General features: G+C 36.4%; 2 protein-coding genes across 2 annotated transcripts; one reads left to right on the top strand and one right to left on the bottom strand.

The window, feature by feature from the left end:
- Positions 1 to 43,659: 43,659 nt before the first annotated feature.
- LOC132272383 (desmethyl-deoxy-podophyllotoxin synthase-like) lies at positions 43,660 to 48,215 on the top strand. The gene is made up of 4 exons (XM_059773542.1): positions 43,660 to 43,733; positions 47,033 to 47,279; positions 47,696 to 47,797; positions 47,928 to 48,215. The coding sequence occupies exons 1-4, from the start codon at positions 43,660 to 43,662 to the stop codon at positions 48,213 to 48,215; spliced, it is 711 nt and encodes a 236-aa protein (XP_059629525.1).
- Positions 48,216 to 51,051: 2,836 nt separating this feature from the next.
- LOC132272382 (uncharacterized mitochondrial protein AtMg00810-like) lies at positions 51,052 to 51,901 on the bottom strand. The gene is made up of 2 exons (XM_059773541.1): positions 51,253 to 51,901; positions 51,052 to 51,143 (listed from the first exon to the last, which is right to left on the bottom strand). The coding sequence occupies exons 1-2, from the start codon at positions 51,899 to 51,901 to the stop codon at positions 51,052 to 51,054; spliced, it is 741 nt and encodes a 246-aa protein (XP_059629524.1).
- Positions 51,902 to 72,089: the final 20,188 nt, after the last annotated feature.

Raw genomic sequence — 72,089 nt, 5'->3', positions numbered from 1 at the left:
AACCCAACTTAATACTGGAAAATACAATTTTCAAGGCTTAAATGAACTTTTTTGGAAAAGCACAAAGAAGAAACCCCACTTAAAATCACGTTTTATAACTGACCATGATGGAAGGAAAATTTATTTTTGATATGAAAACCGCAAAATGCCCTTATGCTCAATTTTGACAAAAAAACTAGAAATACAACTTTGCTTCAAGTGTTCAAATGGTCAAATATGAACTTATGTGCTAAAATGATTTTGCACACAAGTGTAATAAGTGTTTTAAAACATGTGACAAATGATCCGTGACCCCCAAATATGCCCAATGCAAAATATAACATGCTTGAACTCCAGAATCATGAAGAATGCCCTTTCTAAACAAATTAAGAAGTCAAACACCATAGATGCATTCAAAGATCCATTTAGCCCTAGGCCATACATCATATATAATAAAAGGACACTAGGGAAGGTGATAAAATGCAATTCCCACCATCCACATTCAAATTGACATGCTAAAGATTCGTATTTTCCAATTTTCTCATATTTAAGCATATAACCAAGTAGTATAAAAGTAAAGCATGAAGTTCTTGACCCTTGGCCTCATCATATACATGTCAAATAAGTATCAAAGGATGTGTTAAGACACTTATTACATATCCCAAAAATAAATTACAAGTCTTGACATAATAACCCAAAGTAAAGCAAAATCATGCTAGTAAGTGTACGAATGGTAAAACTCCAATCTCATCAAGCCACAAGCAAGCTCAAGGATGTTGTACATCCCTAAGGCATGGTTCTTTACCTAAAAAATGTCCTAGCAATGAGGGTGAGTAAATAAGTTTACTCGTAGGAAATGAACATGCGTATAACTTAAAGTTTTGCAAGTCTTTACAAGTTGATATAAATCAATTCATGTGGTTCATGCCACCTAACGTCTATGTCCAAAGTGAGACTAAGGGATCATCTTAAGCTACATTAGAACATCCACATTATAAACCACAATGTAAAAGCAATTAAACAATATTGTAACATCAAATGCCAAATAACAAGATATAAATTCATATAATACATAACTTAGAATTTAAATGCGAAACCAAACAAGTGGAAGGACTAGGACATGCGGTCACGAGACTGAGCAAGCTATTCTGAGTAATTACGAGCCTCAAGGAGCTACCTAGTGTGCACTTGTGACGAAGAGAGACCGTGTCCTCATACTAGAGCCGAACTATAGCCATCACATAAACTTACGTCCCTACAAGCCTTCTAAAATCAACAAATTGTGCACAACAAGTATATACACATATATTAAATGCACTTAATCAAATACCATACCCAATCAAATTGTGAAAACACACAAGACATGCCCTAGGTCCTCAACTACCATGGCATGTAACATAATAGGCATTGAAAACGTAAAAGGTGTCAACAATTCATTATTTCATCAAATGAAAGCTAATAAAACAAAAATTAATAAATTCCTCTAGATTGCAAAACATCATCAAATGACATGAAATTAACACATAATAAGCAATATATCATGAAGAATTCAAATATCAAGTCAAAAGTCTAATTAAGCCACTAAAACACTTAATTAATTTTTAATTAACTTAATTAATTAAAAATCTCTAATATTCAAAAGTCATCCAAAAATTTCAAAAATAATATATGATGAACTACAAGTCATAGGCTCTCCAAATATCATATTCTTACTTAAATCTAAGCATGCTTCAACAATGAAATTAAATCATCATTTAATTAAAATAAAAACAATTCCTAGATCTAAACTTTAGACATGAAAATAAGTTATATAAACCTCAAAAACATGTAAAAAACTAAGATTATAAACATAAAACACCCCCTACCTCACTTGAGATGAAAATCTCAAGTCCCACCAAAATGAAACTCCACAAAATGAGGTGAAACTTCGGGGTTATGACGGGGACAACAAAGAGAGCAAGAATCCTCAAGAAACAAGACCCAAATCCAAGCTTGAACTTCCAGCCCAAAAATCAAAGTGATGCAAATCAAAAACTGATCGGATAGAAATGACTGCATCGGCGAGGAGATCAAAAAAGTATAAATCACGAAGATGAAAATCCAAGAGGAAATAGATGAAAAGAGGAGAGAGAAGGTGGTAGCCTCCAAGCTCTAGAATGGCGGCTGCTGTTGCTACTTTAAGAAATGAACTGATAAAGATGCTTTCTCTGTCATCCACCTAACCTAAATAGATCAAAAAGGTGTCCCGAACAATTCGAACGGGCCTCGTCCGGGTCCAAAAAGTGAAATTAGTGAAGACGAGCTCAATGTAGATGGTCCATGAATAAAAAAGTTTCAAAATGAAATTCTAAGGTCAACGGAAGAAACGGGGTCAAAAATCGAGTCCCAAGCGAGGAGATATGCCCCGGACAAGATTGACGACTAACTGGGTTCGAAAATTCAAAATAAATTAAATAAAAATTCAAAAAATATTCTGGAAGTGACAAAGACCATAAAAAGTGAAAATAAACCCCTCATGAAAGTTTAAACCCAAAATGATAAACTTTTCTAAAAACTTTCCATAATTACACAAATGCCCTTCACTAGATAACTCAAAAAGTGAATTTCTCAAAAAGCCCAAAATGCGATACTAATCAAAAGATACATTTAAAATAACCTTAAATACAAAATTTTATCAAAAGATAATTACGAAAAATACCTCAAGTAAAGAAAACAATTTTCAAGAATCTTTGCATTTATACCCCTACAGGCAAAAGTAAACATCTAACATGCTTTTCTATAAAAGTAAAAATGTAGGTCACATAAAATTAAAGTAAAATGAATACACGCAAGGTAAGAATCAAATCTGTGCATGACCCAATAGGTTACACAAAATGAAAAGATAGTGAAAAAGTGACTGGAAAAGAAAACTCAAAAAAAAATTGGGAAGGAAAATGACAGGGTCATTATAGCTCGGCCGCTACTATCTTACTTCCTCTCTCTGGCAGAGGACATGTACAGACCTCCCCACTTCTGAGAAGAGATGGAAAGAAAGAATGATTACTGTTAAAGGGAATTGGTTTGTGTCTCAGTTGAATAAATGAGACGACCCTGGATTTTTCAACCCAGTGTATCCTGTGATGACCCAAAACGGATCCAAAATGCGGAAACAAAAGATAGAACAATGGTCTCTAGGGATACAACACTCCTCTAAGACACCAATGTGACCCTCAATGAGGTCACGAAACCCAAAGGAAGAAAATGCGGAAGCAACATTTCAAAAACGGAAAAGAATGAACCTAGGGGCAAAATGGTCATTTCACTCTGAAATGGGTGCCACCGTGCACACCATTGGAAAGACAACAAAAAATTAATAATGATAGACTCAAGAATCACTTGATTTGGAGTCCGAACGACAAAGATATCAAGTTTTGAAGTCGAAGGAAGGGATACCCTATCCCGGTTCGAACCAAAAACAGACACTATCTTACTAAAACTTGAATAACTTGAGCCACAAGAAGAATCTGAAGCTCTAATTAGCACTATTGGAAAGCTTATTTCGACATGATCAATTTAGACTCAAGAACGGACCAATTCGGAGTTAAAACGAAGAAGTTATGATGATTTGAAGTCAGAGGTGCAGTGCTGAACCAAGACACACACACCTATGAACAGTACTTCGAGCGCTCGAACAAGGACTTTGAGCGCTTGAAAATTGCCCTAAGAAATCTGCCCAAAGTTCGAGCACTCAAACTCCCCATTGAGAGTGCTCGAACTCCTGTAGGCTGCTCCTGAAATGCTGACTTGAAATGCAATTTTGAGGACTTTCTAGGCCTTTCTGAGAAAAACACAAAGAAGAAACTACCCTCAAAATCATGTTTTCTAGCCAACCATGCCAAAACAAAACTTTATTTTTCAAGCAAAAACCCCTAAATGCCCTTCTAGGCTGAAACGAATATGCACGCAAACGTAATAAGTGATTTTGAGCGCGCGGGAATGGTCCGCGGCTCCCGGAAACGACCGATGCAAACATAGTGAGACAATAACTTAACATTTTTCAATATTTCATAATATATCATGAAGTCAAAACTACATAGAATACAAATACATGTCATTGGCCTCCGGCCTCATCTTATATATGTCAAATACATTGTAAGGAGTGCACTCATGTACACATTACATGTTTAAATTCAAATACACATATTTTGACATATAAGGCTACAAATGGCTTTTCAAGCCAACCTTTACAAGAAATGAAAATCTTCAAGTCCACCAATCATCCAAGCATGACGAGAATCACAACCTTGATTCTTGGACCTGAAATATGCCCAAGTATCATAGAGGTGAGTAATATAAAGCTACTCGTAGGAAATGAGCATGCATCGACCTACGTTTCACGAGTTTGCATGATTTAATTATTGTGGTTCATTCCACCTAACGTCTATGTCAAAGGTGGGACTCAAGGAGCATCCTAGCTACTTAGGATTATTTCTAGCATCAATCACCTCATTCATGCAATTTTAGTAACATAGGGTCATGCTTACACAAAGCAACAACATAGGAGCATGCTTACACAAAGCAACAACATATAGATTCTCAAGGTAATCAACTTGAAGTCTAAAATGCAACATCAATTAAATATAACAATTTAGCATAATTAGAATATCTAATACCACACATTAAGACATAGGTTCTCTAGGTTATCAACTAGAAATCTAAGAGTGTGAAATCAACTAAATATATCAATTTAGTATGGATGTACTTAACAACATTAAAATGATTCATTAAAATCATAAACATAGATGTACTTAACATCATCAAAATCGCCAATAACCAAAACCACAAGTTACAATATAAACATGATTGTTAACTTGGAATTGAATGCGAAAACAAATAGTGGAAGACTTTGACATCTAAGCTCGGAATTCTGCCGAGACCTCAATGGTTATTCTGGGCACTAACCCGCAGGGAAGGCCACCCTAAGTGCGCACTATCTCAATGACTTAGAGGACTCACGTCCCTGTACTAGAGCCAAACCCTAGCCATCTCAACTCAATAATGTTCCAAGATTCCAAAATTAAACCAAATAAGTTCACAACTTATACATAACTTATATAATGCATGAAAACACCTTCCATGCACAAGTAGGTTGAAACCACACAATCCATGCCTTAGAGTTTCAATTCTAAAATGACATACATAATGTCAATTACAAAGTGTGCAATTCACTACACATGGCATCAATATATTCTATAAAGAAAACATGTTCTCATGAATATAAATATAACAACAAAGTTGTCCAATGCTCAAAACATAATCAAGTGAATACATAACAAGTTCAAGTCCATGATTTGAATATAGAAACAACTTCTAAAATACCAATAGATCCATGGAGCCATTAGATAGAATTTAATTAAACAAGGTGATTAAATTCTCTAGATTTCAAATAACCTCAAATTAATATATGCTAAGCAACATATCATGGTCTTTACATATATCAAATCAAAAGTGCAAGATAAGCAAGATATCATCAAATAGAATTTAATTAATTTAAATCAATTAAATCTCTAGATTTCAAAAGTTGTCCAAATGATCTCAAATTAATTTATATCAAGCACTAAGTCATGGTTATACCATATATCTAGTCTAAGATGGATTACAAGCAAAACACAATTTACTAGAATTTAAACCAAATTAAATCCATTTAATCTCTAGATTTGAAAACTCATCTAAATCAACCCAAATTAATATATATCAAAGATCAACTCATGGCCATGCCATTTACCAAGTCTAAAATGAGTTATAAGCAAACTACCATTAATCATAATTTCTCAAATTAATACACTACATGCATACAAGTTGTATAAGCATAAAAAACATGCAAGACAACAAACATATAACCCTATAACATTCCCTACCTCACTAGAGAAATGTCTCTTTAGAATCCAAGGCAAAATCAACACAAAATGGCAAACCCTTCTAGGGTTATGAAGAGGAAGATGAGGGGAACAAAATGTATTCCCAAGTTCAAGCTTGGAAATCAATGGAAGGCTCTCAAAAATCAAGGTCAAAGCTTAAGGCTTTAGGCTCCATCCATGGAGGCTAGGGTTTTCTTTACAAGAGAGGAAGGAAATAAAAAATGATGAAGATGAAATGTGAGTGGAGGGGATAGAGATCCTCCACTCACTATGTGCTCTTACACTACCTCTCACACACACACTAATGCAAGATCAAATTGTAAGCCTACACTTGTCACAAATCCAAGGCTCTACCCTAGGCTAAATCTCAAGCCTACACTTATCAACCATCCAAGCCAACAAATGCACCAATCCTAGGCTAACAAGTGGTTAAATCTCCACCCTCCACATGTCCTCATCCTAGGCCTCAAAGTGTTTCCACACACATGACAACAAGTGGACCAATGAGAGTGTGACACTTGTCACACTTTCCGGAAATTGCAAAAAAATCCTTTTTGAAAATATCTTCCAAATAAAATTGCAAAATGGTCCCTAAGACGAAAAATAATTACTTTACAATAATTACACAAAAACCCCTAAAGTTTAGAAAATTACAAAAAAGTCATGCATCTATACCCTTTACAAGAAAAGTAAGCACTTAGCATGCTTTTCTACAAAAGTGAAAATACACATAGTATGGAATTTAAATATCGTGGATGCATGCAAAACCGGAATCAAATCCGAACACGAAAAGTAAGGTTATGCTAACAAAGTGACAATCGAGAAAAAGACGAAAGTGAATAGTGTCATAAAAGTGAAATGTGAAAATGACTCGGTCCTCAAAGGAAGTTGTCAATCCACCAAAAAGAGTCTTAGAAACCATTACCGAGTACTCAAGATGACACTAAGTGACAAGAAACTGAACTCAGAAAGGAAAAGATCAACGGAAAAAAAATATCCATGAAAATCCGAGAAAAGGAAAGGAATGAAAATGACTGGGTCATTACAATAAACTCCCCATCCCTCGCAAATTTGGGATATTAGGTATAGAAAATTTACCTTCCCTTCATAAAAAATGCTCCGGCTACTTCCCATGTCAAGTTTTACTTTTTTGTCATACTTATGAATTTTTTGGTGTTTTCTCAGTAATGTTCCCTTCTTCTATAGCCAAGAAAAGACTTGTTTTCCTCGAGAGACAAGTTTGGAATGACCCTTCTTTAGTAGAAGACCTTCTTTCCAATCTCAGGGAACTTACTTCCAATGCTTCATCTGCTGATCTCATGGACTTGTCCCTCCCTTCCTTCAACAGTTTTCCTTTTACTGATGAGGAAAAGAAGAGGGCGGAAGCTGTTAAGAGGAAAGCAGCAGAAGATCAGCCCCTTGCAGTCATTCGCTCGACTGAGCATAAAAAGGAAGCTGAGGAACCTCCTTTGAAGAAGAAACCCAAGCTAAACCCCTTTTCCACAAGCAAGGGCAAGGGCATTTGCCTCTCCAAGAGTAAAGGAAAAAAAGTTGATGAAGCTGATCCTGAGGAAGAAGTTAGTGCTTTTGTCTTGGCAGAAACTGGAGAAGCTTGGAGGCCCACTTTTTCTAGAGCTGATAAATCAGTTCTCCATTCTGGGGATTCTATAGTCACTGATCCCTCTACTGCCTTGGTAGTTGCTTGTGGGATGTGGTTGCCCAAGGATGAGGAGATTATAAACAACATGGGGTTAGAACAACTTCTTCCTTCTGCCCCTGTTCGTGCCATGGAGGTTCATTTTTTCATTTTTTCTACTATTACCGTATTTTCCCCTTTTACTTTACCCATTCCCTTATTGATTATGTTAAGCATATACCATACCATGGCCCTATGTGCGATTGCTGAAGCTTAGTCAATTTCCATTCAGAAGCTAGAAAAAGACTTGGTTGCTGCTGAGAAGAAGTTCTCCCATGCGCTCATAGATGTAAAGATGACTTATGATGCGAGGGACATATACAAGGGTCGCCTTGCCACCGTTTAAGCTAAGCTAAAGGATCCGGAATCTGAAAACCTTTGCTGGAGGGATGCAGTTAACACTTGCACTACTGTTGGAAAACAAATGCAGGAACGTTATTCCTCCTTGGTGCATTTGTCCAGCATAAAAGCCTTCGGGTTTGGCTTCGCTTAAGGTTCAGGCAATAAATCTAAGGACCCGGATGCTTTTGATGCAGATATAGAGGTGTCCTTCCCTTATGCTGAGGGTCCGAAGGCCCAAGAAGCTAAGGTTCTATTCACTGAGATGGTGAAGTCCAACCAATGGGATCCTCTAGCTTCAAACTCAGTTCCTCCAGCTTCAATTTCTAGCCCGAATATGGTTGATGCTTTTGACTCTACTCCTTTTGATCCCAAAAAGAAGTAATTTATGTAATATTTGTTTCGAACTGATGTTTTTTGTGTTGTAAACAATGGCTACTATAACTTTCTTTATTTAGCATGCTTATTCCAAAGAATTTCCGTACTTTTGAATATTTCAATGTTGTATTTTTTTCTGAGCAATCTTCCATGCCTTTGAGGAGGATTTGATTTCTTCAGGGGCTTTCGGACTTAATATGGTCTGAGGACACAAAAATGATAGGAAACAAGAAGAGAGTTCCCGTGATATCTAGGTTATTAACTGGAGATTGTGGTATCACTCGGTGACTTATCTATCAAGGGAACCCTTCTTCTTATGTATTAGCTTAGAATATGTGTATATCAAAACCTCATTGTTCTTGTAGTTTTTCGATGTGGGATAACTTGTCTAAAAGATTTTAAGCAAGTTGGACTAACTTCATAATTGATATCTTCTAAATCCGAAGACTCTCCAAAAGATAGGCTCAAGAAATAGTTTCCCCTGATATGTAGGTCTCTGATTGATTGATTTCACTTGAAGATCCATTTATCAGGAGGCACCTTCCTTGGCGATCAACAGTTATGGGATGCAGCCATACATAGCACTCCTTTTTCTTATTTGTTTCCGATGTGGGATAACTTTTTATGGGCTTAGCACTATTAGGCTACATATTAGGGCCCAATGGTAAGACATTCATAAAGAGTACTTGCCCCCATTTGGGTTTAGACTTATTGGTCTATCTTCAGACTTTGAGATCCAAGGTGTTAGGTTCCTCGATAGCTGTATAGGCTTTAGAGGAAAATTCTGATGTCTTCGGACGCCTGAGGTCTAAAACTCGTTGTCCTTCAGCTATGTGCCTTAGAGGAATTCAGCGATACTTTTGGACACTTGAGGTCCGAAGCATGTTGTTCCTCAACTATTTGCCTTAGAGGAATTCAGTGATACTTTTAGACACTTGAGGTCTGAAGCGTACTATTCCTCGACTATGTGCCTTAGAGGAATTCAGCGATGTTTTTAGACACTTGAGGTTCGAAGCGTGTGTTCCTCGGCTATATGCCTTAGAGGAATTCAGCGATGCTTTCAGACACTTGAGGTCCAAAGCGTGTTGCTCATCAGCTATGTGCCTTAGAGGAATGCAGCGATTCTTTCGGACACTTAAGGTCCGAAGCGTGTTGTTCCTCGGCTATGTACCTTAAAGGAATTCTGTGATGCTTTCGAACACTTGAGGTCCGAAGCGTGTTAAAGAGAGAGAGGCCATGAAAAAGAGTCACTAAGACTATGCAACTTTCCATATATGTGATTGGAAGTCTATTTGTCTCAGAGCTGCATTTTACGGCACTTATCTATAGTGTGGTATGGGTATATTAACTACACTTTTTTTTATCCCTAATCGATGTCGGACAAAACAGAATTAAATTGTGGGCCAGGAAGTCTGGGCTTAAATAACAGAGAGTAAACAACAAGAGTAAATTAAGAAACCAAGAAAACAAGTAACAGAGACCGGCTAGTCTTTCAAACCCGTAGTGAGAAGTCTGTTTGTCTCAGAGACTCGTTTTTAGGTGTTTAATTGTATGGGCAAACAACTATATTAATCACATTGGGTTTCTATGTTTAGTCGATGTGGGACTAAAATTTTTGTATGGGCCAAATATCTTGGGCTGTGAAAAAAGAGTAAATTTTTGCAAATAGTGCCCGCTAGTACTAGGGCTTAGGGTCAATCCTTGCTGGGCCGTTTGTGCCACCAGTAGGCCCACTTTGCAATATGTTTGCATACTTAAGTGTGTCTTTATTTAAACAACTTTGTTAATTTACTTTTTATCGATGTGGGACAATTTACACATCCCTTTGTAGAATAAATACTGTTTATTTTTCTTTTCTTTTCGTAATATCTCATAATATCTATTAGGGTATTAATCTTGCCCCCTTTTATGAAAGAAAAAAAAGAATTGTATTAAAATAAATAGTATCCCACATCGAATAAAAAATGAAAAATAAAACAATATACTTGTGTGGGTTAACTACTCTCACATCGTAATGGAGATCGTCAGGTACATGGGATCATGATCCAGTTATGTATCCGACATTCTCCATCTTTTGGACAATCACTACATCATCCATTATAAAAGAAGATACAAAAAGATGTAGCAAACCAAGAGTTTTATTAAGTGGGCCATAGGTGACCATATTCGTAGAAAGAAAAACAGAAGAAGTCAACTTTCTATTGATAGTACCTTTTGAGGTGTATTGCATTCCATGGGTGTGCAATCACTCGCCCATCAACTTCAGTTAGCCTGTAAACACCTTTCCCCACCACTTTTGTAACTCGGTAGGGTCCAGTCCAATTGTGTTACAATTTCTTGACGTGTGCCATCTCCTGATTTAGCACCCAATCTCCTATTATGAAGCTTTGGAATCTAACTCGCTTATTGTAATTGTTTCGTAACTGCTGTTGGCACGAAGTGAGTCGAATTGCCACAACGTTCCTCTTTTCTTCCAAGAGGTCTAGACTGTGCTCAAGCTGCTCATCATTACCCCCTTCGAGGAACAGATGGGTCCAAAGAGTTAGGATGATCTATAAGCCATTGCAAAGGGACTCTCCCCTGTTGGCCTTCGCGGAGTGGTTCGATAAGCCCAAAGCACGTTGGGAAGATTTTCGTACCATTTAGACTTGAAGGTCTCTAGTTTCTTCTTCAGATAGTCGAAGATGGTCCGATTAGTTATCTCAGCCTGGCCATTCCCCTGCGGATGGGTCACTACAACTAACTTTTGTCTGATTCCATGCTCGGCAAAGAACTTTCTTATGCTCCTATTGTCCAAGTTCATTTCATTGTCCATCATGATGACCTTTGGTACTCCAAATCGACAGATTATGTTATTTCACAAAAAGCTTTTTACTTGTTCGTGAGTCACACTTGAATAAGCCTCTGCCTCTACCCATTTTGTGAAATAATTTGTAGCCAATAACACGTATTCCTTTTGCTCTAGAGCTTTGGGTAGAGGACCTACCATATCTATCCCCTACTGAGTAAATGGCCATGGATTTGCCATTATATGCAAATCCTCAACCGGTTGATGCTTCATTTGTGACGGCCCTAGTTTTTTAAGCCAGTGTGTCCTATGATGAACCGAAGATTGACCCGATAACGGATCCGAATGCGGGAACAAAAACAGAAAGCAAGACTCTAAGAAGTCAAAGTGACCTTTCATGAGGTCGTGGAACTCAATGAGAACTAACGCGGAAGCAAAAGATTGAAATTATGACAAATAAACCCCAAGGGTTAAAATGGTAATTTTTTAAAATATAAATTTGGGTGCCACCAAGCACACCACTAGAAATACAACGAAAAACTAATCATGATGGCCTCAAGAATCACATGATTCGGAGTTCGGACGAAGAAGAAATGGCATGACGAAGAAAAACGAGCACTTAAGGCTAAAAGGGTAAACTGGTAATTTTCTAAGAAGATTCGGGTGCAACTGAGCACACCGTTAGAAAGATAGCAAAAAATTAATCAAGTTCAAAAAAAATTCACTCGATTTGGAGTCTGGACAAAGGAGAATGAGTGAAAACAAGAACGATGTTGCGGCGGCCTGACAAAGGCCATGACAGCTACTGTTGCTGTCAGCCCACTACTGCTGCAACTGAGAGCAAAAACGGGCATCGAAACGGACTTTTTTGCAAAAACACGAAACCCCCCCCCCCCCCCCAAATCAAGTTTTCTACCCGACTACGTGGACGAAAACAAAATAAACCGTGCTGTAAAATTCCCAGAATGCCCCTAGATAAATCAGGTCAAATGGATCAAAATCTTTTCGAGCTGCTGCCAAAGGAAAGGAAATGGGGCATCGGGAGGTTTTGAAATTTCTTAAATTGAAAATACAACCTTAAAATACACCCACAAGACCGCCGAAAGTTTCAGATCGGTCGACACATTTTTCAAAAAAAAGTCGATGAATAGTACCAAGTACTAAAATCTCAAGTTTTAAAGAAAATGGCATAAACCAAAAAAAAATGAACTTTGCGTGGGATTTCCGAGACCAAGATGAAATTTTCTGGAAAAACACGAAGAAGAAACCGCCATTAAAATCACGTTTGCTAAGTGACCATATCAAGGCCGGAATTTATTTTTAAAAAAGAAATCTCTAAAATGCCTTCAAATCAGATTGTGCAGAAAAGTGTCAAAAGAAATCATTAGAGTACTCATTTAGTGGAAAATGATTCTAAACTTGAAAATGATTATGCACGCAAACGTAAATAGTGATTTTGAGTGCACGAGAATGGTCTATGGCTCCCAAAAATGGCCGATGCAAAATACGACCCCCCGACGGCAAAAAATGACTAAAATGAACTAGAAATGAAAATTTTGAAAACCAAAATTAACATATGATTTCAAATTACCATTTGTCCCTTGGCCACACTTCATACATGATTAATGAGACCCTATAAAAGAATAAAAATGGAATTCCCATACACGATGCAAACATGGTGAGGCAATGACTTGCCATTTTTCAATATTTTCATAATAAACCTTGAAAGTGAAAATGCATAGAATACAAATTTGATGTCATGGCCTATGGCCTCATCTCATACATGTCAAATACATTGTAAACAGCGTACTTATATACACATTACATATATTGAATTAAAGATACAAGTTTTAATATACAGAGCTACAAAATAACATTTCATGCTAACATTTGAATGAAATAGAAATTTAAAAGCTACAAGTCATCTAAGGAATGATGAGCATCACGAACCAAGCCTTCGTACCTGAGACAAATCCCCAGTAACTTCGAGGTGAGTAACATAAAGTTACTCATAGAAAATGAGCATGCATCGACCTAGCATTTTACAAATTATCACCTTAAGGTGAAACAAGTCAAAGGGGCTCATGCCACCTAACGTCTATGTCAAGATGAGACTCAAGGAGCATCCTGATGAGATGGTCGTTCCTACATGCCAAATTGACCTAGTGAATGTGCGATTCAAGAAAAGCCTTTTGGGTCAAGTTTAAATTTATAAAAGCCACTACCAACACTACTACTAACGTAGATAGGGTGAGTAGGGATCGTCCCAAGGGATTGGAGTCGTACTTGGTTGTGGAATCGCAATTAGGGCTAGTAGGTCAAGTGATCAAACAAATGGTTGGTTGGTTGCTTAAACTAGAGAGTAAATTAAACTAAATAATTGAATGCAAATAAGAGTAAGTAAGAAAGAGAGAAATCTTGGGGTTTAGAGGTCACCACCAAGCAATGCTTTTCTACACTCTTAACAAATGACTAATGAGGGTAATGTGTGTTGCAATATTGATGTGTGTGTGTGTGTTTGGTTGATTCAATTAGCAACGGTGACCAATTAAGCATACATTATCTAATCAACATGTGAAAAGCACAATATATCTAGCAATTAAGTATATATTGTCTAAATAGCATGTGAAAAGGACAACGTATCCAGCAAGTCATTAATCGTTTCATTAAGCTCACAAACCAAATACACCACAAGGTTAGAAACATATGCTACTTGCATTCAAAAGTATGGAACATCAAACAACAAATATGAATTATCCTCCCATCTAAAACCTATGCTACCACTACACTACAATTAAGCTAATGACATGAAATTAAACTAATTAAGCTAAGGGAGAGGCACAATCCATCAAGAAATGAGCATGGACCATCTAGAAAATCACAAGAGCATTCTTTTAAGCATAATATTTTGACAATATCTAGATCTATAGCATTAATACACATAGACATGCATCAATAACACAAGAAATAGAGACAAACACATGAACATCTATTCTAACATACATAGACATGTGGATAGAATGAAATGATCAATTGGAAGCATTAAACCACATAAATCATTGAATAAACAAGATCTATATATATAAAAGTGTCAAAACATGTATTACAACACTAATCCCTCAATAATACACAAAATCAAGATGTAGAAAACATGCTTGGGGCTAACTTTAGCCCCAAGAGGATGTTTAGCCACTCATAATAGTGCTTCTCCAACCTTCAAGGGCTAACTCCGTGGTAGAGATTTGCTCCTTGGTTGATGAAGAATCTCCAATGGTGTCTCTAGCCTCCTCCTCCTCTAAGCTTGCTCTCTAAGAGATGATATGATATGATATTGGTACCCCCTTATAAAAAGCAATCCTTATCCTTATATAGGTAGGTCAAATGACACCCAAAAATGAGTTGGGGTCGTGCACACAATATTCCCTAATGATTGGATAAATGACAACTTTCAATGAGCTAGAAATTTAACTTTTTCGCACTAGAGGAAGTTCAATCAATCGAACCTTGGACTTGGATCGATCGAACATTACTGAGATCCATTGAACTTAGGCTGGATCAATCTTCATTGGTAGCGCTTTTTGGATAAAGACAAATCTGAGATATTTGGAAGATATATTTGGGAAAAGGACAAAAGTGGTTGGTAGGGTGGTAGAACTAGATAAGATCAATCATTTGGATAAGGACAAAGCAGTTCGATCGATCGAAGAATGGTGTTGGATTGATCAAACTTTTGAGATCTCTGAAAATGTTATTAGGGCTCTGATCCATCTTGAAGTGCTGAGATTGATCATGTTGGATCGATCGAACTTTGATCTGAGATCGATCGAAGATGTTGATTTCCACCTTTTTCTTCCTTTTGCTTCCACTTGGCTCCTTTCTTTGATTTATCCTAGAATTGCTTCATTTCTGCTCTTATTTGGCTGAGTTAGCTTATTTTCGGGATAAGTGCCTGAAAATGGAAATAATACGAAATCAATCTAAAACGGTAAAGTAAGATAGATAAAGGTACTAGAATGCCTAAGCTTAAGGGGTTTAAATACGTACTTTTCAGCACTCATCACACCCCCAAACTTAAATATTGCTAGTCCCTAGCAATGAACTAAAAAGTAAAGGAATGAAATGAACAACTATACAAGTATGAATCTAGAAAAATATAAATGGATAACGCCACTTTTGTAGGGAACACGATTGCACTTAGCATATGCAACAAGCCTTTTAAACCCCTAGGTTACCCCTAGTGGATGAGTGAAGTCTCGTGAGGGTTTCCAGAAATGATACCCACAAACATGAAGCTCATTCTTTCAAAAGAGGTACTAATATTGCTAACAAGCATTGGGAGAAAACTACCTCAAGTATGCAATTTTTCAAACATTTCCAAGCAATCTCCCAAAATCTCAACATCAAGCAAGCAAATATGGTCCTCCACACATCAAGAAAATGATCATGCAAATCAAAACAACTCTAGAATCCTTTTGAGTGGACCGGCTTCAAATATATTACTATCTAAGCCAACTAAAGAATTAATCACATCCTTACCCTCAAATTAGCACACAAAACTAGTACCGATCATCAAGACAAAAAGTTGACCTTTTATTAAAGCTTCATTCATCTAGGTACGCTTATTCTTTTCACTCAAATTTTTTTTTTTTTTAATTTTTTTTTAATTTTTTTTTAATAGGATCAAAGATGGAAGCATAGTGCAATGTGTTGATCTATTAAGCTTTCTAGTGATTCTTGAGGTCGAGCGTTAGGTCAATGACTCCCAAAGCAGACGGCTTTAGAGCATTAGGCATTCAGATACCCCTACGGACTTACAAGCTCAAATCAACTAGGCTACAAATCAAGACAACCCCTATCTAATCATTTCCCACTTCTCACCTTTTGGGAGAAGTCCTCACTTTTTATTGCTTTTGCTTTTGCTCTTTTATTTATTTATTTTTTTTTTATTTTTATTTTTTTTTAAGCAAGTTCAATTATTAACCTAGAGTTTGGGCCCTCCACCTTTCGGCGCTAGAAGTTCAATGCTTGATGAGGCTAGAATCCCGGCTACTTAGTGAAAATGGGTTGTTATCCACTTTTATCAAGAGTGAAAGCTTTCAATGCACTACTAGCTCAAATGGGATATAACCAATTCAATAATCAACAAAGCATGTACCCCACAAATGAATGCTAGTGTGCACCGGTACTAGTGTAAAATCCTAGAATGAATCTCAAAACAATCACAAAATCAGGATGATGTGGACCACAAGTGCAAGCAAGATATCAATCTTTCGAAAAATTTACTCCTAAATGGCATCCATAAGGCATACAAGGAGTATTGGACTCTCAAGTCAAGCAATTTTTAAATTTTAAGCAATATAGTCCTCAAAAGATCAAAATCATAGCTACATATGGACTAGTCATAGAAATATCCCTCAAATACACAAGTCATGCTCAAAATCTTGAAATTTAAAGCTAACACTGCAAAGCACTATTCCCCCCAAACTTAAATGGCACAATGTCCTCAATGTGCAAGAGAACAAAGGAAAGAGTATACCAGTGCAACTAAGGTATAGAATGATCAGACCTGAAGTATCCGAAATGGGTGGCATGGCCCCCCCAAACTTGGGATGAACTGTGGTCCTAAAAATTGGCACTTGGATAGACTCATCAGATAACAAAATGGGATAATTAGTGCATAGTGGATATGCAAGTGTAAATGGGATAAACAGATAAAGAGATGAGAGAGGTATAAGGGTGGTCCTGAAAATCGGGTAGCACTTTGTCACTGAAATCACTGTGATGCACCGGATGGAGTTAAAATGACAGATGTATCAATAAAAGCATACGACATCCATCATAGATAAAAATAACAATAAAGTGCAATACATCCAGTGTCAAAATCGACAGACCCGGCTGCAAAAATAATAGTATCACAAGTGTAATAGACACACAACATAGATAGAGAGCATAAAAAGATAAAGAGACTAGGAGTCTCAGGCAGATGGAACTCCACGGATCTCCCTGGCTAAGTCATCAATGGCAGTCAAGATCTTCGTACGGAGGCGAGCAATGTCAGCTCTAATGGCAGCTAGCATATTTAGACGAAGGGTAGCAATGTCAGCTCTAAGGGCAACCAGCATATCCTCCAAACTCTGAAGTTGCTTCTCTAAGTGACATATCTGATCATGAGCCTTAGGTGTGGCTGAAGTAGAAGAACTGTCATTCTTAGTCATGGTCTGCAAAAAAGAAATCTTGCAATGGGAGTTAGCGCTAGAATAAATAATTGAAAGCACAATAGAAAAATGTATGTCAAATAAGATAGACAAAACATATATGACATGAATCTATGCAAGTGATAGGATGTGAAGCATGCTAAGCAATGTAAGTATGAAATGCATCCAATGTCGAATATCACAGGCACTAGGCATAAATATGATAGCATGAAGTGAATATAAAATGAATGAAGTGTGTTTGTGAGATCAATTACAAAGGTTGGATCGATCAAAAGTAAGTGAGATCGATCTCACAACTTCGATCAATTTGAGACACAAGTTTGATTGATCGAACTGTGTTCTGTGAAAAACGAGAAGTCACAGATTTGTGACTATGGGAGCACGGGACCCACATGAATCATGTTCATGGGCCCATCAACACAACAAACATCAATCCCAATCACCTAGAATGGCTCACACTCCCAAAAATCAAAGTAACTCATTACAATGGACATGGCATGAAGACGAATATAGACATATATACATGAAAAGCTTAAAACTTTATTTATGGCCAACAATCATCATGAATATTAGAACGAATCAAACACTTAAAACATACTCTTAACAAATCGAGGTGTGAAATCAATAATAGGATCTCGGATCTTACCTTAAATCAAAGAGAGGAAAAATGAAATGTGAAGAGGAAGAAGATCCGAGAAGAGGGAAAGATCGACACCTGGTTCACTCCGGAGATCTCGCCGGAGATGGAGGAAATAGGTGAGGTTACAGCGGCATAGGAACTAAGGTTTGGAAATGAGGGAGAATGAGATCTTATCCTCGGTTCTATTTAAAAACTATGCTCATAAGTTCGATTGATCGAACTAGAATCACAGATCGATCGAACGTTGAATGATCTCTTCACAAAGTATTTTTGGAATTTTTTTTTTTAATAAACAATAAATAAAAAAAAAATATTTTTGTATTTTTGAGAAATAAAATAAGACAAAATAAAATAAAATAAAATGAGAATAAAATAAAAATATTTTTTTGAATTTTAAAAATTGAAAAAGTCAAACAATGAAATGGAGAACTGAGATTGATCTGAACAAAATGTTTGATCGATCAGACAGAGGGCAAAAATATGCAGGTTTTTGGTTCAAAAATTTTGGCTAAGTGTTGGAACTTGAAGATCGATCGAACATCGGAGTTGGATCAATTGAAGAACTTCCGATCGATCTTGAGATGTTTCGATCGATGAGACTGAGAGGTGAAATATGCAGGTTGATGCAAGCTCAAAATTTTTCTAAGTGTTGGATCATGAGATCGATCAAACTTTGAAGTTGGATCAATCGAAGGTCTCTTGATTGATCTAAGAATAAGTTCAAACGATGGGACAGAGAGGTGATTTGGATGTAGGTGGATGCAGGTAGAAATTTTTTCTAAGTGTTGGATGCAGGTGGAAGTTCGATCGATCGAACTCTCATTTGAGATCGATCAAACTTATGCAAAATGCACAATCACAACACAAAATTTCATGCAATCCTAATCACAGTTCCTATCAATGCATATAAACGAAAAACAAGTATGTAAACTTCGCAAGAAATGAAATTTAAGATAGAAATGAGGGAGGAATACGGTTTTGACACCCTACGAAATGTTTTTGCTAGTCTTTATCGTCTCTAGCAAGACATTGGGCTCTTTTAGCCCGGATCAAAGATCTTGTAATGCATCCCCTCCTTATTGGGGTGATAGATGCTTTGAACTCCACCCAACAAATGGTTCTTTGAAGAACTTGTTAGATTAAGCTCAAACAAAACTTCTGATCCCTTGTCAATGCATTCTTCTATATGTTCATACACTGGGTCAACTAGATGTGCAGCTTCCAAATGTCTTTGAAAGACTTGACCCTCGATGTAAGGTTTTAACCTCTGTCTATTAACCTTAAAAATGTTTCCCTTCTTCAAATTTTTGATTTCAACCACCCCATGAGGTGCAACAGAGATGATTTCATAAGGACCCTCCTATTTGGTTCTCAATTTCCCAGGAAAGAGTTTCAGTCTAGAGTTGAAAAGCCAGGCTTTTTGACCGGGTTCCAAAGACTTTTTCACAATATGCTTATCATGAAAGGCTTTGGTACTTTCTTTGTAGAGTTTGGCATTATCATAAGCATTGTGTCTCAATTCTTCTAACTCACTCAATTGAAGTAGCCTATTCTCTCTTGCTTTATCAAGGTCAAAATTGAGCTTTTTAACTGCCCATAAGGCTTTATGCTCTAGCTCAACTGGAAGATGGCAAGGCTTTTCATATACAAGCCTATAAGGAGACATGCCAATGGGAGTCTTATATGCAGTCCGATAAGCCCACAAAGCATCAATTAGCTTCCTTGACCAATCCTTCTGGGTGGTATTAACCGTTTTCTCAAGAATATGCTTAATTTCCCGGTTAGACACTTCAATTTGCCTACTTGTTTGAGGATGATAAGGAGTGACAACCTTATGAGTGACGGAGTACTTAAGAAATAAGTGCCTCAAGAATTGATTGCAAAAATGTTTTCCTCCATCACTTATTATAGCCCTTAGCACACCAAAACAAGCAAAGATATTGGATTTAATGAATTGAATGACCACGGAGTGGTCATTTGTTTTGATAGCACATGCTTCCACCCACTTGGAAACATAATCAACGGCAAGAAGAATGTATTGAAAACTATAGGACATAGGAAATGGACCCATAAAATCAATGCCCCATATATCAAAGATCTCGACAACAAGTATATTGGTCAAGGGCATCATATCTCTTCTAGATATTGTCTCCATCTTTTGACATCTCTCACATGATTTGCAAAAATTGTAGGCATCTCTATGAATAGTGGGCCAAAAGAGCCCACTTTGAAAAACCTTCAAGGCGGTCTTCTTTGCACTAAAATGCCCACCACATGCAAAAGTCTGACAAAACACTAGGACACTTGGAATTTCACTCTTCGGAATGCATCTCCTCACAATTTGATCCGGACAATATCGGTATAAGACAGGGTCTTCCCAATAGTAATTCCGGATGTTGGCAAAGAAATGATTCTTTTCGTTCTTCGACTAAGAAGTTGGTAGCTTGCCTACTGCCAAATAATTCACAATGTCGGGAAACCAAGGCATTTTTCCATTTGAAATTTGAAAGAGTTGTTCATCCGGAAAAGAGTCACAAATTACTAGACTAGGGAAAGGCTCTATCGATAACCTAGAAAGATGATCAGCAATCACATTTTCGGTGCCTTTCTTGTCCTTAATTTCAAAATTGAATTCCTGAATAAACAAAATCCATCTAATTAGCCTAGGTTTTGTTTCCCTTTTTGTCAATAGATGTCTCAAGGCGGCATGATCAGAATAAACAACAACCTTGGACCCTAAGAGATAGGTGATGAGCGCTGAAAAGTGCAATTTTAAACCCTTAAGCTTGAGTGTTCTAGGATCTTTATCTATCTTATTTGTCCGTTTTAGTACTTATTTGTGTTTTTGTCTATCTTAGGTCAACAATGTTAAAATAGGCTAAAAATGGATTCTTAAGGCCTTTTTGGAGTCAAACTAAGTCTTAGTGATGATCCGGAGTAAGAAGAGGCTGATTTGGAGCAAAAGGAGGCTAATGCTGAAAAACTGCTAAGTTGGATCGATCCAACTTTTTCTCTGATCGATCCAACTTCTCTGATCGATCCAACTTTTTCTCTGATCGATCGAATATTGCTGGCAGTGAGTTGTCATATTCCGTGTGTGCCCAAAAGTCCACCTACCACATAGTACGGGATTAGATATTTTTGGGGCTATATTCTTGACTTAGTGACTAAGAAAAGGACCTTCTATATAAAGGGAAGTGACCCATTTGTAAAGGAGCTTTTTATCATTTTTATTTGTACATTGTAATTTATTTTTCTCTCTCTAGTAAAGTTAGAGATTAGGGTTAGAAGAAAAGAGGGAAGTGGAGGCACATCTCAAGACCCATCTCTAGCTCCACTCTCTCTCCATGTCTAGAGCTTCAAAGAAGAAGAAGAAGAAGAGGAAGAAGAAGATGGAGCCATGTTTGGAGCTTGATTCTACGACCACATCCACCTCCTCCATGATTGGCTAGATCTATACTTAGGTCTTGGATGAGCCTTAAGTCTTATGTAATCTAAACCCTTGTATTTCTATTTTTGGGGATTTATATATATATTGTTATGATTAGTACTCTAGCCTTGTGAATTTCATGAATCTTGGTATATTTCTATGATTTCTATGGTTTAATTATTCCTATTAATTCTCTAGTTTATTTACATATCTATATGTGATTAAATTAGGAATTATTTCTTACATGATTCATATGGATTAATTCTTTCTATTGATTATCTAGTTGATTACATGTTGTCTTATGTGTGATTATTTGGGAATTAATTTCCACATTAGTTTTTCTATATTAATTGCATGTCTATGTGTGGTTGATTGCAAATCTAGTGATGGCTAAGCATGGGTTTCATTGAATGGGTTTGTGAATTAATTTGATGGTTTATACTTAGGCTTGATGGGTTGTTCTACAATTTAATTCATACTTGTAGGTAGGTAGACAATCTATCCTTGCTTAGATATTCCATGGCTTATTATTGTAAATTCCATGATTCTCTTGATTGATGTGTGCTACAATTGTTACTACTTAGATGAGTCATGCTTAAAATTGATTGGTTGTACTACACTTAGTTTAGGTAGACAATTCATACATAAATTAGATGGTCCATGCTTAATATTGCAAATTCCATGATTCTCTAGATTGATGTGTGCTATAATTATTGCTACTTAGATGGGTCATGCTTAAAATTGATGGGTTGTGCTACACTTAGTTTTGGAAGACAATTCATACATAAATTAGATGGTCCATGCTTAATATTGCAATTGGTAGTCGCATTTTGTTCACAACAATGTATTCCCCATTAATGGAAAGCAAGTGGTTAATTACATGAGCTTAGTGGTGATTCCAACACCCTAAGACCTTTCTTCATATCTCTTAAATCCCTATCTCTAACTAGTTTACTTTACTTACAATTTAATTTCATTGCACCTTAGTTTAATCAAACCAATCTCTCTCTTTGCAATCTTGTGATACGTTAGAGTTGAAGTTAAATTCCAACACGTATAATCCCTTGGGACGATCCCTACTCACTCTTGCTACTTTAGTAGTAGTGTTGGTAGTGGTTTTTATAAATTTAAACTTAACCCAAAAGGCTTTTCTTGAACCGTACATTCACTACATCAATTTTGGCATATAAGGAATGGCCGTCGCCAAATTTTGGCGCCGTTGCCGGGGATTAACGGTTTTTTTGGAATTAAACTAGACAATAATGTTCATTTGATTGCTTCTATTGTTATTTTATTTTCCATTGTATATTCTTTTCTCTTGTTCTCATTATTATTTGTTCAATTAGGTACTTGACTACAAGGAAGGCAAACTTTGAAACTTGAAGCAATAATTGGAGCTTAAAGCTAATATTAAAATTTGAAGTTGCTTAAGGACCGTTGTGAGCAATTCTTGGAACTCTTGTATTTTAATTGTTTCACTTCTTTGCATGCTTGTGATAGCCCTTGTTGAGGCTTATTTTATTGTTTTATTTTAAGTCCAAGCATAGGCCCTTGTTGAGGCCAATATTTTCTTGCATTTAGATTTTAATTGTGAATGGAGGAATTGTTTGATCCAAGTTTGGGGGAAAATTATATCCTTTCACCTTATGCTTCTCCATTATATTTTAATCCTTATGAGATTGAGTCCAATTCATTTTATGCATCATCTTATTATGGACTTGATCACTCATTTAATCCTTCTTATGACTATTGCCCTCCCCTACTATTTTATGATGAACCAACTCCACCACCTTCTAGGTATTCACCCGGATTTGAAGAAAAAGTATTAGCTTTACTTGATGTGCATATTTCACAAACTCCACTTATTAATTCTCATACTCAAACTTTAGCCAATCTTGAAGCTTAAGTTGAGCAAATTGCAAGTACTCTTTCTCATCAAGAGGAGGAGGAAGAGGCAAATGAAAAAATGGCAAGAACTTCAATGTATATAGATGAGGATGTTGAGAATGAAAAGGATGAAACAAGTGAGGTAATGCCTAGCACTCTATCTTATGTAGAGGAGGAAGTGGCAAGTGAGTTAGTGGCTAATCCAATAGAGCATAACATGATTAATGAGGACTTTCCTTGTTTTGATTATGATTTTATCTTGGACATTGCTACTTTAGAGAGTGAGGAGATGTTGACCACACTTGAGGTAGGAGAGAAAAAGGAGGAACTTGTAGAAGAGGGCCTTCCTTCTATTATCTCCAATGATCCTCTTGAAACATGCCTTTTTGAAATGTATAAAAATTGTGGTGTTGACCTTAAAAGTTCCAAAAATGAAATAAACTCTCTAATGGACTCCTTAGCTAACTTGGAAGGTGAGGAAATGGTTATTTTTTAGAAAGAGAAGAGGGATGAAGAGAAGCTGTTCCTTAATATTCCAAATGAGTCTTTGACAGACATTGACTTGCCAATTCACAAAGGAAGTGATTCTTTGAATACACTTCAAGAGCACAAAATTGAGGCAAGACTAACCATGATTGATTTTGTTTTCAAGACCATGGATGAAAGGAACAATATCATCTCTTTCATTTCTTTTCAAGTCATTCTTTTGGAGGATGATTTCATTGTCATAAGTGGGACATTAAATGAGAAAAGTGAAAAGAGGATCAATAATGATGTTTCATATCCGGTTTTTGATTCTTTTAATTAGTGAGTTGGCCCAACGTCTTGCTAGAGACGCTAAACACTAGTATTCGTACAGTTTTCAACTCTATTCCTCTCCCATTTATTTTTATTATTTATTTTTATTTTTCGTTTTTGTGTACATTCTTTTATCCATTTTTCAATCTCTATTTTATTTACCATCATTGGGGCTTAGCATAGGGTTTTTTGCACTTTCATGTTGAAAATTGAGTATTTTGCGTAAGTTCGATCAATCTCAAATGAGAGTTTGATCGATTGAACTTCATTCCTGCAGCAAATCTGCATCCAAATCACTCTCTGTCTCATCGATCCAGGAAAATCTTCAGATCTCAGTTCTCAGTTAGATCGATCAGAAGACATTCGATCGATCCAAATATCAAGTTCGATCGATCTTGAGTTTCAATACTTAGAAAAATTTTGAGCCTGCATAAACCTACATATTTAAGCTTTTTGTCCCATCAATCGAAAATATTTCAAGATCGATCTGAAGTTCTTCGATCGATCCAACTTCATTATTGAATCGATCTTAAGTTCCAATACTTAGAAAATTTCTGCACCCAAAAACCAGCATATTTCACCTCTCTGTCAGATCGATTGAGCATTTTGTGAGATCGAACGAATATGTCTGCAGGTTTTGAAAATTTATTTTTACTTTTACTTTTATTTTTATTTTTATTTTTGTTTATATTTCAAAAATCCCAAAAATATTTCTTTTATTTTATTTAGTTTATTTTATTTTATTTTTCAAAAAAAAAAAAAAAGAAAGAAAAAAGAAGAAAAATAAAAAGAAGAAGAGATTTTTATTTTATTTTACTTTTACTTTCAGGATTTATTTTTATTTAAAAATAAAATCCCAAAAATATTTTTTTTTTCTTTTAATTCCTTTTATTTTATCTCCAAAAAATCCAAAAATATTTTGTTCTACTTCAATTTTTAATTTTTAATTTTGAAATATATATATATATATATATATATATATATATATTAAAAATAATAAAAAAATAAAAAAATATTATTCTTTGCATTCTTTATTTTCTTATATTTTTACTTCTTACATTTTTTTTTTACTTGCCTTTTTATTTTTGTTTGTGTATATATTTGTTTTATAAATAAATAAATAATAAAATAAAATAAATAATAATAATAATAATAAAAAAAACCACAAAAGACGATTTTTTAAAGAAGTATTCCGTCTTGCTAGAGACATTAAACTTAGCACCCATTTTGCATAGTTCTTGCATATTTCGTTTTTCTTTGTATTTATGTCATAAAAAAATAAAAAAAATAAAAAAATAAAAAAAAAAATGAAAAACAAAAAGTAAGAAAATTTTGTATATACTTGCATTGTACATATTAATTTTTCATTTCTTACATTGTATATATTCTTTCATTACATTTTACCTTCTTTATTTTTCTTTTTCTTTTATTTTGTTCATGCATTTTATTCTTTATTTTTCTTGCATTTTGTATATTTTTGCTTTATAAAATGAAAAATACAAAAATTTGTTTCACCATTGTGCCTTTATGTGTAGTCATGCATACTTTCATGCTTTGGTGTAGGGCTTGATCTCATATCTCTCTTTCACCTTGTGCTATATTGCCTTAGAATGCTTCATTATTCTGATCCCATTTGATATTTGATGTGAGTTTGCTAGTGTGGTTCTTAAAGTAAGTTGTTGATTCCAAGTTTGGGGGAGACGTCTTTCGAATTGGATCATAACCGGACTTTATGTTTTCACCACCACGGTAAACTCTTTCCATCTTTTCTATTGTTCTCATTGCACATTGAGGACAATGTGCGGTTTAAGTTTGGGGGTAAGGTGTCTTGTTGTATTATACTTAAAGTTGAACTTTAAATGCATGATTCAGATTTAAGATCCATGTTAGCGATGATTTTGATCTTTTGAGGACTATATTGCTTAAAATTTAAAAATTGTTTGACTTGAGAGTCCAATACTCCTTGCATGCCTTGTGGATGCCATTTAGGAGTAAATTTTTCGAAAGATTGATATCTTGCTTGCATTTGTGGTCCACATCATCTTGATTTTATGATTGTTTTAAGATTCATTCTAGAATTCTACACTAGCACAGGTGCACACTAGCATTCATTTGTGGGGTACATGCTTTGTTGATTATTGAATTGGTTATATCCCAATTGAGCTAGTAGTGCATTGAAAGCTTTCATTCTTGATAAAGGTGGATAACAACCCCTTTTTACTAAGTAGCCGGGATTCTAGCCTCATCAAGCATTGAACTTCTCGCACCAAAAAGTGAAAGGCCCAAACTCTAGGTTAATAATTGAACTTTTTTTAAAAAAAAATAAAAAATAAAAAAAAGTTGCAAAAGCAATAAAAAGTGAGGACTTCTCCCAAAAGGTGAGAAGTGGAAAATGATTAGAAAGAGGTTGTCTTGATTTGTAGCCTAATTGATTTGAGTTTGTAAGTCCGTAGGGGTGTTTGAACACCTAGTGCCCTAAAGCCGTCTGGTTTGGGAGTCATTGACCTAAAGCTTGACCTCATGAATCGTTAGAAAGCTTAAGAGATCAACACATTGCACTGTGCTTCCATCTTTGATCCTTTATAGAAAAAAAAAATAAAATAAAATAAAATAAAAAAAATCATCGAGTGAAAAGAATAAGCGCACCTAGAACAATAAGCTTTAATAAAAGGTCCACTTTTTATCTTGATGATCGGTACTAGATTTGTGTGCTAGTTTGAGGGTAAGGATGTGATTAATTCTTTAGTTGGCTAAGATAGCAACACATTGATGCCGGAGCACTCAAAAAGGATTCTAGAGTTGTTTTGATTTACATGATCATTTTCTTGATGCGTGGAGGACCATATTTGCTTGTTTGATGTTGAGATTTTTTTGAGATTGCTTGGAAAGAGTTAAAAAATTACATACTTGAGGTAGTTTTCTCCCAATACTTGTTTCCAATGTTGGTATCTCTTTTGAAAGAATGAGCTAAATGTTTGTGGGTATCATTTCTAGAAACCCTCGCGAGACTTCACTCATCCACTAGGGGTAACCTAGGGGTTTAAAAGGCTTGTTGCATGTACTAAGTGCAATCGTGTTCCCTACGAAAGTGGCGTTATCCTTTTTTGCTTTTTAGTTATAGTTGTTTAGTTGTTTATTTCATTTATTTACCTCGTAGTTCATTGCTAGGGACTAGCAATATTTAAGTTTGGGGGTGTGATGAGCGCTAAAAAGTACATTTTTAAACCTCTTAAGTTTGAGTGTTCTAGGACCTGTATCTATCTTATTTACCCGTTTTAGTACTTATATGTGTTTTTGTCTATTTCAGGTCAATAATGTTAAAATGGGCTAAAAATGGATTCTTAAGGCCCTTTTGGAGTCAAACTAAGTCTTAGTGATGATCCGGAGCAAAAAGAGGCTGATTTGGAGCGAAAGGAGGCCAATGCTGAAAACTGTCAAGTTGGATCGATCCAACTTTTTCTCTGATCGATCCAACTTCTCTGATCAATCCAACTTTTTCTTTGATCGATCCAACTTCTCTGATCGATCCAACTTTTTCTCTAATCAATCGAACATTGCTGGCAACGAGCTGTCTTATTCCGTGCGTGCCCAAAAGTCCACTTATCACATAATATGGGATTAGATATTTTTGGGGCTATATTCCTGACTTAGTGACTAAGAAAATGACCTTCTATATAAAGGGAAGTGACCCATTTGTAAAGGAGCTTTTTATCATTTCTATTTGTATATTGTAATTTATTTTTCTCTCTCTAGTAAAGTTAGAGATTAGGGTTAGAAGAAAAGAGGGAAGTGGAGGCACATCTCAAGACCCATCTCTAGCTCCACTCGCTTTCCATCTCTAGAGCTTCAAAGAAGAAGAAGAAGAAGAGGAAGAAGAAGATGGAGCCATGTTTGGAGCTTGATTCTATGACCACATCCACCTCCTCTATGATTGGCTAGATCTACACTTAGGGTTTGGATGAGCCCTAAGTCTTGTGTAATCTAAACCCTTATATTTCTATTTTTGGGGATTTATATATATATTGTTGTGATTAGTGTCTAGCCTTGTGAATTTCATGAATCTTGGTATATTTCTACGATTTCTATGGTTTAATTCTTCCTATTAATTCTCTAGTTTATTTACATGTCTATGTGTGATTAAATTAGGAATTATTTCTTACATGATTCATATGGATTAATTCTTTCTATTGATTATCTAGTTGATTACATGTTGTCTTATGTGTGATTATTTGGGAATTAATTTCTACACTAGTTTTTCTATATTAATTGCATGTCTATGTGTGGTTGATTGAAAATCTAGTGATGGCTAAACATGGGGTTTCATTGAATGGGTTTGTCAATTCATTTGATGTTTTATACTTATGCTTGATGGGTTGTTCTACAATTTAATTCATGCTTGTAGGTAGGTAGACAATCTATGCTTGCTTAGATATTCCATGGCTTATTATTGCAAATTCTATGATTCTTTAGATTGATGTTTACTACAATTGTTGCTACTTAGATGGGTCATGCTTAAAATTAATGGGTTGTGCTACACTTAGTTTAGGTAGGCAGTTCATACATAAATTAGATGGTCCATGCTTAATATTGTAAATTCTATGATTCTCTAGATTGATGTGTGCTACAATTGTTGTTACTTAGATGGGTCATGCTTAAAATTGATGGGTTGTGCTACACTTAGTTTAGGAAGACAATTCATACATAAATTAGATGGTCCATGCTTAATATTGAAATTGGTAGTCGCATTTTGTTCACAATAATGTATTCCCCATTAATGGAAAACAAGTGGTTAATTACATGAGCTTAGTGGTGATTCTAACACCCTAAGACCTCTCTTCATATCTCTTAAATCCCTATCTCTAACTAGTGTACTTTACTTGCATTTTAATTTCATTGCACCTTAGTTTAATCAAACCAATCTCTCTCTTTGCAATCTTGTGATATGTTAGAGTTGAAGTTAAATTCTAACACGTATAATCCCTTGGGACGATCCCTACTCACTCTTGCTACTTAAGTAGTAGTGTTGGTAGTGGTTTTTATAAATTTAAACTTGACCCAAAAGGCTTTTCTTGAACCGCTCATTCACTACATTATTTTGGCGTATATCAAGTGTCCTCATCAATAGGAACGAAATTAATCAAGAGCATACACTACATCAAGTAATTCTTTCTCGGTAATAGAGTAATTCAATTGAGCTCCAGAGAAAGTTTTACTTGCGTAGTAGATGGCATAAGGAAGCTTACCAACTCTTTGTCCCAAAACTGCCCCCATGGCATAATCAGAAGCATCACACATGATTTCAAATGGCAATGACCAATTGGGAGGTTGCATGATAGGAGCAGATGATAATAATTCATACAATTTATGAAAAGCGTCCAGGCATGCTTGGTCAAAGACAAAAGGAGTTTCCTAGGCAAGAAAGTTGCACAAGGGTAGAATAATTTTGCTAAAGTCTTTAATAAAATGGCGGTAAAAGCCAGCATGACCTACAAATGAGCGAACCTCTCTCATCGTTGAAGGTGGAGGCAATTCAGAAATAAGTTCAACCTTCGTTTTATCTACCTCTATTCCTCTCCTTGAGATAACGTGACCTAAAACAATACCCTCTTGAACCATGAAATGGCTTTTTTCCCAGCTAAGTACAAGGTTGGTTTCATGACATCTCTTAAGCACTAGATCTAGATTTTTGAGGCATCCATTAAATGAAGACCCAAAAATAGAAAAATCATCCATGAAAACCTCTAGATACTCTTCCACCATATCCGAGAAAATTGACATCATACACCTTTGGAGTGTGGCGGGTGCGTTGCACAAACCAAAAGGCATCCATCTATAAGCAAATGTGCCGAATGGACATGTAAAGGTGGTTTTCTCTTGGTCTAGTGGATCGAGGGCTACTTGATTATACCCCAAATAGTCATCAAGGAAGCAATAATATTGTTGCCAGGCCTATCTCTCTAGAATTTGATCAGTGAATGGCAAGGGGAAGTGATCCTTTCTAGTGGCGGCATTTAATTTGTGGTAATCAATGCATACACATCATAAATTGGCTGTACGCTTAGAGATTTCCTCACCCTTTGCATTTTCCACCGCCGTAATCCCTGATTTTTTGGGAACTACTTGAGTTGGACTCACCCATTTACTGTCGGAGATTGGGTAAATGATTCCAGCATCTAAGAGTTTGACAACTTCCTTCTTAACTACCTCCTTCATGTTTGGATTAAGTTTCCTTTGGGCATCCCTAAAGGGTTTTGCATCATCTTCCATAAGTATGCGATGCATACAAATAGAAGGGTCAATTCCCTTAAGATCCGCCATACTCTATCCTATAGCTTCCTTATTTTCTTTAAGCACACTTAAGAGAGCATCTTCTTGGTCTTTTTCAAGACTTGAAGAAATGATAACCGGAAGAGTCTCTTTTGGTCCTAAGAATGCATACTTGAGATTGGAAGGTAGAGTTTTAAGCTCAAGAATTGGTGGAGAGACTAAATATGAGACCGGTGGAGTGCTAGAGAGTGGAGGAAGAGGTTCTATTAGAGTTTTCCAAGATGGAAAATCTAAGCTTGCAACAAATTCCATGAGATTGCTTACTTCATTCATTGATTTTTCATCATCAAATCCACAACTTTCATACATTTCAAGAGACGAAAAGCAAGTGGATCATTTAGATAAAAGAGATGAAAGACTATCCTCAATTGGTTGTTTCATTACCATCGTTGTAATCGATTCCTCAACAACCTCATCTAACACATCTACAAGGCAACACTCATCTTCATCTATGGGATGTCGACTTACATGGAAAACATTAAGTTTGATCATTATATTACCAAAAGAGAGGTCCATAATCCCGGATCTATAATTAATTGTTGCATTTGCGGTGGCAAGGAATGGTCTTCCCAAGATGATTGGGATGTGGTTAGAGGGATTAGCAACCGGTTCAGTATCAAGAACTACGAATCAACCGGAAAGTAAAATTTATCCACCTTGACAAGAATGTCCTCAACCATGCCCCTAGGTGTTTTGACGGATCTATCGGCCATTTGAAGCACCACCAAGGTTGGCTTCAATTCATTCAACCCTAATTGGACATATACGGAGTAAGGAATTAAATTGACACTTCCACCTAAGTCAAGAATAGCTCTACGAATTTCATGAGTTCCAATTACACAAGAAATAGTCGGAGCACCGAGATCTTTGAACTTAAGCGGAGTGTTTTGTTAAAGAATGGAACTCACTTGCTCCGTGAGGAACACTTTTTTAGGGCTTGATCCCTTGCTCTTCCTCTTTTGTGTGCAAAGATCTTTCAAGAATTTTGCATAAGGTAGAATTTGCTTAATGGCATCCGAAAGAGGAAGATTGATGTTGATTTGCTTAAAAACTTTCATCATGTCATGTGTTTTCCCTTCTTGCCTCCCATAAGGTGAAGTTTCTTTTAAAGCATAAGGGAATGGAGCTTTTGGCTCATAAGACTTTGTAGTTTGAGAGGATGATGGAGAAAATTGAGAATTCTGGTTAGGAACATTTTCATTCAAAGGAGTAGGAGTGGAATTGGGAATTGGATGGGTGACAACTTTAGGTTGCACCGATTCACTATCTTCCTTTGGTAGTTCAACGCTGTTGTCCACTTGCTTACCACTTCTTAAGGTCGTGATGGTTTACACTTGAGCTTGGGAAGAACACCCCGATATTGGGTTTGCTTCCTCACAAAATTGGGCTTTTGGATTCCTCTTGGGTTGACTAGGCAATTTTCTAATTTCTCTTGCATTCAATGCATTAGATATAGTCCCAATTTAGGATTCAAGCTTTGATATGGAGCGAGAGTGGGAATGCAATAAGTTGGTATCCTTCTCTAAGCTACCCAAAGCCATCAAAACCTTGTCTTGAAATGTGGAAGTACTAGAAAGTGCTTGAGGATAATGAAAGCCAACTTGGGAATTACACATTTGAGAAGGTGAAAAGTCATTCATCCTTTAATGATGGAAAAAAGAAGAGACGAACCCTTGAGAACCTCCATTTCTTTTATGAGGTGGAATGTATTTTCTTTGAAAATTTTTAGCTTGATAAGGGCTTTCATTCCATAATGGAACATATGCATTTGAATAAGGGTGAGCAAATGTAGGATTAACTTGTTTAAAGTGTTCATTAACAACATGTCTATGGAGACAATTGAAAGTAGTATGCAAAACACTTGAACATGTCATACAAGGCTCACAAAGATGAGTTGTATAATGAAAAGGAGATACATTGATAGCCGGTTTTTGATTCAACAAGAATTGATCAAGTTTTTGAGAAAGAGTTTTAACCTCGGCTACAATTTCCCTTGAACATTCAATTTGACACACTGTTACACTTTTCTCCTTTGTATTAAAACCATGATTAAGCCGAGAAGTGTAATATTTGTGCAAAGAGTTTTCACTCATTTTTTCAAAGAGGTGCCAAATGTCATCTTCATGTTTTCTAAAATACGAACCTCCACATGAGGTATCAACTATGTCCTTTTGCATGTCGGATAGGCTTTCACAGAAGTATTGGACAACTTGCCATTTTGGAATACCATGGTGTGGACACTTTCTTAGCAAGTCATTCAATCTCTCCCAAGCCTCATGCAACAACTCTCATTCCCTTTGAGAAAATTCTCTAATTGAAGCGCATATTACATTGGTTAAACTTACGGGGAAATTTTTTTTTAAAAACTCATTTTGCATTTGGGCCCAAGATGTTATTGAATATACACCTAAAGTATTGAACCAATGATTTGCTTTATTTTTAAGCATGAAGGGGAAGAGAATTAATTTAAGAACTTCCTCCGGGACATCCATGTACCTCACGGTGGAACATAGTTAAAGAAATTCATTAAGATGCCTATATAGTTCCTCTTCATCCAAGCCATAAAAGAATGGACACATTTGAATGGTCTTGGGCTTGATTCCATATTGATTAGCCTCAAAATTAGGCAACACAATGCAAGTAGGTGCATGGTATGTATGAAGATTATAATGATCACGAAGGACCATTGGAGGAATTGGAGCTTGAACTCCGGGGCCATGTTGATTAAGAGGTAGGTTGTGCATGAAACTTGGGTTTAAGTAGCCAAGATTACCCTCTAGATTTTCCATGTGAATGCCTAGAATGTATGATATGACAAGGTCTATACAAGGCTACAAATGACACATAAATCATAACAAAACAAACAAGCACTCCTCCTTCGCAACAAATCAACAATCAACAAACTTCCTCCACATACAGTATTCCCATACTCCCATGCTTTGATAACAATGCAAAGAAAAGTAAATTGCCTCCACGCGGGCTCACAATTTAGCTAAGAAATTAAAAACAAGCCACCACGCGAGCCGACGATTTAACTAAGGGATTGAGTAAGAAAAAGCTCACAAAGGTCCTTTAGTACTTTAACTCCAAATTTATAGCTTAGCATAGCAATTTTTTTAAATTTTTAGCATTTTTCCTTGCTTACTTAGCTCCTTTGCTTGGATGTTCCTTTGCTCGCCTACTAGCTCAATACTCCTTGTCAAAGATGAACAAACACAATAAGTAATCTAAAGAAAAATAAAAACAAAGTAACGACACGATCAAAAGAGTACTAATTCCTAATTGATTCCACATATACAACATTGCCTAATCCCCGGCAACGGCGCCAAAATTTGACGAGATGGTTGTTCCTAAGACTAAATTGATGTAGTGAATGTACAGTTCAAGAAAAGCCTTTTGGGTCAAGTTTAAATTTATAAAAACCGCTACCAACACTACTACTAATGTAGCTAGGGTGAGTAAGGATTGTCCTAAGGGAATGGAGTCGTACCTGGTTGTGGAATCGCAATTAGGGTTAGTAGGTCGAATGATCAAACAAATGGTTGGTTGGTTGCTTAAACTAGAGAGTAAATTAAACTAAATAATTGAATGCAAATAAGAGTAAGTAAGAGAGAGAAAAATCTTGGGGTTTAGAGGTCACCACCAAGCAATGCTTTTCTACACCCTTAACAAATGACTAATGAGGGTAATGTGTGTTGCAATATTAATGTGTGTGTGTGTTTGGTTGATTCAATTAGCAAGGGTGACCAATTAAGTATACATTGTCTAATCAACATGTGAAAAGCACAATATGTCTAGCAATTAAGTATATATTGTCTAAATAGCATTTGAAAAGCACAACATATCTAGCAAGTCATTAATCCTTTCATTAAGCTCACAAACCAAATACACCACAAGGTAAAAGACATATGCTACTTGCATTCAAAAGTATGGAACATCAAACAACAAACATGGATTATCCTCCCATCTAACAACTATTCTACCACTACACTATAATTAAGCTAATGACATGAAATTAAACTAATTAAGCTAAGGGAGAGACACAATCCGTCAAGAAATGAGCGTGGACCATCTAGAAAATCACAAGAGCATTCTTTTAAGCACAATGTTTTGACAATCTCTAGATCTATAACATTAATACACATAAACATACATCAATAACACAAGAAATAGAGATAAACACATGAACATCTATTCTAACATACATAAACATATGGATAGAATGAAATGATCAATTAGAAGCATTAAACCACATAAATCATTGAATAAACAAGATCTATATATATAAAAGTGCCAAAACATGTATTACAACACTAATCCCTCAATAATACATAAAATCAAGATGTAGAAAGCATGCTTTGGGCTAACTCTAGCCCCAAGAGGATGTTTAGCCACTCATGATTGTGCTTCTCCAACCCTCAAGGGCTAACTCCATGGTAGAGATTTGCTCCTTAGTTGATGAAGAGTCTCTAATGGTGTCTCTAGCCTCCTCCTCCTCTAAGCTTACTCTCTAAGAAATGATATGATATGATATTGGCTCCCCCTTATAAAAAGTATTCCTTATCTTTATATAGGTAGGTCAAATGACACCCAAAAATGAGCTGGGGTCATGCACACAATATTCCCTGTTGATTGGATAAAGGACAACTTTCAATGAGCTGGAAATTTAACTTTTTCGCACTGGAGGAAGTTCGATCGATCGAACCTTGGACTTAGATCCATCGAACATTGCTGAGATCCATCGAACTTAGGCTGGATCGATCTTCATTGGTAGCGTTTTTTGGATAAAGACAAATCTGAGATATTTTGAAGATATTTTTGGCAAAAGGACAAAAGTGGTTGGTAAGGTGGTACAACTAGATAAGATCAGTCATTTGGATAAGGAAAAAGCAGTTCGATCGATCGAAGAATGGTGTTGGATCAATCGAACTTTTGAGATCTGTGAAAATGTCATTGGGGCTCTGATCCATCTTGAAGTGCTGAGATCGATCATGTTGGATCGATCGAACTTTGATCTGAGATCGATCGTAGATGTTAATTTCCACCTTTTTCTTCTTTTTGCTTCTACTTAGCTTCTTTCATTGATTTATCCTAGAATTGCTTCATTTTTGCTCTTATTTGGCTGAGTTAGCTTATTTTCGGGATAAGTGCCTGAAAATGGAAATAATACGAAATCAATCTAAAACGTTAAAGTAAGATCGATAAAGGTACTAGAATGCCTAAGCTTAAAGGGTTTAAATACGCACTGTTCAGCACTCATCACATCCTAAGCTACCTTAGATCATTTCTAGCTTAAATCACATCATTCATAAAATTTAAACAACATAGAAACATATTATACAAAACAACAAGATATAGATCTTCAAAGTCCTCAACTTGAATTCTAAAACACGAAAACAACTAAAGTGGATCATGCCACCTAACGTCTATGTTGTAAATGAATCTATAGGATCGTTCCTAAGCTACATTTGAACATTAAAATACAAATTATAATATCGATGCAATTTAACCAACATTTGAACTTCTAATACAACGCATAAAACATGATTTCTCTAAGTTAACATTTTAAAACTCAAAATGGGAAATCAATTAAAGAACAACAACTTACGATATCATCTAGTTATCAACTTGAAATGAAATGCAAAATTAAACAAAGTGGATACTTGGACATCACGCCGGATCAGACCGACACGATAGTTACTTTAGGGTTACTAGCCTATGGGTAACCTCCCTATGTGCGTACTAAACTGTAGAGGGACAATCCCCCGTACTTGAACCATGTCCTAGCCGTAGTCAAACAATGACATCCCCAAGTTTCCAAAATCAACAAGTTGTGCAACAACGTATATATCAATAGGAATATATAAGATAATTAACTATCTACCAAGCACAACCAAATTTGGAAATACATATAATACAAGCAGTAAATCCACAACTACTATGGCATGACAAATGTTGAATCTTTAGTGTGCAATTCATTACACGCTATAACAATATATTTCAATATTGAAAACATAAACTCATGAATCTAATACAAGTCCAAAATCATGATTTAAACCTATAACCAATGTCAAACACATGATTAAATCATTAACGCCATAGAAACGAAAATTAATTAAATAAACTAATTAATCAAATAAACTAATTAATTTATCTGAGTTTCAAACCTCAATCAAATGACCCCTAATTAACTCATGTTAAACAACATTACATGGTCATTACATATATCCATTCAAAATCTTAATTAGGCCAATGGAATAACAAAGTAGAATTTAATTAAATCTCTAACTTCTAAAGCAACTTCAAAAGGTCCAAAATTAATATATGCTAGTATACATGTCCTATTCACCACCAATATCAAGTTAAAAACTTAATTAAACCAATGGAACCATTAAATAGATTTTAATTAATCCTTTTAATAAAAATCTCTAGATTTTCATACTCATCCAAATGCTCCAAAATTAAAGTATGTTCAAGAGCATGCTAAGACTTAATTTAATAGCATATCACAAGTTAATTCCACGCAAGGTACAACCATAATAATTAAAATTTCATAAAAGAAAATTATTAAATAAAATTTGCAATCTTTATTCAAATAATCCCAATTTAATATATGTTAACAAACATATCAAAGCCTAATTTACTAGCATGACACAATTTAATTCTAAGTTGAATATTATCATGAGAATTAAGTCTTAAACATAGAAAATAATTAAATTAAATTCTAGATTATGAACAAAAGCGTGCATACAAGTTGTATAAGCATCAATAGCATGCAAGACAACAAAAATAATAACCTATAACATCCCCTACCTCAATTTGAGATGAAAATCTCAAAAGCCACCAAAATGAAACCACTCCGAATCCGACGAAACTTCGGGGTTTTGTCGTGGACAACACGGTGAACGATAAACTCCAAAGAGGACATACCAAAATCTAACTTGACCTCAAACCCAAACTCAAAAAATGGACAAAAATGGATTCTAATAAGGGGGAAAGATGCGCGTAGTCAAGACAAACATAAAACACAAAGGCACTTCGACTTTTTAACAAAGGGAACAAGCTCAAAAGAAGAGAGAGAAGGTGGCAGCCCCTTGGCTACCATGGAATCTAGCCAAGAGAGGGAGGAAGAAGGTGAAAAAGTAATTTTTCACTGTAAGGCATTCTCTTTATAGTAAAACCTTAAAAGTGCCCCGAAAGGGCCCCGCTGGGTTTGGAAAAGTGGAATTCGCACAGATGCACTCAAACAGCAAAGCTCCATGAACGGAAAAGAACCAAAATAAGAAAATATGAACAACAAAAAAATAGTGTCAGAAACTGAGTCCCGAGTAGAGAGATATGCCTGGATAAATTCGGCGGCAATTGAGGCTAAAAACCCTAAAACTGGGGGAAAACGACTAGAAGGCAATTCTAAGAGTACATGACTCAGCGAAAAGTGAAAATGAATCCTATACCAGGATCCAGGCTCAAAACGAGGCATTTTTGTAATAACTTTCATTAATTACACAATGGTGCCTCCAAAAAGTGAAAAGTGCACTAATGACCCAGAATGAAAATATCTTCCAAAAATATTTTCTTAAAAACCCCTAAAATAAAATATCTTCAAAAGATATTTATAAAAATCACCCCAAGAAAAGAAAAATATTCTGAAAAACTATGCATCCATGTCCCTATGGACACCGGGAGCAACCAGAGTATTTTACTGCAAAAGTAAAGATACGTATTTCATGGAAACCACTTAGAATGAAAATATGTGAAGCCAAAAACCAACTCTGAACACAAAAAGTGAGGTTGTGCCAACAAAGTGACAAACAAAAAAAAGACAGAATAGGAAAAAGGACGAAAAGTGAATAGTGTCGAAAAGCGAAAAATGCGGAAATGACTCGGTCCTTAAAGGAAGTTGTCAATCCAAAGGAATGAGTCTCAGAAACCATTTTTGAGCACTTAAGACGGCACTAAGTGATGAAAAACCAAGCACAGAATAGAAAAGGCAATAAAAAAAAATTGATCCATAAAATTTGAGGAAAAATGAAAGGAAAGAAAATGACCGAGTCATTACATCATTGGACCATAAGGTTGACATTTATCACACCTTCGAGCATATTCCTTAGCATTTCTAGCCAAGTATGGCAAGAAATATCCTTGAGTTAAAACTTTATGGGTGAGGGCTCTTCAACCGAAATGGTTACCGCAATCCCCCTCATGTACTTGCTTTAACACCTCGAGACACTCCAAGGGAGTTAAACACTTCAAATACGGGCCTGAGAATGACTTTCGATACACTTGGTTATTAATGATTGAGTACTTGGCAGCCGCGAACCTTACGTTCCTGGCTTCATCCTTTCGGTCTGGAAGGATTCCGTCATTGAGATAGCTTTCCAGTTGGTCCATCTAGCTCAGTTCTCTTGGAATCTCTGGGATTACCATTATAGGTGACCAGTGTTCTCGTCATCCTACACCATCAAGTTTGAAAGTCTGAATTTTAGGCGAGGGCCAAGAGTTTTACATTTATAAAAGCCACTACTACCTTTCACTATAAATATAGCTAGGGCGAGTAGGGATTGTCCCAAGGGATTGTGAGGGTCGAACAAGGTTGTGGAATCGCTATTAGGGCTAGTAGGTTGAGTGATCAAACAATTTGTTAGTTGGTCTATTAGATTAAAGAGCAACTAAATTAAACTAAGTGATAACAAAAGCATGCAACTAAGAGCAAAGAAGAAAGAAAAGAGTCTTGGGGTTTAGAGATCACCACCAAGCAATGCATTTCTGTACCATTGACAAGTAACTAATGAGGGCAAATGGTGTGTTGCAATATTGGTGTGTGTGTGTATTTGGTTGATTCAACAAGCAAGGATGACTAGTTAAGCATGTATTGTCTAAACATCATGTGAAAGGCACAATATATCTAAGCAATGAAGCATATATTGTCTAGACAACATGTGAAAGGCACAATAGATCAAAACAAGTCATTAATCCTTTCATTAAGCTCACAATCCAAATACAACACAAGGTTAGAGATATATGTTATTTGCATTTAAAGCATGGATCATCAAACAACAAGCATGAATTGTCCTCCTATTTAACACTACATTACAACTACACTACATCTACACTACTAGCATGAAAATAAACTAAGGGAGAGGCACAATCCATCAAGGAACAAGTATGAACCATCAAGAAAATCACAAGAGCATTCCATTAAGCATTATGTTTTGACAATCTCTAGATCTATAGCATCAATACACATAGACATACATCAATAACATAAAATCTAGAGACAAGCACATGAACATCTATTCTAACATACATAGACATATGGATAGAATGAAATGATCAATTGAAAGCATTTAACCACATAAATCATTGAACAATCAAGATCTATATATATCAAAGTGTCAAAACATTAATTACAACACTAATCGCTCAATAATACACAAGATTAAGATATAAAAAGCATGCTTGGGGCTAACTCTAGCCCCAAGAGGATGTCTAGCCACTTGTGGTGATGTTGCTCCAACCCTTAAAGGCTAACTCCATGGAAGAGATCTGCTCCTTGTTGATGAAGAACTCTAATGGTGTCTCTAGCCTCCTCCTCCTTTTCTTCTACACTAAGAATAGCCTCTAAAGTTGTATCTACCAAATGCTAAGTCTCCCCCTCAAAAAGTGCATCATATTCCTTTTATAGGTAGGTCAAGTGACACACAAAATGAGCTAGGGTCGTGCAAAGAATATTCTCTAATGATTAGATAGAGGACGAATTGAACAAGCTGACTTTTTAACTTTTTTGCACTAGAGGAAGTTTGATCGATCGAACCTTGGACTTAGATCGATCGAACTTGGTAGAGATCTATCGAATTGAGGCTGGATCGATCCAACTGGTTGAGCTTTTTGAGAAAAGACAAATTTGAGATATTTTGGGAGAGATAAATGGGAAAAGGACAAAAGTGGTTAGTGGGTGGTACAGCTGTGGAAAAGATCAATCATTTGAATAAGGACAAAAGTGTTCGATCGATCGAAGGGTGGTGTTGGATCGATCAAACTTTAGACTTTCTGCTTTGGGTCAAGGGTTGGATCTATCTTGAAGTACTGAGATCGATCAGTGTTTGATCGATTGAACCTTGAAGTTGGATCGATCGAACTTTGCTGCTTCCCACCTTTGGCTTCATTTGCTTCTTTCTTTCTCCACTTTACTCCTTTCTTTGTTTAATCCTAGAATTGCTTCAATTAAGCTCTTATTTGGCTGAGTTAAATTATTTTCGGGATAAGTGCCTGAAAATGGAAATAATACGAAATCAATCTAAAACGGTAAAGTAAGATAGGTAAAGGTACTAGAATGCCTAAGCTTAAGGGGTTTAAATACGCACTTTTCAGCGCTCATCAACAGGCAGCTGAGAACCTAAACTAGGCTCTTCCAAGGTGTCAATAGGCACGATACAGACCAAATCTTCATCCGAAGAAGAAGCTATTGTAGCTAGCCTGTCTGCTTCAAAATTCTTTTCTCTTGGCACTTGGTGAAATTCGATTTGATCAAACCCACGCTTAGCACTTTCAATAGCTTCTTTGTACGCCTTCATTCTTTCTTCCTTTAGTTGATACTTTCATGTTTCTTAATTTACAATGAGTTGTGAGTCACTAAAAACTTTCAGACATTTTACCTGGAGTTGGCTTGCTAGCCGAAGCCCAGCTAACAAGGCTTCATACTCCGCTTCATTGTTGGTAGCAGGAAAGTCCAGATGGATTGACTGTTGCAACTTCGTTCCCTCTGGAGTTGTGATGATGATCCCTGCCCCAGCACTAGCTAAGTTTAAGAAACCATCAACATGGAGTTCCCACTGTGGTTCTAGGAGTTCTAACTCTTCAACCTTGTCTTCATACTCCTGGAGGAAATCAGCCATTGTTTGTCCTTTGTGTGACACCTTCAGCTCGTAAGCTATGTCAAAAGAACTAAGCTCGATTCCCATTTTATAATTCTTCCTGACCGATTTGGCTTAAAGAGGATGGCCCGCATAGGATAATTTGTGAGGACCGCTATACGATGAGACTCAAAGTAATGCCGAAGCTTTCTCTTTGCCTACACTAAGGCTAGCATGATCTTCTCGACCTTGCTACATTTTGTTTCTGCATCGGTCATCATCTTGCTTATGTAGAAGACTGGATACTGCTTTCCCCCTTCCTCTTGGATCAGAACTGCACTTGTAGCTATGTCAAAAATTGCTAAATACATGATTAAAATTTCTTCAGGCTTCGGGGCGCACAGATTAGGGGGTTTAGTCATGTAATACTTTAATCTAGCCGGAGCTTTTGGCTGATGAGGTCCCCATATGTCGTTGTTTTTTGAGCGTATAACATCAAATAAAGGTTTGCACTTATAAAACAATCGGGATATGAAGCGACTGAGAGATGCTATTCTGCTCATTAGGATTTGTACTTTTCTGTGAGTCTTTGACTTCTGATTCCGCACTAAGGCTTGGGCCTGAGCCGGGCTTACCTCTATCCTTATTTTATTAACAATGTGTCCAAGGAATTGTCCTGAAGAAACAATAAAGGAGCATTTGGAGGGATTCAACCTCATATTATATTTTCTTAGAGTATCGAAAACTTCTTGAAGGTGTATTGGGTGATCCTCATTTTTCTCACTTTTGACCACCATGTCATTAATATAAGCCTTAATGGTCTTGCCCAGTATCTCATTAAAGATCTTACTGAGGAGGTGCTGGTAAGTTCCCCCGACGTTCTTAAGGCCAAAGGGTATAACCCTGTAATAATAGGTTCCCTTCTCTGTAATGAAGGATGTTTTTTCTTTGTCCTTTGGATTCATGGGAATCTGATTGTACCCAGAGTATGCATCAAGGAATGTTAACCTCTTGTAGCCTATGGTAGCATCCACCATATGGTCTATCTTTGGTAACGGGAAACTATCTTTGGGGCAAACCTTATTTAGATTAGTGAAATCTATACATACCCTCCATTTTTTGTTCTTCTTTTGGACCACAACTATGTTCAAAAGCCACTGTGGATAATGCACTTCCATGATAAAACCCACTTGAAGCAATTTGTCGACTTCTTCAGCAATGATTCAGTTTCTTTCGAGAGCAAACCTCCTATGCTTTTGCTTGACTACTCTATATGAAGGATCCACTTTTAGGTTATGGCATGATACTGAAGGGTTGATTCCTGTCATGTTCGAGTGGATCCATTCGAATGTATCTATATTTATTCGGATAACATCTATCAACACCTCCATCTCTTCAACTGAGGGGGATGAACCCATATAAGTGACTTTCTGTGAATTACCGAGGATAACCTCTACAGCTTCAAGAGATTCCTCGGTGGGCATCACCATTTCTTCCTTGGCTTCTGCATACTCGGGCAGAGGGCTCTGTAATTGTTATTTAGCAACACCTTCAGGGGCTGCATTTGGTCTGATTGTCTTAACTCCTTTCTTTGCTTCTCTTAGTGTCAACGTATAACACTCTTTTATAGTAACTTGATCTCCCTAAAGGTTAATGACTTCTTTTCCATCCGGAGATAAGCGTCGAATCACCTAATATAGAGTAGACGATACTCCATTCATTCGGTGAATCCAACCTCTTCCCCTGATGAGATTGTAAGAAGGATGAATCTCAATCAAAACAATGTTTTCTTTTAGTGTCCTTTTTGCAGTAGTGACTGATAAATTGATTACCCTAATAGGATCCACTTTTGTTCCGTCGAATCCCATCAAATGACTAGAGGTAGCACGAATTGACAACGATGGAATCTCTAATAATATTGGCACTGTTTCCAGGGTCTACCAAGACCCTTTTGATCATGCAGTTTACTACCAGAAGACTGATAACAAGCGGATCTTCGTGGGGAAGCTAAACTCTGGATAAATCCCCATTTCTGAATCTGATGCTAATACTGCCCAAAGTGATAGTATTCACTGAGGATAACTTCCTTAACTTGTGGATGACCCTCAGTCTGGATCGGTACACCTCTTCTAATTCTTGGTTTTCATCCGAATTTTCATGGATTGCATGAATGACCTTTACTTGATTACCTTCTACCTTTCGAGGATTAACCTCCCTTGGCCTTATCTGTTCCTTCAGCCCGAGATAGTCTGTTAGGTCTCCTTTGGATATCATGCTTTTCACCTGTCGCCGAAGGGATCTACAGTCATTGGTTGTATGCCCATAGTCCCTGTGATATGCGCAATGTATGTTTTTATCTTTCTACTCCAGGGGTTATCGTATTGGCTGAGGGGCTGTGAATCTTACTTTGTTCTCTTGGAATAATCGAGCCAATGTGGTTCGGAGAGGTGTCACTCTGTCCTCATTCTTCAGTCTTTTCTCAAGTAGCTGAGCAACTGGTGCTGAGGTATACTGACTTCTCTAACTCTTTGAACTTGAAGCTTTTTTCCCGAGGATTATTTTCTACTATAACGAAGGTGGCATGTTATGCTCAGTGAGCTACATTTTCTTCAAACCGAATGTAAACTTGTGCCCTGGCATTAAGAGTTTGCATATCTAGAGGGGAGTATTTGACTAAAGAGGTATGGAACTTAGTCCCTTGGATCATGCTTATCTTGAATGCTTCCACAGCAGTGTCAGGGTGACAATCTGCTATCTCTGAGGCCTCCCTGTTATACCTAGACAGAAAATCCTATAACGTTTCACCTCTCTTTTGCCTTATAGTAAAGAGGCTAGCGATAGTCTTTTTTTACTTCTTATTACCATAGTATTGCACTAAGAACATAGCGCACAGAGTTTCATAGTTTGGAATGGACTTATGTGGCCTATTCTTGAACCATTCCAGTGCAGCTCCTGTCAGAGTAGTTGAAAAAACTTTGCACATGAATGCATTGTTGTGGTTATCCAGAGCTATCTTCTAAGGGTAGTGATTGAGGTGACGGGAGGGATCTCCTGTGCCATCGAACTGAGTGAAAGTTGACATGGTAAATTTTTTAGGTCTATTAACGTAGTATATCTAATCAGTGAATAAAGTCTTCACCAGAGAGGCTTTATACTCCCTGGCCATCTCGACAGGCGTCTGAATCCTTAGGAGGTTCTTCTTGTCAAAGATCTCTTGGGCTCCATCTTGGACACCATTTGTCCACAATGTGAGCTTACGGCTGGATTCATCCTGTTTATCTTGTGCGTGACAAGGATGGTTACCCGAAGCTACTGCCTCGGTTCTTGCCTGCTGCTCTTATTAACTCTCGTTAGCTTGAGCTTCATCAATAGGAGGAATATTGTGGTTGGGGAGAGCTCCTACTGCGTTGCCTGGTAGTCACTATGGTGCTATCTGCGCCATAGCTGTCTGGAGAGCATCGTTCTTCTGCTGAAGCAACGCAATCTGGGCTGCACTGGCCTCATTTGCTTGACGGAGGGTCTCGAACTATTGCAAGAACTCTTCTTGCATCTTTTGCATTAGTTCCATTTGTTGATCGGCTACGGCTGCGGCTCCTTCGATTGACATCCCGGATTGTAATAGCATAAAAGATTTCAATTCACCCATAGGAATATATTTCTAAAAGTTTCCCACAGACGGCGCCAAAGTGTAGGTGCAAATAATTCGTTTGACTAAAAAGTCAAAGGAATAGATACAACTCACTCAAAATAAAAGAGTAATTAACAAGAATAATTCAGAGAGAAGCTTGTAATGCTCGATGATCTTTATTGGAGGTCTATGCCTCTATTTATATACAAAAAGACGATGAAATTATGGTAGGACTCGGCCAGCTTGTCCTCCAATTCATTCCATATACAACTTTTTACCTACATAGTTCTTCCCTTTCGTAGTTCTTTCCATACAAGGTTTCCTCTACACAGAACTTCCTTTTACGTAGAATCTTTAAAGTAAAAAGACTTTGATCCAATTGAACTAGAATTGGATGTGAATGGGCTGGCCCACGGATTATGAGGTTAATATGAATACTCTTGGGTCAACAGCGACTTTAATTTGGGCTTTGATGGGCTAGTTTGGAGAAGAATTTAGCCTTTGACTTATTTTAATGACATGGCTAATTTTTATTGGCGAGGGGGATTTTTCCCTCCACAATCTGCTTCTCCAGTTCTTCCAATAATTTTTCTGAATCCACTTACTTTTGGACATATCTGAACCATATGTATGATTTATATGACCATTATGATATGTATATAACTCAATGCACATATATCTATACTTCATTTCAATCTTCCATAAGTCCTCCTCAGGATCCATTTACAATATTTTTTTTTATTTACCTTTTTATCTTGGAAAAAAACACAATAACTCACTTTGCCTCGAACAGAACTTCAAACTTCAATCCTCGCCATTCCACTTTAGAAGGCGAGAATGTAGCACAGCCCTTCCTGATTAAATAACAATAATTCATATATATATATATATATAGAACTCTAAGCATCGTTATTCATAAAACAAAGGACACAACTCAAAAATGAGAACTTAAAAATGGATAAATCTGGATATAAAAGCAATTCTACAGCTGAGAGAAGTAAAATCTGGACACTGCTTTACATTTGCTGATGGAGTTGCCATTCCTCTCCTTCCCAATTCTCTTCACTTTCCTGCTCACTCTATTCATGATATTCAAAATTGTGTCTAATTAAGAAGGTTTATCTATATCTTATATTGTAGAAGATGCAGATAAAAAATGATATTTGAAGGTGCATATGAAATATCAATAAAGTTTATATATCTAAATGTCTACAATTCAATCTTATCAAAAGGTCTGATTAACGATTTCGTACATACTTCATGTGCAACATGTATCTAAATATTTTTCTTGATCCCCTTTGAGGGAAGGGAGGGGTTTGAGCCTGAGTGTGGGAAAAATGTGTGTGACTGCATGCCTAAGTGTGTTTCTTATCAATATGTGTGTATATATGTGTGTGTGTGTATATATATATATATATATATATATATATATATATATTTTAGTTCAATGTTAAATATTTACATTTTTATATGTGGAAAATAATATCATCAACATAATGCATTTTCATTTATAAAACAAAGGAACCATGTATACAACCTAGAAAAGTAAACTAAAAATGCTCAAAGGATCTTGCAAAACTTCAAGGATCCACGGAGATAAGTGAAGACTCGAACGTGGCTCTACAATTGATGATGGAGCTCCCAATCCTTTCCTTCCCAATTCTTTTGACATTCCTGCTCTTTCTGTCCATGGTATTTAAAATAGCATCTAAAACTAAGATCAGTTCAATTCCAAAACTACCTCCTGGACCATGGAAGCTACCTCTAATAGGAAACATTCACTAATTTATGGAAACTCTACCCCATCAGTGCCTAAGAGATTTGGCCATGAAATATGGACTTCTGATACACCTACGACTTGGACAACTTTCTATCGTTGTCATTTCTTTAGCAAAAACTGCAAAAGAGGGGATGAAAACACATGACATTGTCTTTGCTAGCAGGCCTTTTAATCTTTCTATAAATATCATATCTAAGTATGACGTTGCCCTCGCACCTTATGGGGATTACTAGAGAAAACTTTGAAAACTTTGCATAATGGAGCTTTTAAGTGTCAAACGTGTCCAATCATTCTGACCCATCGGGGAAGAAGAGACCTTAAATTTGATCAAATCTATTTTGACCCATACAAGATCTCTGATTAATCTTAGTGAAAAGCTTGTGTCGTTGACATACAGCATCACTGCAAAGGCAACCATTGGTAAGAAATTCCAAGGCCAAGAAGAATTCATATCACTTATCAAGGAAGCCGTGGTTGTAGCAGGAGGTTTCAAGGTTGCTGATCTCTTTCCTTCGGTTAAAATGCTTGCTTTCATAACTGGGCTGAGGCTTAGACTTGAGAAACTTCATCAAAACTTGATAGGGTATTTACCAACATCATTGATGACCATAAAGCTAGGAAGGTGGAAACATAGACCAATGATGGTGAAGCTAATCATAAAGACCTGGTCGATGTTATTCTAAAAGTTCAAGAGAAGGGTAACATTAAGATCCCCTTAACTATGGCACATACCAAGTCAATTCTCCTGGTTAGTACATTTAGTTTCTGCTTCTACCAATATCAATGAATAAGTTTCACAAATTACTTTTACCTCCTGCTGAGCTGAAGTCCAAAACCCTATTTACATACTAAAATTCAGTTTTAAAAATTTTATCTTCAAACACCAATATACACATTATGTTCAAGATATTAGCTAGTCCAACACCCAAAGTGGCTAATGCCCAAAAATACGTCTTTGAAGGCAAGCTCTCAGAGTTGCAGAAGAGCATAATAGGAGCCTATAAGTCATGATATTGTTCTATATTCTTTATTCTTTAACTCAATTTCTATGCTCTTTCAGGACATGTTCAGTGGAGGGATTGAGACATCATTTACAACTATAATCTGGGCAATGTCAGAATTGCTGAAAAACCTAAGAGTTATGGAAAAGGTACAAGCCAAGGTGAGACAAGTTTTAAGTACAAAATGAAATATTGTTAATGAAGATAACCTCCATGAATTGAGTTACTTAAAGTTAGTTATCAAATAAACTCTGAGATTACACCCTCCTCTCTCTTTATTACTACCTATAGAGTAGAGAGAGATGTGAAATCAATGGATATGAGATACCTGCTAAAAGCCAAGTCATTGTTAATATATGGGCAATTAGTAGAGATCCCAAAAATTGGACTGATCTAGAGAGTTTTCTTCTAGAGAGATTCCTTGATAGTTTAATTGATTACAAGGGGACTGATTTTCAATATCTACCATTTGGTGCTGGAAGGAGAATATGTCCTGGCGTGTCATTTGGAGTAGCTAATGTTGAGCTTCCACTTGTAAATTTATTGTATCACTTTGACTGGAAACTTCCTGAGGGATAGGAACAAAAAGATCTAGACATTGTGAAAATAGAGTTATGCGGGATGTGGAAACAGTTAGTTGATTTTAATTGTGATTAACTCCTTTAACGGCCTAGATCTGATTATTAGGTCAACTTGCTCAATTTATGATTGATTAAATTATATGATCAATTTAACAATCCACAATCACAAATATAAATACTATAAAGTAAAGCAAGTAAAAGTTTAGAGAGATTGCACCAGGATTTTTAGCAGAAAAACCCTAGTTGATAAAATACGTCAACTGTTTACATGGGAAAAACCTTATAGACTATTCAGTCTAAAGTATACCGATCCACTATGTTTGAAACAAAGTACACCGAACTTTGACTCTGGCTCACACCCTATCATTCTACCAAACACCAATTGCTGACAATCCTCTGGCTTTACGATTCCCCGTACAACAACAACTTGACCTCAGGCTTATGCTTGATATTTGTAGAAGAGTAGCAGGTAGATCAGATAACACTCCTTGAATGTTCCAACCCTTTCAAAGTGTGATCGGCATGGACCAAGGTTTGCTACCGGTTCAAAGATCCTCCTGCCGGTTCCCAAGAGGCAACATTAAAATCTTTGTTTCCCTAAACCTTTTAAACTTCCTAAAGTGTTCTCACTCACTCACATATCTTCCTAAAACATTGTTCTCATCATCTTGGAATGTTGTAACCCATGAACACTTGAACTTCTTTAAATCTACATCTGATCTTTAATCTTTGAAATTTTAAAGCTAAAAATTACAACTCGTTCGAACTTGTTTTGACAACGAAATTAGCCAATTATAAAATATATCTCACAGACATGACTGAGGCCTTTGGTGCAGTAGTTAGTAGGAAAAGATATCTGTGTGTGATTCTTATTGCTTATAATCCTTCAACTACTGAATACGATATTAAGACAAGAAGGTAGATAGCATTGGATGGTTATTATTAAATTTCCAATTTTAGTTTGAGCCTTTAATAATGTCATCTATCAACCAAAAACTTTGCGACTCCCCTGTCCAATGGCTATCAACCTCAAGCTTACTCTTGATTTCTATAAAAGGATTGCTGATAGATCGAACAACATTCTACGAATGTTGTCACCCCTTTAAAGTGTGATCGAAACACCACTCTTCAAATTAATTTAGTGGAGCATCATGATAGGTTAAACTGCTCTGAGAGGGTGATTACATTCTTATTCCCTGGGTAATCACCATTTCGATTTCGTTGTGGAGAATTAGAGGAAACTTTGACCAAGGGGATTTTTTACTCGTGTTGAGTCGGTGGAACTACTGCAGGTCACCTTAGAGAAGTTACATGTGGTTTCAAATTATGTCTACCTATGTTTGAAAATCTTAACTTTGTTAGCATATGTGAAAATCTTGTTTATAGCTATTGGTTAGAAATTTGACAGCATACTCGATTTGACGTTCTATTTGACTTGGAGATGCACAAGTTTTGTTTTAAATGAATGGACCAGCCTGCACGTTACCGCCAACCCGCATACATTTTTTAAAAAATGGTACCGAGTCAGATGCTGAACAACGAGATCTATTCACAATATCAAACCTCAAATAATCTTAATTGGAGTCAATCTAGAGAATTTTGACCAATTTAAAAAAACCTAAAAATTCGTCTCTTCTATCATTTTTTATTAAATAAAAGAAAAAACACATATATATATATATATATATATATATATATGTAAAATATAATATAACAATTTCATTGTGAAAACATTTGTAACAATACATATATTATTAGTCAATTGGTACATAGCTCAAAAATGTTGAACAGAACATTCTAGAGGATGGAAGAAGTATGAATAAAATATTACTGTGGTTAAAGATTTGGAAAATAAGTCAAAGTTTTATTATTATTTTTTTCTTTCCGATACTAAGTCATGGTTTTAAGTCTATGTATACAAGACATACTCTCTTCATCTTAATTTAAGTGTAGCTTTTGAGAGTAATAATTTTTAAGAAGACATGTGGGATATGTATTATCTCTTGAAAAGTTACTAAATTATTCTTTAAATTTTTTAATATTCAAGTTTAAAATTTAAAACTCAAAGGACATATATGAAAAGATGTGAAATATATTGTTTGAAAAATGAAAGTGGATAATTATTTTCGAACAGACAAAAAAAAAAAAGAATGACACTTATTTTAGTACAGAGAAAGTATAAAATATCATGAATGCGAATTAATCTTAAAATAAGCTCCAAAAGTAAATTAAACAATGCTCAACCTAAGTCACATAAAATAGGAGCGGGAGCGGGAGTCAGAGCGAGAGTGTGAGAGCGGAAAAATTATGTCATAAATAGTGAGAATTTGAGCGAGAGCACATGCGGAACGTAAGAGCGAAAGCGAACTCGAAGCGTGATAGCAATACCTATTCAGAAGAATTGTGTTACTTAGTGCTCAACCTTTTAATTGGAAATACCCTATGTCTTGAAATTCAAAGATAGAATATGAGAATTAAAAACAGTATTCGATTCTTTCATTGATGGTGTTACACTCACTTTATAGAATATAATTTAGCTAAAATAGGTAACTAATTACCTACCAACTAGCCCTAAATTAAGGAGTAAATAATTCAATCCTACAGCTGTACTATGAGATAAAATCTTAACACTCCCCCTCAAGTTGGTGCATAGATGTCACACATGCCCAACTTGTCTAAAAATTTTAAAAACACTTGATTTGAGACTGCTTTGGTGAGACTGTCGGCTAGTTGATCCTCAGATCGAATCTTAGGCAACTCTATAATTTTCCCACCCAACTTTTCCTTAATGAAGAATCTGTTTGTTTTGACATGCTTCGTACGATCATGTTGAACTATATTATGGACAATATCACATGCTGCTTTATTATCATAATATAATCGAATAGGTTACCCAGGTAGATAACCCAAATCCCGCAAGAGAAATCTTAACCACAATATTTCACAAAGTGCAAGTGCCATACTTCTGAATTCAGCTTTTGCACTCGAGCGAGCAACAACATTTTGTTTCTTGCTTCTCCATGTAACAAGATTACCTCCTACAAAAGTAAAGTAACCAGAAGTAGATCGTCTATTATCTATAGCTCCAGCCCAGTCAGCATCAGTATATGTATCTATGTTTTGATAACCAACATTTTTAGTGAACAAAACTCCTTTTCCAGGATTAGATTTCAAATACCTCAAAATTTGCATAACTACATTCATATGTCGCTCTCCAGGATCATGCATAAACTGGCTAACAATGCTCAATGCATAAGCCAGATCCGGTCTCATGTATGCTAAGTACATCAATCTCCCTACAAGTCTTTGGTATCTTCCTTTATTAGCAGGTACTGGGTTGGACTCAACACATAACTTCAATCCTTCTTCGACTGGTGTCTCAGCTGGTTGACATGCTGTCATGCTAATCTCTTGTAATAGATCTAAGGCATATTTTCTTTGAGATGTAAAGATTCCTTTATTAGATTGAGATACTTCAATCCCAAGAAAATATCTCAAAGGACCTAGATCTTTCATTTCGAATTCTCTGGATAAGTACTTCTTGAGAGCTTTCATTTCTTCAGGATCATTCCCTGTAACCACCATATCATCTACATATACAATGAGTGCAGTGATCTTACCCTGTTGTTTCTTCAGAAATAACGTGTGGTTTAAATTGTTCTGACGGTAGCCAAAGGCTATCATAGACTTTGTGAATCTTCCAAACCATGCTCTTGGAGATTGTTTCAACCCATATAATGATTTCTTTATATATATATATATTTATTTGAATAAATATATATATATATAATATATATATTTTTTATTTTATATATTATTCTAGAAAGTCAAAGAACCGCTTCTCTGTTAAGTAAGGAAAATGGGTGAATGGGTGTATGGGTCTGTGAATTTCACAGATAAATTCAAAGAGATTCAAAAATACGGTTCAATGATCGCTCTGATACCATCTTCAAATTCAAAGATAGAATATGAGAATTAAAAACTGTATTCTATACTTTCAATGATGTTGTTACACTCATTTTATATAATAGAATTTAGCTAAAATAGGTAACTAATTACCTACCAATTAACCCTAAATTAAGGAGTAATAATTCAATCATACAGCTGTACTATAAGATAAAATCTCAACACTGTGTTGGTCGCAAATATCTCTACTGAAATGATATTTTTAAAGCTGAGTCACGCTGACGGTTAAATGAAAGCACTGACGATTAGCTGAGTCAGAGTGTATCTTGTGGGACCCATAATTTGAGGGGACACATGATACGTGGAGTTAGCATTTTAGAGAGAGAGTGTGTGTCTGCGCGCGTCTAGAGAAAGAGAGAGTCTGCGCACGCTAGAGAGAGAAAGAGACCCAAGTATCAACTTTTTCTCTCAAAGAGCAAAAAAGAGAGAAAGCAAACAAAAAAGCATCATGTATTTGGGTGGTCGGCTGAAATACGTTTTACTACAATTGTATTTGGACAACTTTTCATAAAAGAGTTATGTTTGGCCAAATTGAAAGTGACGGTATACACTCTCTCAATTAGCTAATTTTATAATTATTTGTTAATTGGCCTATTTATTTATTTAATCTAATCCGTTCTTAACGGATTGAAAAAATCTTAATTTGTCACAAATTTGTGGGATAACGGATCAAATTCGTGGAATGATGGATCGGATCAAATCTGCAGATATCATTTTTTTCTAAACTATTCAATATTGTTTATTTTTTAACCATATCGTAATAAATAAAATTTCAATTTACCAACATTAATTCATATATTTAAATGACCATTAACTAATACATTCTTCGAGTCAAATAAATAATCATTAACTAATAAAATTTAATAATACATTCTTTGAATATATATAAATCTTGTGGATTGAATCGGATTGGATTTTAATAATCTAATCCATCAACCGATCCATGAACTACGGATTCAATTTCTTTGAATCTGCCACCAATCCGTGGGTGTAGCAAGCTGATCCGATTGACACGGATCGGATCGGATTTGCATATTCATGGATTATTTGTGTTGGGATATGTGTGCTCTAACATAGCAAATTCTTATTTGGATTGTAAAAGTCATAGTTTCTTATCTGAATATTATTATTAAGGCATTATACAATTGGTGAATGGAATGTATTATTTTTTCGATTCATTATGGAATTGATTGTGTCCACTTGATTACAAAATATATTTATATATGTATGTAATGGCAATTAATACTAAGTTATAAATAAGCAATCATAAATGGTTTAAAGTCGGTAATTATGGATGGACATTTAATTAATTAAGACTTGAACTGAGTCCACGATAGGTTGAGATATATTGCGAGAGCTGTCGTATGCAATTACTCTCTATCACAGTCATGGCTTTTGACTCTCAAGCATGACAGAAGTATAGGCTCTTTTATTAATTAATAATTACTTTGATTTGTTCGGCGGATACTTCGGGATCTTTAGATCGGCACTTAGGGTAGTAATGTAATTAATAGTTAGAGGGTTATATTCTCAATATTTGCATCAGTGCTGCTTGTATTTATTTTGCATTGATTATGGTTGATCACAAATTAAATTCGAAGGCCTTTGTATGTTTTAGACAAAATGTTTTCTATATATTTATTTAGTAAATTATTATTTTTGTCAAACAAATATTTTATTGTGATAATGCCGGAAATAATCAAAGGTAACAAAATAATTATATTAATTATGTTGTCGGATTGATGACTTTATAATCTGATAAATAATTATGTATAGAGGGGTCAAAGTGCAACATTGACTTAGCGGTTATTTACTATTTCATTAGAGTGCAATTAATTTCTTTTAGTGGAGTAGAAATTAATTTATGAATTAATTGAATTGGGTCCACGGTTTAATGGACCAGACCAATTATTAATTTATAGTAGCCAAGAAAATAGTAAGCCCAAAGGATTCTCACCCATAGCCCAAGTTGATATTGGAGTCTTATTAGAATTGAGATATTTGAATTAGAGATGGAGGAGAATATATTGTTTCCTTTTCTTATTTTTATTTTGCCTATATATACATGGGTCCATGTATATTTTAGGGAGTGACTTTTAGAAGAAGAAAAAGAAATATATTCTCTCTCCCTAAATTTTAGGGTTTGCTATCTCTTCTAAAAGAGGCTACCACAAGCCTTGACTCCAAGGTCGTTCATCGAGGCATATTGGTGATTCCTAAAGAGGTCTACAATAAGTGAGAACATTCACTTTAGAGAAAAGATTTAAAGGTTTACTCAGACCTTTGATGTAAGTATTCAAACTGTTAATTGAATGATACATCATCTTTTATTTTTGCATAAAACTTGTCTCTATGTGATAAATCAAGATCTATGTATGAAAATCCCTCAAAAGTTTTTTAAAACTTGCACGTTTCCTAACAATTTGTTCACCCCTACACATTAGTTGTCTCATTCCAAGTAGAACTTTATCAAATTATCCTCTCAAATTTGAATATATACATAATAAAGTAAAAAAAAATAAAAAATAAAAAATTGAAAATGTAAAAAATTATTTTGCTTTAACTTTTTAATTTGATCAAGTACTTTGGACAGCATGAAAAAGATAAATCATGACAACCAATTTACTGAGGGAGTATTAAAAAATCGTTACCCGAATAATTCCTCTAGCTTTTAAGTGCCAAATGTGTCCAATCATTTCGACCCATCAGGGAAGAAGAGACATCAAATTTCATCAAATCTATTTTAACGCATTCAAGATCTCGGATGAATCTCAGTGAAAAGCTTTCCTCATTGACATGCAGTACCATTGCAAAGGTGGCCATTGGTTCAACATTTCATAGGCAAAAAGAATTCATAGCACTTATCAAGGAAAACATAGAGAAAACAGGAGGTTTCAATGTTGATGATCTCTTTCCTTTAGTTAAAATGCTTGCTTGGATAAATGGGCTAAAGCCTAGACTCGAGAAAAAGCATCAAAATCTTGATAGGGTGTTGACCAACATCATTGATGAATATAAAGCTAGGAAGGCATCAACACATACCAGTGATGGTGAAGCTAGTCATGAAGATCTGGTAGATGTTCTTCTAAGACTTCAGGATGAGGGTAATCTTGAGATCCCCTTAAGTATGACAGACATCAAGTGCACTGTTTTGGTCAGTACATTTACTTTCTGCTTCTATCAATATCAATGAATTAACTTCCACAAATTATTTTTAACTCGATTTCAATGCTCTTCCAGGAACGGGATTGACACATCTTCTACAACTTTAGCATGGACAATGTCAGAATTGCTGAAAAACCTAAGAGTTATGAAAAAGGCACTGAGGTGAAACAGGTTTTATGTAAAAAAAAGGAAATATTGTTAATCAAGAAGACATACTTGAATTGAGTTAATTAAGTTAGTTATCAAAGAAACTCTAAGAGTACAACCTTCTATCCCTTTATTAGTTCCAAGAGAGAGCAAAGAGAGATGTGAAATTGATGGATATGAGATACCTGCAAAAACTCAAGTACTTGTTAATGTATGGGCTATTAGTATCAATCCTGAAAACTAAAGTGATCCCGAGAGCTTTCTTCCATAGAGGTTCATTTATAGTTCAATTGATTACAAGGGAAATCATTTTCAATATCTATAATTTGGTGCTGGAAGGAGAATGTGTCATAGCATGTCATTCAGGATTGCTAATGTTGAGCTTGCACTGGCAAATTTATTGTATCACTTTGACTGGAAACTTCCCGAGGGATAGAAGCTATAAGATCTTGACATAGATGAGGTTTTTGGTGCAACAGTTAACAGGAAAAGAGATTTGTGTGTGATTCCTATTGCTTATCATCCTTCAGCTGGTGAATAAGATTTTATGACCAGAAGGCAGGAAGCATTGGATGGAATTTTCAATTCCTATGTAAGCCTGGAATGTTAATTCGTTTATCTATTATTAAGAATGTAATCATATGGTTATAATATATATAACAATGTTGAAAGGTAAAATAAGAACAGATATATGGGATCTTATACATTATTGAATAAAGAGAAGAGTTCACTTATTGGTGTTTTTACATCAAAATTTTAAGGTGTTTTGATCTCAAAAGCTTAACTCTTTGATTAAGTTTAATAGGCCTCTAAAATAGTTAAACAACACACACACAAAGGAGCCATGGTACAAGTGCCATAAACCCTTCTTATTAGTCAATATTGAACTAAAAAGAATCTAGATATTAATGAATATAGATAAATTCAAAAGAATCTTATCCTGTGCTTAATAGAGAGTTGGTTATTTTTTTTAGGTGGTTGACCTACTTGCAGTATAGCTCTTATATTCCCTATTTTAATAGGTATTAGTTTCAACTTGCCCTTTTATATTATTTTTGCTTAATTAAATTTATCAAAATGAAAATAAATTAATCAACCCACAAAGCAAAAATAAAGTGCAATTAAAGTAAATAAATTTTGAGAGATGACAGCAAGATTTTTAAATCATTATGAGAAATATCTCAGAGATTCCGTCGTCTCAAGCGAAACGATCCACTATGTTTGAAGCAAAGTACATTTCACTTTGACTCAAGCTTACACTCTATCGTTCCACCAAAAACTTTGCAACTCTCCCGTCCAACAGCTCTCGACCTCATGCTTACTCTTGATCTCTATAAAAGAACTGCTGATAGATCAAACAATACTCTACGAATGCTCTGTAAAAGGATTGTTGATAAATCAAATATCTATTGTACAATATTTCATTAAGCACAAATTTTGCTTTAAATGAATGGATCAGCCTGCACATTACCGCAGACCCGCATACATTTTTTTAAAAATGGTACCGAGTCAGATGTTGAACAGTGAGCTCCATTCACAATATCAAACCTCATAATCCAATTGGAGTCAATCTAGAGATTCCTCTCTACTTTTGACCCCAGTATTGGAGCCGTGTTATTCGGGCTCTGGTTATTCGTGGTTTGTTCTCATTTTTTTGTTTCTGCACTATGGGTTCATCGTTGCGGTAGTTCTTTTGTTAATGCCTTCTGTCTCCTTCCTACTGGCACTTGCACCTCCAGCCTTGACATTTCTCCGATCTGGAGTTTCCTGATCCCTTTTCGGTTTGTTCTTGGCCCGACTCTCACTTTCGAGATTTCTTTTGGCCTTGAATTTCATTTTCAAATCCCTTTGTGGGATAATTTACCATTGATGCCGTTTGTCGGTGTCTGTTGTGTCTGGTGCTTTCTGCTACTGGCGGTGTTTTCCGCCGCGTACGTATTGCTACTGTCATTCCTTTGGCGTCTGGTTCACGCTCAGTGTGCTGTGATGGGTCCGGGACTAACTTCTGGGTCTTGTGGTTGGGTTACTCTTCTTGATGCTGGCTTGCTGACATTTTGGCCGCTTTCTGGGCTTCTATTTTCGGTGAGTTCTACTGTGTTAGGTTAATCGTGGAAGTCCACATCCCATCTTGGGTTTGCTGTATGTGGCGCTACACTTACGACACGTCGTTCCCAATAGTTTCTAGCACTTGTGTTCACTGTTGTGTGGCTGTTAGTGCACCTTGGGTATTTGCCTATCACCGGCCACGTCTTGTGTCATCTGGTGGGACATGTGTCCCTTACAAATGCTCATGTTTTTTTGTGTTTTGTGGTCCTGTTGTTTCCGTGTAGGTGGTTGCTACCACCTCTGTATCCCTGGGTTGGGGCTTGTGCCTTTTGCTATGGTTGTCTTTTGTGGGTCTGTTTATTGTAGATGTCTTAGGACTTCTTGTCTTTACCAATGATAAAAAATAAAAATAAAATAAAATAAAATCTGGAGAATTTTTTTCACAATTTAGAAAAACCTAAATTTTTTTCTCTTTTATCATTTTTTATTAAACAAAAACACACACACACACACATATATATATATAAAATATATATTATAACAATTTTCATTGTGAAAACATTTGTAACAATACATATATTATTAGTCAATTGGTACATAGCTCAAAAATGTTGAACAGAATATTCAAGAAGATTGAAGAAGTATGAATAAAATATTACTGTGGTTAAAGATTTGAAAAATAAGTTAAGGTTTTAACCCTATGTATACAAGACATACCATCTCCATCCCATGTTAGTCAAAGTTCTAAAGTCAACATATAATATAGAATATATATAGTGTATAAAAGGAATATTACTAAAAATAAAAGTTGATAGTGAGTCAAAAATTTTAAAATAGACAGTTAATATAAAACAAAAATAGTATAATACATCGTGAATGTTAATTCATAGCAAAATAAGCTCCAAAAGTAAATTAAACACTCCTCAACTTTTCCATCTCATCCACCTAATTGGAAATGGCCTATGTTTGGTATAAACATAGACGATTAGTTGAGTCAGATTGTATCTTGTGCGACCCATAATTCGAGGGGACACATGATACGTGTAATTAGCATTTTAGAGAGAGTATGTGTTTGCGCGCGTCTAGAGAGAGAGAAAGCGACCCCGAGTATCAACTTTTCTCTCAAAGACCAAAGAAAAAAACCAGTGCCGGCTAAAGTACGTTTGCTATAATTGTATCTGGACAACTTTTCATAAAAGAGTTATGTTTGGGCAAATTGAAACTGAGAGTTAGCCAACTCTTAACGGATTTAAAATATCTTAGTTTATTAGTGTAGAATAATGAATGGAATTCATGAAGTGAAGGATCAGATCAGATCCGCGGATAGCATTTTTTATTTATTTTAAATTGTTCAATATTATTTATTTTTTAACTATAGGATAATAGATAAAATTTCAATTTATCAATATTAATTCATATATTTAAATGATCATTAATTAATACATTCTCTAAGTCCATTAAATTATTATTAACTAATTAAATTTACTAATAGAATATATATTGTTAATGGTAGTTCGTGATGATGTGAGGAGATCGTTCCACGTCTGTCGGGAATGCTGAGATCAGAGACTGAGTGGAGCTCCAAGCTAGCACAAGGGATTCTTCGTAAAGGAGATTGAGAGAGAGAAGGCAAATTTGTTTAACACCCTATAGTAGCTTGAGCCTTAGAGGACCATTCTCTATGGTTATTGTTGTACATTTGTATTTTTCCACCTCTAAATGGTGAGAGTTAAGCCCTATTTATACTACTTTTATTTGGGTAAAGACCCTTGGTTGTGAGAGCTAACTCCTTTTTATCCAATGGTCGCTTTACCTAGGTAAGGACCCTTGGTTATGAGGGTAGCTCAGTCTTTATCCAATGATAATTCTGTGAGATATATTTAATGTATTATGTGGTCTTTATTACTCGAGCTCAGTTACTAGGTATTAAACATTTTCTCCCCCTTATGTAGACCTCGAGGTGAGGCGAATCCTTGAAACTCAGCCACCTAACCACTGATACTTAGATTCCCACAACCGAAGATAGGGAGAAAGCCTCCCTCGGGGTTCCGCCTTCTCGCCTTGCAGGCTCTATCTGGATCTGCGCCTCGAGGTCCTTGCAGTTAAAAGGGAGCTCAAGAAAAGAAAAATGCTCGAGGTTATGCCTGCAGGAAGCAACCTCGAAAAATAAGGGAGGAGGGGCCATCCGATTAGAGCGGGGCGCGTCCATAGGAAAGGAAGGGTAGCAACCCCTTCCTCGGCCAGTGAGTTCAGTTATAGGACGAGTAGCTCGAGGATACTTAGTCCTTTCAGGAGCATGTCAAATAAGTATTGCCCAGGTGTACTTTTTTTCAGAGAAGATGCCACTTGAGCATACGTCGTGGCACGTATATCAACATATATATATATATATATATATATATATATATATCTCGCGGATTGAATCGGATTGGATTTTATCAGCTCAATTCGTTAGCCGATCCGTGAACTACAGATTCAATTTCTTTGAATCCGCTATCGATTCGTGGGTGTAGCAATCTAATCTGATTCGCACAGATTGGATCGAATTTGTGCATTCACATATTATTTATCCACCCCTACATATTAGTTGTCTCATTTGGGCGCATAACTTTTTAAGAGGACATTCATCGTCCCCTTTTAAATTTATCAAATTATCTTCTCAAATTTGAATATATACCTAATCAAGTTAAAAAAAAAAAAAAAAAACTTGAAAACGTGTTTATAGAAAAAAAAAAAAAAAAAAAAAAAAAATTATTTTGCTTTAATTTTTTAGTTTGAACAAGTAAAATTTGGCACCTATGATTTTTCTATAAGTCAATACATTTATTTTTTTCTCATTTGAAATGGGGAGGTAATATGTCTCTTCAAATTTTCTTGGCCAATGATATTATCTTCAACAATACAACGTACGATATATATATATATATATATATATATATATATATCTAGAATTGATGCATATATGGGTTCTGTGGATGACGGCTGTGAGCCGTGGTTGTCTTTTGTTGACATTTCCATCTGACTTTTTTAGGAGCCACACATTGGACTAGACTAATATGGACTTTGATTACTAATAAAATTATATTTTAAGAAACTTTGTATTTATTGTCATCTAAAAATAAAAACACAATTTGTATGCTCTCTATCTAAACTTTCTCTATAAATATAGGGCAAAGTTCTCTCTTCATTCACACTTCTGTTTCATTTTTCACTGTTCCTCCACTCAACACTGAAGAGGCATGGTAACTAGAGCTCTAACTCATTAGAACTATACTCCCAACACTGTGAGTCCCTCTCTCTCTTTTTCTCCCTGTACATGCATGCAATTCTTTTTAAGTGTAGAACTATACTCCTAACACTATGAGTCCCTCTCTCTCTTTTTTCTAACCATAAATGGTTACTCTTTTTTTTTTTTCTTAAACCTTTCAATATAATATTAAACTAAGCCCAATTACAATGATAGATAATATATTCACTTTACTTTAGGGTTGAAATTTTTAAAAATTTTGGCAATTGTCTTATTGTCTGTTTTTATGTTTATTACGGAAGTTTGATAAAATAAAAAAAGGTTTCTTTAAATAACTAATTGATTGATTACTTTCAGGTTAATTGGTTATACGATGGTTGTAATACCCCTAATTTCAAAAGGATAGTCCTGGTATTTAATTTATTGTTTTAATTGAGTTTTTAATTCTTTACTTGTTTCTTTGACTTATTTGACTTACTTGAATTATTTGTATTATTTGAATTTATTAATTGGGTTTTTATTTTTTTTGCTTTAATGGTTTATTTATCTAATTATTTTTATTTGTTTAATTAGTTAATTCTTTTTATTTTATGTACGTGGTTAATTATTTAATTGTATTATTTACTTGTCCTATGTTGGTAGGTTATTTTTGTTGGTTAATTATTGTATGGTTCATTATTTTAATTTCATGGTTTTAGTGGGCTTAAGTTAATTACTTATTTATCAAATTAGGTTTTTATCAGTTTTTAGGAGTCACGTATTTAGCCGACATAGTTTTGAACCTAGCGTTACTTGGATTAGGGTTAATGTTAAGTCTATAAATATGCACGTTAGGGTGGATTAGGGTTTAAAAACAAAACAAAACGTAAGTTCTGTGGAGGCATTGAGGAAATAGAGGGAGAGCAAACAGAGAGTTTCGCCGGAGGATTTCAGAACGACGTCCGTGTAAGGTACACGACAGTTCCAGACTTAGACGTGTTCGTGCTGAGCAGAGATTTTATACACTCTACTGACGATGTAGGACTTCTCTTCATAGCTTACTTCTGGATGTCTTATCGGTTGTTTTTTTATTACTGTATGGATTATTATTAGGGGTCCACTAGAGATGGATTCCTGAGTTGTACACTTGAAGGTTTTGGAGTTGGATTATTTAATCTTTATTATTTGAGGATTTTATTTTAGTTTCTTTCAGCTTTATTTTCATTTCTTGATTCATTTTGTATTCCGTGTTCATTATAAAATATTAATTGTTTGATATTCCTTCGGGTTTGGGCCTGGGCCTGATCAACTCGTGTCTCGGATCCGAGGGGTATCATAGTTGGTATTAGAACACTCCAGGTTCAAGTGTCTCTAGGATGTTTCGTATTAAGTCTTCCGCATAGCGTTCTCTTGATTAGAACTTAAGTTAAGATTCATTGTTTTCCTTACGATTCGTATAGAAATGGTACTGATGTCTGTCGTTTCGTGTTAACAGATGGTTAATGCTAGAAATGGACAGAACATGCAAGGAACTAGGAAGGAAAGGAGAGCGGCACGTAGGCAACAATATCTCCTACGGCGTCAGCAAATGGAGGAAGAGCAGCAAAGGCTTGGGTTTCAAGATGACATGGGTCAGTTTCAGGAGGAACAGGAGAATGTTCAGCAGACTCTGGATGTAATAACCCGGCCTTTTTCCTCCTTTTCCATTTTTGGCGATTTTCTTTTTTCATCTTTTTCCTATTTTGTCTTTTCCCTATTTCGTCTTTTTCCTGTTTCTTTCGTTTTTCCTTGCATAACCTTACTTGTTGTGCTCGAATTTGATTCTAGTTTTGCATGCATTCAAGGTATTTAAATTCCATGACATCTACATTTTTACTTTTGTAGAAATGCATATTAAATGCTTACTTTCTTTGTAAAAGTCATGAAAATAAGACTTTTTGTAATTATCCATAACTTGAGGGGTTTTGGGGTAATTAAGTAAAGTAATTATTTTTCGTCTTAGGGACCATTTTGTAATTTAATTTGGAAGATAATTTCAAAAAGGACTTGTTTGGAATTTCTGAAAAGTATGACAAGTGTCACACTCTCATTGGTCCACTTGTTGACATTTGTGTGGAAAAACTTTGATGCCTTGGATGATGACATGTGGAGGGTGGAGATTCACCCACTTGTTGGCCTAGCATTGGTACACTTGTTGGCATGGATGGTTGACAAATGTAGGTTCAATATTAAGTCTTGGAAGTTTACATAGGATGGTGACAAGTGTAGGCTAGAGATTAAGCCTAGGAATGAACCATAGATTCATGACAAGTGTAGGTTCACCATTTAGTCTTACATTATGTGTGTGAGAGAGGTAGTGTAAGAGCACATAGTGAGTGGAGGATTTCTAGCCCTTCCACTCACCATTTTACACTTTATCATTTTTATTTTCACTTGTCTTCAAGAACCATAACCTAGCCACCATTAGAGAAAAGCTTGGTTAATAGCTTTTTTTTCTTCATTTTGGCCTCCTTCTACTCACCTTAGACATAAAACCTTGGAAGACAAAAGCTTCCTCTCACTCCCCTCTTCATTAACCCTAAACTTGTTTTCCATTTTGAGCTTGGTTGCTTGGATTATAGAGATTCAATTCTCTATTGAGGTAGGGGGTGTTATCATTTATCTTCCAAGTCATTTTATTTGTTCTTATAGTGATATCTAAGTTATATGTTTGTCTTGCATTAAAATGAGAAATAAATGATTAATTGTGACTTGTATGTAATTCACTTTAGACTTGATAAATAACATGACCATGGCTTGATTCATAACTTATGTTAATTTGAGGTCATTTAGAGTTGTTTTAAAATCTAGAGGGATTAATGAATTAATTTAATTAATTTTTATTTATATGCTCCCATGACTTAAATCAAGTTTTGAAGTGATTTATGTAGTAACCATGACATGTATTACAACATATATTAAATTGAGCATGTTTCGATGAGAAGTGAAATCTAGGGAATTTAGTTGTTTTATTAAATTGTTTAAATTATGATTTTAAACTTATATCATACTTGTGAGGTTATGTTCTTGTTATTGAATGATATTGTTGTAATTAGTGGCAAATTGAATAATGATCATTCAATATTCTTCATGCCATTTTAATTGAGAACTTAGGGCATGTATTGTGTTTCTAAAATTGATTTGTGCATGTTGATGGCTTTACATTGTATATATATATGTTATGTTAATACATATATGTAATGTTCACAAAATGTTGATTTTGGAAACTTGGGGATGTCGTTGTTATGACTATGGCTAGGGCATGGTTCTAGTACGGGGGAAAGTCCCTCTACAAGTCTAGTGCGCATATAGGGAGGTTACCTATGGGCTAGTAACCCTAAAGTAACCACATTGTCGGTTTGATCTGGCGTGACGTCCAAGTATCCACTTTGGTTTGATTTTGCATTTAAATTCCAGGTTTTTAACTTTCTAAAATTACATCTCATTGTGTTATGTTGAAAGTTCTATTGTCACTTGATAGCATGAATTAAATGGTATTGGATTGTAACTTGGTACAAAGATAAATCCATGCATTCCCTTCGAGTAAACTTGTTTACTCACCCCTAAGTTAGTGGGTGTTTTGCAGGTAAAGAAGCCTTAGTGTGGGATGCACAGCATTCTTAGACTCACTAGAGTTCTTAAAGTATATTTTGATGACATAGAATATGCATATGTTAGCATATCTTGTCCTACTTTTGCTTACTTTAATGAAACTTGTACTTATTGTCTAAGTTATGTAATGTGCACTTAAGTGCACCTTTTGACACTCTTAGAATGTGGTTGTAATGAGGCCAAGGGCTAAAGACACTTATGTGAAATGTATGCTAACTTTGAACTTCATTGTTGCCTATGGAAGATATGTGGATTAATGCATTGAAGGGTTCTATTTTGCATATGACATGCTGATAAGCGCCGAATATTGCATATTCAAGCACCCTTATTTGCATTAGTTAAGTCCATTATTTGATTATTTTATATAGATTAGCTTCATTTGCATGCTTTTGTTTATTTTCAGGTTGGCTCCCCAAAGAGAGTTAAAAGAGATGCTTTGACGAGTTCTTAAAGAATTAAAGCACGCCGTTGCCAGGGACCTTCATTTTGGCCAAGATTAATGATCCATGGGACTCATGACACTCTATACAAAAAGTTCTAGGAAGAATTGCTGCGTCTTCGGGCCGAGCCAAATCATTTCAGGTTGCAAGTAGCAAATTGGTGCAAGGCTGTAACAGCGCGGGTGCCGATTCATTTTCCATCAGACTTTGGCCTCCAATTATAACCCTTTGTATATGCGAATTTGGTCTTTAGTAAAGCATGAAATATGAAGGGCTATGAGTCAGCTTTCCACAGACATAAAGTTTTCCTCATTTGGAGTTTGGAGCAAAGAGTTATGTCATTTTTACCAAAGGTGTGCAGAATAGCCTGGCAGCAGTGAAGTTTGACTTTGCTCTTCATTTTAGACCCACCAAACTTGAGAAATGGACTTCCATTAAAACATGGCATACTTATAACATTGAATTAGCTTTCCAAATCTTTAAACGGTTCATCATTTGGAGTTCGGAGTAGAAAGTTATGGCCATTTTACCAAAGCATCTTAAAGCTGAGTAAGTTGACTTCGAGCGCTCGAAGTGCTTAGTTCGAGCGCTCGAACTTTGGGCAGAATGCTCTCCGGGATCCATCACTTCAGCCCACTTGCACCTTGATTCCCTTATTTCTGATTTCCATCTTTATGGGTTGGTTGGAGATGTCTTTTGGTGGAGAGTTGAGCCTTGTTTGGTGGGAGAGGATGTCTACAAAGGAGGAGAACCACACAAACAATATCATATCTCATCTTTGCAAGATTTGTGGAGAGAGAAAGAGGAGAAAAAGAGAGAGTTCCTGAAGCCAAGGAAAGGGAGCTCGAAAATGGAAGTTCCAGCCAAGCTTCTTCCTTCTTCTAAGGCTCCTATGGGTAACTAAACCTCCTTCTAGGGAGGTGATGAAGTCCCTCCCTTGTAAGCATGTCTTAATATAGTTCTATTTTGGGGATTGCAATGTATAATCTTTGGTCTTTTCATGGTCTAGAGCATCTTACCTTGTGTAATGGATCTTCATGCATGTAAATGATTAATATTGAGTCAATTATCTATCTTTGATGGCTTATTCTTTTAATCATGTTGCTTACACTCTCATGGTGACAATGGTAGTGAGATCATGGAATTGTTTTAATGGCATAGAGTTGGAGGACTTTGATAGATCATTGCTTAGGTGAAACCTTTGATGATTTATGCTTATTTCTTGCCTTCATGTGCTTCATCATTTTATCTAGGGCTTGATAGTTTTTCATTCAAGTAAATGTGGTTAAGCTACACCTTAGTTAGGTAGTCTAAACATGTTAACCTTTGATGGATTATGCTTGCTTCAGATTTAATGAGTTTCTTGAGGATATTATAGCAACCAAGTGTGCTATGTATCATGACCATATATATATATATTGTTTTCCCCCAATTTAGCTCTAATCTAGCATGTGTATAGGGATGGAGGCGGATTCACTTCCCTAGTCCTCTTTACTTGTATTTCATCTCCCTTCAACTCTTGCAAACTTTTACTTTATGCACTTTAATTTCATAGCTTAGGTGATAACCAACAAATCCTCTATGAACACCTCTATCATTCTAAAAAGACTCTAGACACTTAGGTTGCCATAGATTAGCGCAGTCCCAGTGGTTCGACTTACCCGACCGATAGCCCTATTTTACAATGATTTGTGCTATTGCGAAGGTTGATTTATAATTGTAATCGACTCAACCGATCACATGCCATGAGGCCATAAGCCATTACAACACATCTATTTTATCACATTACATATGCTTGCATGCTCACCTTGGCAAACAAAACCATCCTTTATGAAACAAAGACTCTAAGTAGCATTTTTAGTGAGTTTTACCCTATTCTGTTCTAGGGGAATTTTGGGTATTTCAAAATGTGTTTTTTTCATTTTTCCTTACAAATCACTTAGAAAACTCAATTTTGAGGGGGGTTTCTTCTTTGTGTTTTTCCAGAAACTGCCATCTTGGCCCTCAAAAAACTATTTTTTTTCGAAAAATCATTGCTGCCAGGTTTTTGCCGACTTTAGTGCAAATATACTTGGTACTATTCATCAACTTTTTTTTGAAAAGCGTGACGACTGATCCAAAACTTCCGGGGGTCTTGTGAGTGTATTTTAAGATTGCATTTTCAATTTAGGCAATTTAAAAACCTTCTGAAGCCCCATTTCCTTTCTTTGAGCAGTAGCTTGGAACGATTTTTGACCTCTAGACCTGATTTTCTTGAGGGTATTTTGGACATTTTACAATGCATTTTTTTTGGTTTCCATCCACGAATCGGGTAGAAAAATTGATTTTAGGGGGGGTTTCTTCTTTGAGTTTTTCCAGAAAAGTATGTTTAGATGCCCGTTTTTACTCTCAGTTGCAGCAGTAGTGGGTTGATGGCACTGTAGCTGTCACGGCCTTCGTCGGGCCGCCGCGACGTCGATTTTGTTTTTGACCTTTCTCCCTCATCCGGACTCCAAATCAAATGAGTTCTTTTTTGAAATTGATTAATTTTTCATTGTCTATCCAACGGTGTGCTCGGTTGCACCCAGATATTTCTGAATAATTACCAGTTTACCCTTTTATTTTTATTACTCGTTTTTCTTTGTTTTGTCGTTTCTCCTTCGTCCGGAATCCGGATAATGAAATTCTTGATTCCATCATCATTAGTTTTTCATTGTCTTCCCAGTGGTGTGCTCGATAGCACTTGAATCTATTTTTTTTACAAAATGACCATTTTGCCCCTAGGTTCCTTTTTGTCCGTTTTTGAAATGATACTTCCGCATTTGTTTTCCTTTGGGTTCCATGACCTCATTGAGGGTCACATTGGTGTCTTAGAGACGTATTGTATCTCTAGAGACTATTGTTTCACCTTTCACTTCTGCATTTCGGATCCGTTGTCGGGTCATCTTTTGGTCATCACTGACGCACCGGGTTTACAAAACTTGGGCCGTCACAAGTGGTATCAGAGCTCCTAGGTTCAAAAACCTTAGGACGACGGGTTTTGGGTTCATAACATGCTTTTGTTAGTGTGCTTTGATTTATTAGCATACCTTTGATGACATTTTTTTGGCATTATAACATGATTACATGTTTCTTGGTGACATACTTGTTATTATAATATGTCTCTATGTTTGTATGCTTATATGTTTAAGAAGCATCCTTGTTTAACATATTGCTTAAGTGCTTAACTATTTAAAAAGCCTTCATTGGTTGCCTTATCATGACCGTATGTTACATACCTCATCTTGCTTCGTATTTCTTACTTTCATAGTATGAGTTGCATTCGGTCATAATAACTTGTGTTATTGTTGACCTCTTTCATTGCATATGTTTAGCATCATGGTTGTCACACATGGGGAGTCTTCGCATCAGGGTATTAAGGAGCAGGTGGATGACACCGAGTTTACGAGGGGTCCAGGGAGGCCTAGGATTCCAGTTCGTGGCATGAGTCCAAATCCACCACGAGCTCCGACTTATGAGGAGCAAATTGCATAGGGAGTGGCTCTGGGGATGTCAGAGTCCATTCAGGCGATATTTTTCTAGCAAATGGCGGGGATACAGATTCTAGTACTGGCACCAGCACCGGCACCAGTTGCTAATGAGGCATTGGACTACTTCATGAAGTTACAGAGGGTTAAGATTGACCAATTTGTAGGGAGTATGGATCCGCTTGCTTCAGAGGCATGGTTTGATCTCATGGTACGCAAGCTCGATAGCATGGCAGTACCTACAGACTGATTGAGGATCTCCTTGATAGCCTCTATGTTCATGGGAGATGTCGATATCTGGTGGAGGTCTATGACCAATATCTACGATGTGGAGGTGATGACTTGGGAGGAGTTCTAGACATTGTTCTTTGACCGCTTCTTTCCAAGGGCTATAAGGCATGATATGAGAGTGCAGTTTACAGGTCTCTATCAGGGCAGAATGAGTGTCATTGAGTATGAGACACGCTTCACTTCTCTTTCCCGTTATGCACCAGAGATGGTAGCCACCGATGAGCTCAGGGCGAAAAAGTTTCAGGATGGGTTACATCTTGATATTAGGCCACAAATTTTAGTGTTGGATCTGAGGACTTATGGGGAGGTAGTACAGAAGGCTATGCTAGTTGAGGCAGAGGACTGAGATCAGCTTAGGATCAAGGGTTCATATAAGTAGCCACGTGGAGAGGCTTCATCAGTATCCGTTGGGGGTCAGTGGAAGAAGGCTAAGGATGGGGACAGTTCACGCACTCAAGGACAGTCACAGCAGGCTCGATCTGCATCTGCAGGTCCAGTATCTTCGGGGTCAGCTCGGGGAGTCATTTGTCACCACTGTCAGCAGCCGGGGCACATCAAGCCTCGTTGCCCACAGTTGCAGTCTCAGGGCAGTCGTTCTCAGACTAGAAAGTCTTCAGCTTCGACGCAGGGACTTCAGGAGGTTTGCAATTACTGCAAGCAGCCTGGACATTTCAAGAGGGAGTGTCTGCGCCAACAGAATAGGGTACAGAGTGGCGCAGGCCCACAGGCCACACCGACACAATCGACAGTTGCACAGTTAGGTTTCAGGGTGCCTCAAGCACCACAGCCAGTTGCACCAGTCAGTTCATATCCAGGTAGGAACCCTACACCAACTGCTTTCGGACATCAGTCAGCTCAGCAGGGCAGTTCACAGTAGTTAGGGGCTCAGGGATGAGCTTACGCACTGCCACGGGCCAATACCTCCGTTGGGACTTCTACAGTTCGAGGTATCTTTCCAGTTTTCAGTTCTTGGGCTAGAGTTCTTGTTGACATAGGTGCATCACATTCATTCATATCTGCATCATTTACACATTCTTTGGGTTTGGAGGTCACGCAGCGGGATGGTTTCCTTTGTGTTGACGCACCAGTTGGTGGTCCAGTGTTTTTGGACTGTGTTTGTTGGGGTTGTGCTATCAAGATAGCTTAATGGATGTTGGAGTTTGATTTTGTTGTTTTTGACATGACGGGTTTTGACGTCATTCTTGGGATGGACTAGTTGTCTTTCTTTCGTGCCACGATTGATTGCTTCCATGGGCGAGTGTCTGTTTGCACTCCCGCGGGGGATTGTTTTCACTTTGTGGGAGATCGGAGCAATTCCCACCCGACGATGATTTTCAGTTTCGGTGACTGGAGTCGCCACAGGTCCTACTTGGCTAACCTGTTAGTTGACGGGGGTAGCAGTCTGGGCCGTGTTTTTTCGACAGTTGTAGATGAGTTTCTGGATGTCTTTCCGGAGGAGTTGACAGAACTCCCTCCTCTTCGGGAGGTTGTCTTTGCCATCGATGTCATTCCTGGTACTGCACCTATTTCTATGGCACCGTACCGTATGGCAACGGCAGAGCTTGATGAGCTGAAAGCTCAATTGGATGATTTGAAAGCTAAGGGCTTTATTCATCCTAGTGCTTCAGCCTAGGGAGCACCGGTTCTTTTTGCAAAGAAGAAGGATGGGTCTTTGAGACTTTGCATCGATTATCGCAAGCTAAACCATGTCACAATCAAGAACAGGTATCCTTTGCCTAGGATTGATGACTTGTTTGATCAGTTGAAGGGAGCGACATGCTTTTCGAAGATTGATCTGAGATCGGGTTACTATCAGTTGAGGGTTAAGGATGAGGATGTATCCAAGACTGCTTTCCGCACACGGTATGGCCATTATGAGTTTCTAGTGATGCCATTTGGTTTGACTAATGCTGCAGTAGCTTTTATGGACTTAATGAACCGTGTATTTAGTGACCATTTTGATCAGTTCGTTATAGTCTTTGTTGATGACATTCTTATATACTCAGCTTCAGTAGAGGAGCATGAGTATCATTTGAGGACAGTGTTGCAGATCCTTAGGGATAATCGGTTGTACGCCAAGTTCGAGAAATGCGAATTTTGGCTACCAGAAGTGAAGTTCCTTGGACATGTTGTGTCAAGGGGCAGTGTTGCAGTGGATCCAACGAAGATTGAGTCAGAGATGGATTGGGAGCGTCCAAAGACAGTGTTTGAGATTCGAAGTTTTCTTGGCCTAGCCGGCTATTACCGGAGATTTGTTCAGGATTTCTCTCATTTAGCGGCACCTATGACTCGACTTACCCGCAAGGGGGTCAAGTTCGTATGGAACGAGGCATGTGAGTTTGCTTTTCAGGAGTTGAAGGTCAAGTTGACATCGGCTCCAGTTTTGATCATTCCTGAATGTGGTTTAGGTTATGTGATCTTTTGTGATGCTTCACGAGAAGGTTTGGGTTGTGTCTTGATGCAGACAGAGCGGGTGGTTGCTTATGGGTCTCGACAGTTGAAAACTCACGAGTTAAACTATCCAACACATGATTTGGAGTTAGCAGCAGTTATCTTTGCCCTGAAGGGGTGGAGACACTATTTGTACGAGGAGAAGTTTGAAGTTTTCTCCGACCACAAGAGTCTCAAGTATCTCTTCTCTCAAAAGGATTTGAACTTAAGACAGCGCAGATGGGTTGAGTTTATGGAGGATTACGATTTTAAATTACAGTATCACCCGGGTAAGGCCAATGTGGTGGCCGATGCATTGAGTAGGAAGTCACGGGGAACTTTTACTAGCATTTCCCTTCATAGATAGAAGATACTAGAAAAGCTTGCAGATCTTGGTTTACAGTGTTATGAGGATGTTTCACCGGCTATTTTGTTTAGCCTTGTGGCTCAACTGGCACTTGTTAGCAGAGTTATTGAGGCACAGTTGGAGGATGGGGAGATGAAGGCCATCCATGTTGGGATTTCAGGCCGCGAGAATGTAGAGGGTTGGACCTTACATTCAGACGGTGGTCTCAGGTACAAGGGGATGATGTTTGTTCCATTGTCTTGTCGTGAGGACGTTCTTCGGGATTTTCACCACTCTAGGCTCGCAGTTCATCCTGGTGGTACAAAGATGTATCACAATCTGTGACAGTTTTGTTGGCAGGGCATGAAACAGGATGTTTCACAATTCGTGGCTCTATCCCTTACTTGTCAATAAGTAAAGGCAGAGCATCAGCGACCGGTAGGATTGTTGCAACCATTACCAGTAGCTGAGTGGAAATGGGAGCATATCACTATGGATTTCGTGACAGGACTTCCGAGGTCTCAGGCAAGGAATGATGTTGTTTGGGTCATAGTTGACAGGTTGACTAAGATGGCTCACTTCTTACCGATGGCAATGACAGATAGTGCAGAGAGACTGAGTGGACTGTATGTGAGACAGATTGTCAAGCTTCACAGGG

Source organism: Cornus florida, unplaced genomic scaffold (assembly GCF_030987335.1).
Source record: "Cornus florida cultivar Cherokee Brave unplaced genomic scaffold, ASM3098733v1 CherokeeBrave_3.0.0_Hap2_Chr09, whole genome shotgun sequence".
Lineage (NCBI taxonomy): Eukaryota > Viridiplantae > Streptophyta > Magnoliopsida > Cornales > Cornaceae > Cornus > Cornus florida.
Note: the sequence above shows the minus strand (reverse complement) of the source record. Positions and strands in the feature narration are given on the sequence as shown.

Bases quoted from the DNA above. Each gene is read 5' to 3' on its own strand.
- LOC132272383 (XM_059773542.1), top strand. From the start codon at position 43,660: ATGTGGTTCGGAGAGGTGTCACTCTGTCCTCATTCTTCAGTCTTTTCT. The intron at 47,280-47,695 runs GTGAAGCTAATC...ATGCTCTTTCAG, and splicing joins GGAAACATAGACCAATGATG to GACATGTTCAGTGGAGGGAT. The intron at 47,798-47,927 runs GTGAGACAAGTT...TACTACCTATAG, and splicing joins TGGAAAAGGTACAAGCCAAG to AGTAGAGAGAGATGTGAAAT.
- LOC132272382 (XM_059773541.1), bottom strand. From the start codon at position 51,901: ATGATAGCCTTTGGCTACCGTCAGAACAATTTAAACCACACGTTATTT. The intron at 51,144-51,252 runs GTAATCTTGTTA...ATTGTGGTTAAG, and splicing joins TTACTTTACTTTTGTAGGAG to ATTTCTCTTGCGGGATTTGG.